Here is a 72089-nt window from a genome sequence, read left to right as displayed (position 1 = left end):
CATGTGAAGTCAAAGATGTCCTTCATTATGGTATGGTAATTGATGCATGGGAAACATAAATGGTAATTCTGTCAGGCTTTATTCCTTCATTACTCTACTTGTGCTCCTATAGACAACCTAGCCACACTTACACGTTGAATATGTATTTCTAATAGGCACATATCTTTTTCTTTAGTTATTTTGTTATGATTAAGAAGTGAACATTGGGGGCTGGGGATATAGCCTAGTGACAAGAGTGCCTGCCTTGGATACAGGAGGCCCTAGGTTCGATTCCCCAGCACCACATATACAGAAAACGGCCAGAAGCGGCGCTGTGGCTCAAGTGGCAGAGTGCTAGCCTTGAGCGGGAAGAAGCCAGGGACAGTGCTCAGGCCCTGAGTCCAAGGCCCAGGACTGGCCCCCCCCCCCAAAAAGAAGTGAACATTGAACAGAATATTTGTTTAGCTGTTTATAAATATTAGAGTGGACTTGCTGAATATTTGCTTGGTTTTTTTTTTGAGTATGGTTCACAGAACATCTGAATTACAATTACCTGTGGTATTTGTTAAGATAAACATCCAATTTTGAATCAATACATTGAGATGACAAGCTACAGAGTAGAAAATACCTTTTGCTTTTTCCAGTTATGCTTTTATCTCCTCTACTCTTGTGAATATCACTGTCCTATTGCCACTGGTGACCTGTTCATGTAGAACCTAATGTCCAGTTCTAACCCTATTCTCCCTTGACTTCTCCAATGCCCTTCTGGTTGACAGAGTCTCTTCTGGCTTGTGAGTCGCCACATTCACAGGGTGCCTACTTGAACACTGGTCTCACCTTCCTAGCCTAGGAGGCAATGTCTTCTTTTCTTCCCCTATTCTAGGAGTTTGAATACTTAAGGGCTGTGTGTTTTCTAAATTTTCTCTTTTTCATCCCTAAGTTTTAAGTAAATCATCTGAATTTGTATATATAGGAGACATGTCAAATTCCGCATCTAATAAGCCCCTTGATATTTTAATCCAAACTTCTCTTTGTCTCTGTTTCTGTCTCTGTCTCTCCTGGCATTTCCCATTCTTTTGTTTATGTTGTTTAGTCCAAAGTCATTGTAGGCAACTTTGCATCATCTCTCTCTTTCATAACCCAGCTCTAACCTGAAGACTAATCCCATGAGAGCTATCTTCAAGTTCTATCACAAATGCAAGTTTTCATACCTCTGTTTTTTATTTCCCTCTACCAATCATTTTCTTACAGTCATCGTGATTTTTAAAAATATGTATAAAACTGATCATGGCCTTTTGCATTCAAAGTCCGTCTATAACTCTATTTTTTTTTTTTTGCCAGTCCTGGGCCTTGGACTCAGGGCCTGAGCACTGTCCCTGACTTCTTTTTGCTCAAGGCTAGCACTCTGCCACTTGAGTCACAGTGCCACTTCTGGCCATTTTCTGTATATGTGGTGCTGGGAATCGAACCCAGGGCTTCAAGCGCTCTTGCCACTAGGCCATATCCCCAGCCCCCTCTTTTTTTTTTTTTTTTGAGCTTTCAATATACTTTGTATTTTTTTCCCTCAACCTGTGGTCTTTTTTTCCCCCTTCTTTATTGTCAAAGTGAAATACAGAGGGGTTACAATTTCATATGTAAGGCAAGTACATTTCTTATCCAGCTTGTTACCTGCTCCCTCATTTTTCCTCTGTCTCACCCCCCCACCACCCCATGAGTTGTATGGGTGTTTTACACCAATCGGTTTTGTAAGTATTGCTATTGCAATGGTTTGTCTTTTATCCTTTGTCTCTCAATTTTGGTATTCCCTTTCCCTTCCCTAGTTCCAATACACATATATACAGTATCTGGGGTACTAAGATCAGTTACAGTAAAAGCAGGAATAAAACCACAGGAAGGGAATACGAGAGAAAAAAAAAGGTTCTTTGCATGTTGCAAATAACTACAACAATGGTATACCGCTTGTTTCCATAACTTGAAGTGCATTTCGCTTAGCATCATCTTATGTGTGTAATTAATACAAAGCCTACATTTCTTTATGAGTTCTTAAAAAAAAACTTCATGGCATCTTTTTATATTTTCATGTCCTTTTGCCCCTCTTGACTCACTCCAGCCTCTCTTGACTTCTCTTTCTTTTCTGAATACATCAAACCTGTCTTGACCCAGGACTTGTACACTTGAAGCTTTCTCAAGCCAGGGCATGTTTCCTTCAGATCACTGGTCCCATTATTTCAATTACTCCTGGACAGCCTCTATAAATTATCCATACCTTGGGCTATTTAGGCTGTCTCAGATGTCAAAGGTGTTTTTAGAAAACCTTTAGTTTCAGGAATCACTTGGTCCTATGCTATTGGTGACTTGGAAACTTGGCTATTGTCTTGGTTCACAGTATGGGCTAGAAAGATGAAAGTTAGGTGAAGTATGTGCTAGAGGAAGAGATTAAAACCAAACAAAAACAAAACCATAATCTCTGGGTGGAGCCCTCTCAAAGGGAAATGGGATTTAAGACTGTCCAAAGCCTCTGATTAGGATAGTATTTTACCTTAGCCTTTAGGGTGAAGGCAATGGAAACACTTAACTTTGTTTAATATTTACTATCTCACATTGATCAAAGTGTTGCTTAATAATTTTGGTTTACTAAGCAGGAAAAGAATATCAAAATAATATGGAGGGTGCTTTTTTTTGCCAATGGCTTTAGACATCAAACCTGAAAGTAAGAGCAATGGAGTACAGATGAACAACAATGAAGACAGCAAAGGGGAATTTTTTTCTCATGTCCACCATGAAAGGACCGTATGTATTTAATAAACAAATATACACCTATGGCTTTCCAGTTGAGCACAGAGTAGACAAGTTTATGCAAGTCTTTCAAAGATGGCTAAAGCACGAAATGCAGATGTTACTTCTAAATGAAAAGAACACTAGGGTCAAAGAAGAGTCAAGGGAAACTCTGCATCATGAAAAATTCCAGAGAAAGAGTTCTCTCACACTCAAATTGTTTTATGGGTTTTTATATCTCTGCCAATATATTTCAAGATGAGCAGAGACTCTTCTGTTCTGTAGTGGTATATCTACTCTTGGTCAAGGACATGTTTTAGAATGAATTATGTAGAGCAAGAATTTTACCTTTGATCTCACATTAGTAATACATTGGAAAGCTTTTAAATAGTTATATAATGCCAGATAAAGTCTCTCCTCCAATGACTTTAATGTAAATGGTCTGAGGTTAGGGTGAGAGCTGAGGCAGACAAACATGTTGATGTTCATTAATATCACCCCATGACACAATGGCATACAGCCAAAGATAAGAACTACTGTTCCTAATGGTAATGTTCCTAACTTTGCAGCTTCTCTTGTGGAAGTCAGGACCTTAGTCGGACTTGGCCCAGCTTCAGCTACAATTTCCCACACCTTCCCTGTCATTTTCAGTGCCAGGCCTTTCTCTTTGAAGACTGTAAATTAAATATAGAAATTAAAATATTTGCATTTATTTTATGCTTAATTTATTCTTATACTGTAAGTTTTTGTTTCCTCAGTTTCTTCCAGAATACATTTTTCTTTGGGGCAACCTCTAATTCTGGTTCTTCCTCCCCCTGTTTTTCCAGTAAGATCATCGCAATGTGGTAGAGGGAGCTCAGATATAGATTTACAGCAACCTGGACTTCTGTAAAGTGTTGTGGTGCATCCTGGGTTCTTTGTTCACTATAGAGTGTACCTTTAAATTATTAAGTACACCATTAGTTACTCTCTGAATTTTTAAGCTTGTGCAACAAGAACTCAGAGATGTGTGTGTGTGTGTGTGTGTGTGTGTGTGTGTGTGTGTGTGCCAGGCATGGATGATGTCATTCAGCTTATTTGCTCATGGTTGATGGTCTACCATTTGAATGCCACTTGTGGCTTTTGAGTGGTTAATTGGATATAAGAGTCTCACTTTTCTGCCCATACTGACTGTGATTCTCAGAGCTTAGCCTCCCCAGTAGCTAGGATTACAGGCAAATGCCACCAGCACCCAGACTCAGTACTTTCCTTTTTCTTTCTTTCTTTCTTTCTTTCTTTCTTTCTTTCTTTCTTTCTTTCTTTCTTTCTTTCTTTTCTTTTGAGGTATGGGGATTACTTGTCCTGTGTACCCCCCTACCATTTGGTTTGGACACACCTATTGCCCTCACCATTCCAACACCAGAATGGAACATGTTGCTTTCTTACAGTGACATCTTTCAGATACTTGGTGATATACTTTTCAGATAGGCAAATTCTTCATGACCTAGGCGGTTTCATGGGTGTTCCTAAAGTAAGCTTGAAGATTTGAATCTCTTGACTTGTATGATTTTGTCATATTTTCTGGGTCAAGAAAAAAAATTAGCTATTTTCATAGGTTACCACAGATTGCTTTGGGATGAGGAAGAAAGCCAAGAAGAAAAAAAGAAAAATTTAAGAGGCCTTTGACCCATCAGTTCAGACAATAATGCCCTGGAGAAGATACATTTTCTTCTACCTACCCACCTGCAATGCAAGAGCTATGGAACAAAGACATCAAGCGATCCCATAGGAAAGAGTTAGGGAGTACTTGGCTTCAACATTCAAGCAAATAAAATATCATCCTATGAAAAGAGTACCAATTTGAATTGTTTTAATAAAAAATTTACATTTTATTACATATTACCCAGAAATAAACGTTTGTGAAGTGTCAATAAACATTGCCATTGTAAATCATCAGTACAAAAAAGAGCAACTCAATTGTATTTACTAGCGGAAATGTGTTCACAAAAACAATAACTCAAAATTATTAGTCCTTAGGGAAAAGCTATTACAGAAAGACAATGATATATATTTCATCGGGGGAATATGAAACTACAGTGGGAGGCTCATGGCTGAAACTGTAAGACTGGCTCAAGTGTGTTCACAACAGAGAGAAAACAGCAATTTTATTGAACTAGTCAACAACATTGGTATCTTACTAGGGAAGGGAAATGAAATGACCCTTCTTGGAACATGATAAGCTCCATGGTTTTTGTAATGTTTAGCTAGTACCTCAGAATTAAGGTTTTTTTAGGAGCTAGGGGCCCAGTGTAATCCTACATAGATATCTGCAAAACTAGGGCTTCCCTGTTAAGGTGGGGTATAGCTTATTCCAACAACTAGAGGTCAGTGCACCCATGCTCAAAAGCAATGCAAGAGAACCACTGGTGATTGTGGCATTGTGCTTGCTCCATGAACACTAATTAACTAGTTGATGGAAAGCTGTCTCTTTTCTGGAAAAACAAACCTTTAGGAAGATGTGACAGATTAAGAGAAAGATCCAGATAAACAGATTTTGAGGTAAATAAAATTTATGAATGCAATATTGTCAATGAAGAAAACGTTAAGTCATATACTGTTCATAGGGAGTGGGCAGAAAAGCTCCTTCTCTTCTCCTGAGTCTGGAGGCATTGTGCCCCTTCCTAAGGCTGCTGTTGAGGGATGGTCCTCCCAACTTCTGGGAAAAGAGAAGGCTGATGGGGTAGTGAATCAGGGGATGATGCCTGGAAAATGACACAAGAGATCTGAAAGTCGGCCAACTCACACCTGTAACCTCGCCATTTATGCAATCCCCTTTGAACAGACAGATGCTCACAATGAGATCCTAAGGACATTAGAACATCCAGGAAAAGCTAGAGCCTCATCCACCAGGAAGAGTTTTACTCTGAAGGAGTCCCAATGGAGGATTCCAAAGGAGAGAAACAGAAAATTCCTTCTGCAAGAGAGCTTTGTCACACTGTGTTTATTTAGTTACTGTAAGGAGTTCTCTCTCTCTCTCCATTACACACACACACACACACACACACACACACACACGCACACTACAACTTTGTTTTCTGTATGGAAAAGAATATCCTTTCCAGATGAGAGGATATTTGTGAGGGAGACTGAAGACTATAGTGGAGGAAGAGGAAAAGCATTGTAACAGTTCTTGACTCATCAGTTAATAAAGAGAAACTGGCACACCCAGTCTGGATTGAATTTACTGCCTTGGTGTGTCTTAGAATAATTGTGAATTTCAGAAATGTAAAAAAATCACCTTCTGTGTGACTATTGTTAAGATGTTAGTGAAAGGCCTTTCCTCTGTGGATACAAAAGCACTTTGAGGATGGGAATGGGTGGTCCTATTGCCAATCATTTTGAAGACAAATTACTTCTAACAAGGAGAAGTGGTGATGTGAGGAGAGTCAACCCCAAATCTAGAGGAGAAGCTGCTCTTCGTTTCAAGGCAGGCACCATTCTATTGTAGATCTGAGCTGCTCTTTGCTGTCTGGAACATTTCTAAGGGATTGGAATTAGATCTGGGAAGAGGGTCTTTGCTGCAGGAAATTAGAAGAGGAGGGAGGCAGGCAGAGATTCTGGAAGAGCTCCTATACCAGGTAAAAATTAGATACATGCTGGTTGTTTGTTGCTTAAGTTCTCTATTATCCCAGATCTGAATGATCATAAAGCCAAGGCAGTTGTGTTCAGTAGTGTTCTGGGAAATCCATGGAAGGCCTTCTTGTCATACTATGTGACTCTACCTGAAGCAATATTCCAAATGTGATTGTGAGTTAAAGTTCTGTGGTAGAATTCACTTTGTGTCTCACAGAGGACAATCGTTGACTTGGCTTTAATTTATACTTTTTCATTCATATATATCACTTTTTTTCTATTTTTGATTGTTTCAGACATTATGTGATTTTTCTGGCTGTATTTTATAAAAGTGTTCGGGGGTGGTCCACACTTGCCACATCACTGACCATGACTGAAACAAGTCGGTAGTTTACTCCTCCTCACTGGACTGAACACGCAAAGCCAGATATCTGGCCAGGGATCAGTCCCATTTCCTAAGACCAGCCATCCTTTCTATTGCCAGATATTCCTTTTTGCATACAAAGAGCATTACTTCTTAATTTTTGGAAGGTTGCTTTCTGTTGAAAATGTTACAGTCCATCTGGAATCCTCAAGTTATCTGCTGTCATCTAAAAATCTTCCTATTTAAAAAAAAATATTATCAAGGTGAAGTACAGAGGGGACTATAGTTACATACATTAGGTAGTGAGTACATTTCTTGTCCTACTTCTTATCCCCTCTTTCATTTTTCTCCCACCTTCCCTCCTCCCCAATTTCTCCTCCTCTCCCCCCCAGGTGTACAGTTAGTTTACAACATATTGTCCTGTAAGTATTGTTAGTGCTTTGCGTCGCATTTTACCCTTTGTCTCACCATTTTAATGTTCCTTTTTCCTTCCCTAGTTCAGACAGACATATATAAAATACCCAGGGTACCAGAATCAAGCACAGTGACAATAGGGGCTAAATCATAGGGAAATTGAACAGAAGGAAAAAGAAATATTTTCACATAGTACATTGAAAATAACATTATCAATGATAAACGACTTGTTTTCATATTTTGGAGATCATTTCTCTTAGTGTCATCTTATGTGATCATATGTACATAGCTATTGAGCAATTGTGATCATCTACTAGGACTATTCTAGACATATCCTAGACATATACTAATTATTACCAATAAGGGAGACCATAGAGTTTATGTTTCTTTGGTTCTGGCTCACTTTACTTAGTATGTAAAATATTTCTATTTTTGATCCTTTTTGCTGCTCTGATCTTCCAAACTAAGTACATAACAAGGTAAAACAATAAATTACTTTCTCATTTTGGTCCATTATGCTTTTAGCAGTGACTTCCAAGTGACTTTGCAGTGTGATGGCTTGGTTATTAAAATAAAGAACATGTTGTAAGGGGAAATGGTTGGACAAAGGGTGAACTAATGCAGCAGTGATATTCACTAACACTGTGTTGGAAATGAACTATACAACTTCTGAGGGGACAAGAGGAAAAAAATGGGAGAAAATGAGGAAAGAGATGACACTGTTCAAAAAGAAATGTACTCATTACCTGACCTATATAACTGTAGTGCCGTTGTATATCAGCTTTATGATAAAAAACTAGCATGTCAGTTAAGAAAAACTTATATAGAGGGGTGAATCTCATCAATTTATATAAATACCACAATGAGACCTCTTAGTACAATTAACTTATACTATTATTTTTCAAAAATAAAAATAAGAGACATACTAGAAAAGCTTTTTATGCTTTAGGATGGCTCATGATCACTTAAAGTTAATTTCATTAAGGAAGACATCTATTTCTAACTATTTAAGTAAAACTCACATTTAAAATAAAATTTTAATGAATTTGCTTTAAATTATGATTTACATAAGAAATATATGAGCAATTCAGTTATTTCAGAAGTCATTTTATAGTGCTATTGTGATTTCTTTAAATTATAAACATTCATTGGTCTATATTATGACTTACACTAATGTAGTCATACTGGACATGTATGTGCTACAACAAAATAGGAAAATCAAAATAGACAGTAATACTACATTCAGTAATAATTTAATATTTATATTGTATCTTGACCTTTGCAATCAAAATTTAAAACTTCTCACTGTTCTCTCTTACAGAAAGAACTTTTTTTTTTTTTTTTTTGGCCAGTCCTGGGCCTTGGACTCATGGCCTGAGCACTGTCCCTGGCTTCTTCCCGCTCAAGGCTAGCACTCTGCCACTTGAACCACAGCGCCACATCTGGCCGTTTTCTGTATATGTGGTGCTGGGGAATTGAACCCAGGGCCTCATGTATACGAGGCATGTATATCTCTTGCCACTAGGCCATATCCCCAGCCCCCAGAAAGAACTTTTGGCATATGTTATGACAACTTTTATTTTGTTGGAGCAGAAAGTGGACATTTAAACCAATTGCCATTGTCAGTAGGCTTAACAATATCCCCATTGTGTATCACAGACTAAACAACCAGAGGACAGCAATTTTATAGTTTTAGTCATTTGGAAAACAGTCATAATTAGGTCAGATTCTAGCTAATGAGGAGGTAAAATTGAAATCATAGAAAAACTACTGACATTTGGAATTAAGATACATTAAAAAATATTCATCACATACATACATGCACATGCGCACATGTGCATGTGGGCACACACATATACACACATTTATATACACATTCATGCACATACACACATTCCATAAATACTCTGGGAAATGCTGTGTAAGCTGCTTCATTAATAATGTAAAAATTCACCAAAAAGAAATTCACAAGAAATGTACTCACTGCCTTATTATCTAAGTGTATCACGTTTGCACAACACCTTGTCAATAAAATTAAATAAAGAAATTCACCAAAAAGGGACAAGTCTTCAACACTTTAGAAACTTTTTTGTACACACTTTTTTTTTTTATTTTGTCTGAGGTAGGGCTTGAACTCAGGGCCTAGGCATTGTCCCTAAGTTCTTTTGGCCCAAGGCTGATGCTCTACCACTTTGAATCACAGCTCCACTTCTGGTTTTCTTGTAACTAATTGAAGATAAGAGTCTCCAGGTCTTTTCTGCCAGGGCTGGCTTTGAACTTTAATCCTCAGATCTCAGCCTCTTGAGTAGCTAAGATCACAGGTGTGAGCCTCCAGCGTCTGGCTCCATTTCTCTACAACTCTTCAGCAGATTTTCCCATGAATTCATCATTCTAGCCATTTTCAGCCACTGATGTTCAACTATTTAGCTGTACTGAGATCATAACTCCTTTCTTCTTAAAGTGAAGAATTATCATTAAGTCCATGTAGAATGTTCTCCAACTCATGGCCTTTTCTCTGTTCTTATCACAGGCGTTCTTTGCTTCTTCAAAGCCTTTTATCAGAGACGTAGAGACCTGGCCCTATTATTTCATAAAACCTTCCGTTTCACTTTGTTTCTTCAACACTTCCCAAGTCAGGGAGGGCGTCTCACATTGGTGCTTCTTTTTTTTTTACCTGTGTTTCAGAAAAGCTAGATGCATGGGGATGGTGGGAAACTTTGACAAGCTTTCCTTAAGGTCATGGACAAAGGTGAGGGGTTGAGAGGATGGGAGAGGAAGAAAACAGTTTGATGAGTTTTCTCTGAGGTTGGAAGGGCCTTCCATATAGACTTGCACTGATGGGTCCCCCTGAGCCTCACAAATCAGACTCAAAAGTGGAACACAAGAATGCCTAAGTCCTTTGATCAATGAGTCAGCCTTTGGAGGGAAGTCTTTATGGGCAACACATGGCCTGGACAAGGACTCATACCAGTGATGACCATAACTGGTGAGTGAGGACTGTCCTAAGGACCGGGTCCCTGAACTTTGGAATGGACTTTGAGGAGAAGCCACACACATCTAGGAGAAATTTCTTCCAGAATTCAATCTGTTGAGTTGGATTTGAAATCAAATGGAGTCTAGACAGAACTGAAGGAATATCCCCAGTGCTGTTATAATCAGCACAGGGACTGTAATGACAATGCTTCCTGCCTCTTGAGCTTTCAGTGGTAGGGAGAGGAAACTGAGTCTTGTTCATTTCCTTTCCGGCAGACCTTGGAGGTAGTACTGACTGGCTTTGAACCCTGGTAAGTATTTCTGGAACGATATCATATTCCTAAGTTTCGTTTTAGAGTAGAAGGCAGTAGAAGGTGCGGTTCATTTTTCTTTTAACAGCAAACTGAAAAAAAGATTCATCTTAGTATAATTATCAAAAAAGTATTACACCAATAATTTGGATCAAAGAGCAATTTTATTTCTTAAAAGTCTCTTAGAAGGCCACCAAGACGGAGAGTAAGAGCAGTTCTTCCAGTCAACATTCGCATGTACAGAAAAGGCATATGTTTTTTTTCAACCTAGAGACCTTGCCCAGAATTTGTTCCGGAGCTGAAGGGAGGATCTTGTGATCAGATCACAAGGGAGTTCCTGGCACCCTGTGAGCACCAAGTTGGGGCAGGTGGACTTGGGCTCTGTAGTGGGAATGCAGGGGCGCCAGCGTCAGCGATGAGGACGCTCCAGGAAGGTCTGGGTCTGGGCGGGCAGTGCCTCTGGGCAGATGATGGGCGTGGGAGAGCAGGCAAAGGGTGGGCCCGGACCGCTTTCCCGTGAGCGAGCACCCTGGCGGCCTGGGCGAGCAGAGAGACAGGCTCGGGCAGCTCCCCAGCGGCCCTGGCGGTGATAAAACTTGAGAAATAACTAGGAGGGGCCGCTCGGCGTCGCCTGAGTCCAATCCGGTTTCAGGAGAGAACACGCTTGCTCGCGGGCAGAGAAGCTCCGAAGCCAAAGCAACTGCAAGAAGCCTGTGCCTTGCCAGCCATCGAGCTTCTCTGCCCGCTGCCCCGCGCCCCGATGGCCGCCGCCGCCGGGTCCCGGAGCCCGCTGTGTGGAGCCCTGTGCTGGCTGCTGCCAGTCCTGGTGAGCCTGGGTGGGGAAGGGGTGGTTGCTGCCGGCGCGGCAGTGGGGACCTGGAAGACCCCAAGATGACATCCGAGGTTCAGCTCCCTCCCTCCAGGGCAGGGACAAGCTTCCTAAGCTCGTTTCTGGAGGGGTGAAGAGAAAAAAGGACTTTTTTGAGGGGTGACTAGAGAGTCAACCTTCTGTTTTGTTTTGGGGGACACCGATTCTGTTATTTGTATTTTGATTGGCGCCTGGGCTTCGGTGCTCGCAGGTGGGTGCCTTCTGGCGGCTGCGTGCGCGTGGGTGGGATTCACGCTCAGCTCCTGGCTCTTGGGCTGGCGAGAATGATCAGGCACGTTAGGGGGGAGAAAGAGTGAGAGAAAGGGTGCTGGCTGTTCAGTTATTTAGGATTCTGGATTGAGCAAGCCTCGGACATGACATGGAACTTAAGGATCTGTCCCTCTTTGCCCAGAGCACACAGGGTCTCAGCCCACCTTGAACGGGGATTTTAGTGAATTGAGCACTGGACCCTGGGCCTCTGGGTGGGGTTGCATCTGAGAAATGGGATTTCCTGTTGGGCCTCCAGGAAAGGCTATTTGGAAGATCTCTGGAACTATCTATCCACGTGCTTCCCAGTGGAAGTGGTGTGTACCAGGGGGGAGCCAGGGAGTGAGAAGGCTGGGTCGGTGGGCTGGTTGGTCCTGGGGAATGTGGCTGGGTTTGGCGGGAGTAAATGAGAGTAAGTTGGTCATACTTAAATTAGTGTGGTTTAGGGGTTATTACATGGGCACAGAGCCCAGCCTGGCGTTCCTTGGGCCCCCAGATCCTGCTTGCCTGTATGGAGATCTACTTGGAAAGAGAGAGACAACTTCTCCTAAGAGCACAAGAGACTGGAAGCAAGAAATTCGGAGTTTGGATGGCACAGCAACTGGCCAGACTTTCAGATCTAACCTAGGTGACACTGCAGCTGAGGATCTGAGGCCAGAGAGAGTCCTGGGGTGTGTATGGTGGGGAGAAGATTCCGCCTGCCCAGCGGGGAAGGGGTGGATTCCTTCAGTCCAGGTGGATTCTTGCTGCCCTTACCTAGGGCCCACCGCTTTGTCCACTTTTTAATTAGAGATCTGAACATTGTCTGGTAGTTCTGATGTAAAATATGGTCAAGAAATTGTACAAGGATGTATATAGGTCAGCTTTGCCAAGGCAACAACGAAGTATTTGACTGGATAAAGTAGCTCTTTGAAAACACAGTCTGTTCAGTTGCGGTTATGTTTGAAAGCATTCACAGCATGTCCACTTAAAAGCTTGAGTTCGGTGGTTTGCATTTTCCTTGAGTAAAGGATGAGGGAATGAGAAGAAAACTGTCTGCCTTCCCAAGAGTTCTGGTGTTTGCTCCCGCGTAGGCGAGGAAGAGGAGGCATAGTTAAGACAGTTTGTGTGTGGATGCAGATGCTCAGGAATGGCTAGGCAAGAAGACATGTAAATCTAATCAGAGAAAGCTTCATCTCTGAAGCAATAGATTTGTTTAGGATTCGTTTTTTTAAATGGACTTCATAGAGGAAATGATATACACCGAATGAAAATTCCTCTGCAAACTGTGCCTCCCCACCTTCGTTTAACATACAACTTCAATTTTGGTTTGGTTGGGTAGATTAGGGTGTCTTTTGATCCTTTCAACCCTGTAGTCTTTTTGACTCATGAAATTTGAGAAGTGTGTATATGTCTCTCTGTGTGTATTTCTCTGTGTGTGTCACTAGAGCTTGAAGTCAAGGCCTGGGCACTGTCGCTGAGCTCTCTCCCACTTGAGCCACAGCATTTCACTTCTAGCTTTTTGGTGGTTACTTGAAGATAAAATTCTCATGGACCGCCCCCCCCCCCCATTGTGCTCTTAGATCTCAGCTCCTGAATAGCTAGAATTACAGGTGTGAGCTACCAGTGCCCTACTGAAACTCTCAATTGTTGAGTGCAATACAAATCATTAGTTATATAGTACTTTAGAAATGCATCATTTTGCTGAGATTGATGGATCTCTTTCCTATGGCTCTTTCCTCAGGCATATACCACACTCTGAACTGTCATCAAATACAATTTGTATTAAACATACACAGAGTCTAGAACAAAAAATTACAGACTGTCTTACTTTTGTTGGAAGTTTGTCTATACCTTTCAAAGTAGTTTTTTCTCTTTTAATGTAAAAATATTAAGAATAATTAAGTAGTAATTTGCAATATACTCCTTCTGCATATTACAAATAAGGGGATTTTTTTAGAATGTGCTGAATGGTGCTCTTCATATCAAACCTACTTTGGGGTTTACATAATCTATTAGACACTTGAAATGGTTTGTACTTGAACTATGCCTCTTCACACAAAAGTCCATTCTTGCCAAGAACGAAAATAGTAATGCTTGGCAGCCCCCAGTTTCCCAATTCTGTACTTTCCCATCATTTCGAGTTTTTAAAATTTTATTATTTTATTTTTTTCTTTATTGTCAAAGTGAAGTACAGAGGGGTTACCATTTCATATGTAAGGCAGTGAGTACATTTCTTATCCGACTTGATACCTCTGTTATGTTTGTTGTTGTTATTTGAGACAAGGTTTCCCTATGTACCCAGGGTACCCTTGAACTCAAGATCCTGCTTTCTCAGTCTTTTGATTATGAAGATTACAGGTGTGCATCACCACACCCAACCTCATACTTCATATTATTAACTAATAAAACATCAATGACTCTTTTACCAGAAAGACTTTTGTTGTTGTTTGTGATAACACATGCCACACTAATCTTTAAAAAAAAAATGAAAACCAGTTTATATTGACTTTTTTTTTTGTGTTTTTTTTTTTTTTTTTGGCCAGTTCTGGGGCTTGGACTCAGGGCCTGAGCACTCTCCCTGGCTTCTTCTTGCTCAAGGCTAGTACTCTGCCACTTGAGCCACAGCGCCACTTCTGGCCATTTTATGTATATGTGGTGCTGGGGAATCGAACCCAGGGCCTCATGTATATGAGGCAAGCACTCTTGCCACTAGGCCATATCCCCAGCCCTATATTGACTTTTACATTAGTAAAAAACATTAAGCAAATAAAGTAAATAAGAGGTAGATTATTTTAAAGTCACACAGTTGTAGTATATATTTAGTATATGTGTAATATGTATTTAAATTAGTGCATGTTCAATTACCTTTTTCAAAAGAAGCTTCTTGATGTTGTTGGTTCATCAGTGTCTTCTGAGTAACTGACTAAATGGAAGCCAGTATATATTTCCTGGTCCTATTGGAATCCTCATGCCAGTTGGCATGAGGATATATAGGGCATCTGTGTTGATGTACTGTTAGTCATACTTTCCATTTAACCAGAATTCCCATCTTACGATGGGAATAAGCTTGTTTTGGATGAGTTCGGTTAGCATCTCCAAAGGATTGGCAATAGAGAGACAACGCTTACCATCTACCTTGGAGTAGTATTTCCACTTTGTAGAAGTGTCCAGAGGAGAACTGAAAAGCTAAAAATGCCATACTCATATGTTCAGTCAAGACATCCCCTCTCTATTTCAGATTATCACATCCCTTTCCATTCCTTATTTTTGTTGAGTTTTTTGGAGTGAACTTAGGACTTGCCCAAGCAAGGCAAATGCTGTGCCACACCTCCAGCTCCATTCTTTGGCTTCATTTCCTTTACTGATGAAAGGTTTCTTGTAGAAAGCCTTCTTTGTATATTCAACTCATACAATTGAATAACATAAAAGTGAAGTAATCACAGGTCTTTGATTTCCACTTTCCTTTGTGAACTAGATCTTCCTATCAGGATTTATTTTCTGATAGTATAATCACATAGTAATGAAATTTATAAGTCACATAATAACACAAAGTGATTTATTTCTCCTAGATTTTAGTAGACAATATTGTGTATTATCTTGCCCGTGTGTGTGCGCGTGCACACACACACACACACATTTTGGCTGGAATCCAGGATCTTCTGCATGCTAATGCAAATGCTCAACCACTGAGCTATACTCCAATCCTTACATTTTCATTTTTAAAAACTAAATTTGTTGCCTTTTAATTTGAGATTGCTCATGATTATAGGTTTTTAAAAATCATATATTTTAAGTTATTCAAGAGTTTTGCTTTAGAAGGGATTCGTGTAAAACTAAAATTACCAGTCTGTAATTTATCAGTGTTTAAAATATAAAACTTTTGTGTTTTTTCTCTCCGATGCCAGGACTTGAATTCAGGGTCTCACCATCTGGCTTGACTTTCTTGCTTCACAGGTAGTCTACCACTTGAGCTGTATCTCCAGGCTAACTTTTTGCTCTTTAATTTGGAGGTAGAGCCTCATGGAATTTTCTGCCTTGGTTGATTTTGACCTTTACTTCGATGGGGCTCAGACTCCTGAGTAATGCCAGTGACCAGCTTTTAAGTTACATGTTATAGTAGTGATTTTAAAATAGCTTTAAAAGTAGATAATTTTGTTAATATAATGCTGCATTTACATATTTTACTTTTTTATATTTTTATGTATTTATTTATTTAGTTCCAGTCCTGGGGCTTGAACTCATGGTCTGGGTACTGTCCCTGAGTTTTTCTTGGTCAAAGATATTGATGGCTTTACCACTTGAGCCACAGCTCCATGTCCTACTTTTGGGTAGTTAATTGGAGATAAGTGTCTCACAGATTTTCCTACCTGGGCTGGCTTCAAACTGCATTACTCAGATCTTAGCCTTTTGTCAAGATCTCAATCTTTTGAGCTGTTGGGATTATAGGTGTGAGCCACTAATACCTGGCTAATAGTTTGAATAATGTGGTCAACCCCTATAAATTACTCTCAAATTATTATATTTATGCTATTTACTTTCAAGAAGCTTAACATACTTCTCTCTCTATATATTTAATTCAAGAATTACACTAATTCAATATACATTCTTTTCAGTGGTAATATACTTACTATTCAGCAAAGAAAAAGAATGAGCATTGCTATATATCCAACATGGATAAATTTCAGAAAATAACTTTGAGCAAAGAAAGCAAGTTGCATTCCATTTTCCTATGACTGCATAGATTTGAAAAAAAAAAACAAGATGGCAAAATAAAACTATCTTCTCAAGCATATAGCCATATGGGATAAAATGAAGTAGAGAGAGGAAATAAATGATTAACACACAAAATATCCACTAGTGATGGGTCTTTTCTTTTTTTTTTTTTGAGGGAAGGAAACAAATGTACTTTGAGAGAGGGACACGGTATATAGAGAATATTCTGTTTCTTAACCTTGGGGATAGGTACTGTAATGTTAATGTTATTAATTAAAACATATTAGATGTAATCTATTACATTTATGGTTTTGTTTTGCAAAAGATATTAGATAAAATGAAACACATAATAGAGAAATGTAAAGCTCTTTCTCAAAAGTATAGATCATCTTGCTATGACTAAGCAAGTCAAAAGCAGAGGCTGGGTCCCATACTTGTAATATTAGCTAGTCCAGAGGCTGAGACTGTGGATTATGGTTTGAAACAAACTGGGGCAGAAAAGTCAAGATTTTGTCTCCAAAATAACCTCAAGAGCTGTGATTGGAGATGTGGCTCAAGTGGTAGAATATCCAAGAGGCAAGTCTGACCAATCAGCACAATAATAGTAGGATAAAAACAGGCATATTTTATGGAAAAGATGGATGTCAGGAAAGTAGGATGATATTAATGTATTATTTCAATTCACTTGAAAAAACATTAGCAGTTAATTTCTACAAAATACAACTTTTCAACGATTACTTAAAGTATATAGGCTAAAATATTTATAGCCATTTAAGAGATTGAATTGAAAGCAAAATATATACACACATTCGCAGACATAGACACAGACAGACAGACACATCCAGACAGACACACACACACACAGACACACAGACACACACAGACACTCAGACACACACACACACACACACACACACACACACACACACACACACACACCCCAACGTTTTATATCTACTAGTCCCGGACTTCTAATAACTGAATACTTTCAGAGCCACGTGGAATACTTTCAGAGCCATAACTCATGTAAATAATTTTAAAAAACAGAAAAATATTGAAATCTTATCTTATGAGTACTGTAGGAAGTTGAAAAATAGTATCCTAATCTTAATCATAGAACTGATATGTGTGAAATGTTGAAACAAATAAAAACAAATGAATCCAATAGTAATAGAAAATCATGTCCATGGAAGAATTATCCTAGGAAAGGGAAGGTGGTTTCATATTACTAATTCTATTATTGTATATTAGCATAGTAATATATTATCAGAGGAAAACTAGTAATTTCAAAGTAAATGGAAAGCTTTTATTTATTATTTGAAGAAATTATTAGCAAATCAGGATATTGGGAATAAACTCCTGCTATGTAATAAAATACACCTAACAAAAATGAATGCATATAATGATGAAAATTAAAAATGCCTCAGAATCAATGATAAAAGTAATTCTCTTTAATATTATGAATAAAGCCATTTATGGTCAAAGTTGTTGCAATTTAATAGTCAACTTCAAGTTCTGGTAAGCACAAATGCACTGGCAATAACACACGAGATAAGAGAATAAAAGGAAAGGAATCAAATTGTGATTTGGCCAGCCCTAGAGTTAGTTCCATTGAAGATTCAACCCTGTCTAGTAATAAACTACTGAGACTGATAAAACCAAGTTTCCTCCACATAGGTCAATATTTTAAAATTATTCTCATAGGCAATTAACAGTGAGAAAATATAGGTTAATAGCAATAGCACTATATTTTGAAATAATCTAAGAAAAAGGTGAAACATCTTGGAAACAAAAGTCTGACCTTTATTGGAAGGCTAAAAAAAAGAAACAATAGACAATGCATAATTTTCAGGAATGGGAAGGCTCCATAGCATGAATCTGCTAAGTTCTTATGAACATTTGAGTGAAATGACTTTTCAAGAAAAGGTTCCTTTTTGGCCACATCCCCGACAGCATTAGTTATTATTAGTTTTCTTGATATGGCCATTGTTGTTTAGGTTTACATTTTTTTTGGCCAGAAATGTTGAACATTTCTTCATGTGTCTATTGACTATTTTTATTTCCTCTTCAGAGAAGCCTCTCTTCAAGTCTTTAGCCCATTTATTAATTGGATTGCTATTTCTTTGACTGTTTTTCTTTTTTGATGAGAATTGAATTGAATCTGCAGATGAATTTGATGAATATGTCTTCTGTCCTTGAAGGTGGTATCTTTCTCCATTTGTTTTTCTTTTTTATTGTCAAAGTGAGGTACAGAGGGGTTACAGTTTCATATGTAAGGCAGTGAGTACTTTTCTTATCCAATTTGTTACTTCCTCCCTCTTTCCCCCCTCCTTTCCCCATTTCTCTCTCCCCTCCCCAGAAGTTTTACAGTTGGTTTACACCATATGGTTTTGTAATTATTGCTACATTGATTTGTCTTTTTATCCTTGGTCTCTCAATTTTGGTATTCTCTTTCCCTTCCCTAGTTCCAATGCATGTATATACAATATCTAGGGTACTAAAATCAGTTACAGTGATAACAGGGGTAAAACCATGGGAAGGGAATATGAGGAAAAAAAAGGTACAATTTCACATCACATGTTTAAAATAACTACAACAATGATATATCACTTGTTTCAATAACTTGAAGTTCTAGAGTCCTCTAAAGCCTCTTTCATTGATAATTTGTTTTTTTTCCAGTAATTTTGTGCTTCTGACTAAATTTATTCCAAAGTTTTATTCTTCTTGATGCAATGGCATACCGAACTGTTTGCTTAATTTTATTTTCAGGTATTTTACCAGTTGATTTTTGTAGGTTTATCTTATTTCCTGTAGCCTTATTGGTAATCTTTACTGGATCATTTATCATTTTCTGTATACAAGGTAATATTTTCTGAGAGTGGAGAAAGTTTTACTTCTTTCTTCTCAAGCCATTTGTAGATCTGGACTTAATTTATTTTCTTGTAATGGCTAGAAGCTCTCATACAATATTGAGTAGAGGTAGTAAGTGTGGGTACTATCATCTTGTTCCTAATGTCAGAAGAAAGTATACAATCTGTCTCACTTAAGTATGAAGTTAGTTGCAAATGTTCATAGATACCTCTATGATACTGAACAAGTTCCCTTCTATTCCTAGTGTGTTGAGGTTTTTTTCTTTTTAATCATAAATGGTTGGTAGAATGGATCAATTGCTGTTCTGCATCTACTGGTATGACCAAGTGGAATTTTTTTCCTATTACATAAATGTGACTGTTTTCTTTTTAATTCTAGATCTTCAGTTTTGCAGTTGAAGCCTGTGAAAAGGTGATCTTAAATGTACCTTCTAAACTAGAAGCAGACAAAATGGTTGGGAGAGGTGAGAAATTTGAAAAGTTTGTGTTGCTTGTTCTTTGTTTTGTTGATTGAGGCACTTGGATTCAGGGTCTGGGTGCTGTCCCAGAGCTCTTTTGCTCAAGGCTAGCACTATCACTTTGAGCCACATCTCCACTTCTGGCTTTTGAATGGTTAGTTGGAGATAAATGTCTCACAGGGATTTTTCTGCCAAGCTGGCTTCCTGAGTAGCTAGGGTATGTGAGCCACTGAACTCAGCCAAAAGCAGTATGTTTTCAAATAAAAAGTTAATTCCTAGGCAGGAAAGAGCACGATTTATAGTTTTTGCTTTCTGGGATTGATCTGAATCTTTCTGTAAATGGATAAAATTCAGAAATATTTTTTAAAAATATGCTTTTGAGTTTTTGTAACTGCCAAAATTTACAGTTGATTTGGATACAATTTTTTTTGGGGGGGTAGTTCTGCAAGTGTAACTCTGGATCTCATACTTGAAAGCAAAAGCTCTACTATTCGATCTACATCTCCAGATACATTTTTTCTTGGCTATTTTTGAGGTAGGGTCTCAACTTATGCTCAAGTTCAGAGGGCTGCATTTCTCCAACTCATACTTCCCTGTTTTGTTGATGATGACAGATACCCAGCTTTGTGTCCAGCCATTGTGCTTCCCCTGTAGGTGGAATACCGTGACCCTGCATCCAGCCACTGAATGACATAAGGTTTTGTGACTTCTTATGCTAAGGCTGCCCTCAGACCACTCCACTTCTTAAGCAGCTAGAATTTTAGAATTGAACCATTGTATAGGGTGGGTCCATGTTTTTGTGGTCACTTGTGTTGTAGGTTAAAAATGACACCATAAATTATATAGAAAGCATAATCACTTTCATTACTTTAGGCTCCTAAATATAAAAGAAATTTAGAAAAGAATCTGAGAGAATCCAAGCAGTGTTTTATCAATACTGTAGCTTTATTGAGGAAAATGAGAAGGTGAGCCATTCTACTCAAAATGGAGTATAACCTGGTTACTTGTACAGCAAGCCCTGAACAGCTGTGGGAGCCTGAGGGTCTCTTAATGGCTGAGAGGCTCTGACTAAGGGGCTATCCACTAAGGTGCAGGGAACAAGAGAGGAAAGCAACACGGCAATCGTTTCTTGAAGAAGGATACATGACTTGTCTCAAAGATAGCTTTTCAGCAAAATATATCAGCTAATTTTACAAGACAAAGAACATTTTTTTCTTCCTGTGTGGGGGTTGTGGGGCTGAATGGGTGCAAACAGAAATAGGAGAGTTCCTCTAGTGGAATGGACCAGAAGTTATCACCTGGTCAAAAATATGAAGATGAGAGAAATATGTCATCCTCTCTTAGAAAGTGCTCTCTTCTCTTTTGGCTAAATATGTTTAGCTATGAGTGATTTGAGTTAAAACACTATACAAGTCTAAGATATTAATTTACTTGGAGGCAGTTACTTGAATATAATCAATTTGGCTTCCATTGAAGTAGACAAGCGATGAAAGGAATAGGAAATGGGTCTATTTGGATACTTATTTTTGCAATGTTTTATTGGCAAAAACTTCCCAGGAAGGGTGGATATCATAAAAAAAAGTTTCATTGGGAGCTCTGGAGATCAAAAGACACATATAGAACCATGAGGTTTGTGAGGAAAAGTAGGAAAATACTGATGTCAATGAGAACATGCAGAGATGGGTGTTTTCTTACATGACTAACCAGTACATACCATTGTTCTTTGTGCTCTCGTAAATAACTTCTGGCCTAGAAGACTCAGAGTGTATTGTGAGAAAAATATCTATGTGCTTATTCAGGTGTATGTGGGAGTGTGTGGCTCAACTTTTGTCATGAGTATAATGCATGTACTTTTTTAATTGGAGGATGACTTTCATCTGCCTATTAGAAATGTATTAAGGTTTAGAATATCTTATTTAAATGAAATGTATGAGAATTGTGGTTTTCTTAACAAGTTAGAAGTCCCAAGTTCAAACATCAATACTGCCAAAAAATATTTATTCATTTATTTTTGGATGAACACTGAGGCTTGAATTCAGGACCTGGGTAGTGTTGCTTGGCTTCTACACTTGAGCCACCTCTACTACTGGATGTTTGCATGTTTTGAACTGCAATTCTTATATCTCATCCTCTTGAGTAGGTAGGGTTACAGGTGCAAATTTCTGGTGAAAGTTTTTATTATTTTAATGGAAAGAAAATGGTTATTTTGTTAAACAGAAAGAAAGAGGGGAAATTAGGAGACTGTATGAGTGACTTTTTTTAAACCAATTTTCCCCTTTTCTATCCATTTCTCCCTTGAAGTTAATTTGAAAGAATGTATCAGGTCTGCAGATCTCATCCAATCAAGTGATCCTGACTTCAGAGTTCTAGCTGATGGGTCTGTGTTCACAGCCAGAGCATTGGTGCTATCTGATGAGAAAAGATCATTCACCATACGGCTTTCTGATAGGAAGACACAAATAAAGAAAGAGATGATTGTGCTCCTAGAACACCAGAAGAAGGTATTCAAAGTACATTAAATATTTTCAGGCATGTTGTTCTTTTACTAAAATACTCTCATTAATAATTGCAAAGAGAGGAGCTGGGAATATAGCCCAGTGGCAAGAGTGCTTGCCTCATATACATGAAGCTCTGGGATCCATTCCTCAGCACCACATACATAGAAAAGACCACAAGTGGCGCTGTGGTTCAAGTGGCAGAGTGCTAGCCTTGAGCAAAAAGAAGCCAAGGACAGTGTTCAGGTCCTGAGTTCAAGCTCCAGGACTGGAAAAAAAAAATTGCAAAGAGGACCAAAGGACAAATAGAATTTTTCCTCCCTCTGATATCCTCTATCATTCCTCTCCTACTCTTTCACTAATTCTTCTTCCTTTTTTGCCTCTCTTCCTCTCTCCTCTCTCTTTCTCTCTCGCCCTTCCTTCCTTCCTTCCTTTCTTTCTTCCTTCCTTCCTTCCTTCCTTCCTTCCTTCCTTCCTTCCTTCCTTCCTTCCTTCCTTCCTTCTTTCCTTCCTTCCTTCCTTCCTTCTTTCCTTCCTTCCTTCCTTCCTTCCTTCCTTCCTTCCTTCCTTCCTTCCTTCCTTCCTTCCTTCCTTTCTTTCTTTCCATTCGTAAAGCACTGTCATTCATTTTACTTTGGTAAATCTAAATGATACCTTCTCTATGAAGGATTCTTCTGTTTCTTAATTCTAGCTCATGGCATACATAGCAAGACCAGTGAGAAACTATTGTAGCCTTCTAAATTTCTTATTGGCGCAAATAACAGATTGTGAAGAATGTCATTAGGAAAGTGGTCACAAAATGATGAAAGGTTTGGCTAAATTACACCTATTTTATATTATTTATACTAATGATAAAACTAATTACATGGCTGCTCAGCATTTTACTAAGTATTTATTACAATTATTCATTAATTAATGACTATGAAATCAAATGTCTCCTTTTGCTACATCATGAAATAAAATGAGCATTGGTGAGAAGTCTGGTAGAAGTTTTTCCAATGGTAGAGATTCTATAATCTTCATCTCTGGTGTGGAGGCCCAATATAGGAAGGTGTTTTATAATTGAACCATGTCTCCAACACTTTCCTGTGCTGCTTATTTTTGAGACAAGGTACTGCTTTGTGCTCAGGTGCACCTCGCCTGTGATCCATCTATTTTAGGCTTTTTTTTTTTTTTTTGTAGCTTAAGTTAGAAGCACCTGCTACCATGCCTAGCTTCTTCCCTTTGAGATGGAGTGTTGCCCATTTTTGTTCCTTTAGGTAGCCTAGAACTGTAATCCTTCTAAGCTCAACCTCACATAAAGCTTAAAAGATGGAGTTATACTACTTTTTTGCCTAGACTAGCCTCAAACCTCCCATTCTTATCTAGGATGAAAGTAGCTAGGATGAAATTCTGAGCCACTGGTGCCTGGCTCCATTTTTCTCAATTATAATTTATATAAAGGTCACGTGGCTAGTGGTCACCACTGGTTTTCATATTGGACAGTGCAAGTGGATGAAGGTGATTAAAGTCCTGAATTTTCTTTCTTTGATTCACCTGAGAGGAGGAGGTTTCAACAGATAAAATAGATGAGAGCTATTTCATGAAACTGTTTCAGAAAGGATGTGTTCTTTATCTCTATGTAGAGTGGAGCAAGAAGAAATGAGTGATTTTTATCAGCCTGAAAGTATGATGTTAGAAGGGAATACTAAGGAAATTCTCTTGTTAATGAAATTTTAAAAAATGGATATATTATTTTTGACTATCCTAATGCAAAAAAAGGTCTTATTAGGTTTATGACTTGATCACTATTTTTCAGCGTATTTGACTATGATGCTTTTGTTTATCTGTTTTTTTTTCTTCCTCTGAATTCAGTTACTAAAGAAAAGACACACTAGAGAGACTATTCTCAGGAGAGCCAAGAGGAGATGGGCACCTATTCCTTGTTCAATGCAAGAGAATTCTTTGGGTCCCTTCCCTTTGTTTCTTCAACAAGTAAGTTTGCATTTCTTCTGAATGGATGCTTTACTTCTAATAGTCTGTTTTATTATCCCCACCCCCTCCATCCCACTTCCCTGTGAGTCTTTGGGCATTTAAAAATAAACATCCTGCCTGAAAGTATACAGCAGGTTTAATTATGAGTGAAGTGAGAAAATGAAAAGTGTTAAGCTATTAATGATATGATACAGACTACAGGCACAGGATGATGTTTATGTATTTATTCACTCATTTAGCTGACAGCTGTGGAACATTTGTGATAGGCACCTGTTTAGCTCCTAAAGATGGCATGGAATTTAGGCCTGGTCCTTGTTCTCATATAGGTTATTGGTTGACTGGAGAAGACAAAACTAGGTAAATAGTTTCAGAGATATGTATCAAGTAGATTGCCAGAGAAGTCACTGGGTGATCTGTTAACATGAACTTTTGTGATCAGGTGGGCTTTGAAGAAGACATGTCTGAGCTGAGTTCTCAAAGTCTTAAGCAGATGAATAATTGTAAAAGAAGAGGGATATATGGAGGTGAGAGCAAGCAAGCCTTCTGAAAGTGCTCTGAAGCTTAGTCTTCCTGGGTATGATGAAGGGGGATGGAGGATGAGGTGGAAGAGACTGGTGGGGCTCAAACTATTATGGGCTGTATGTATTCTGCTATCAAGTTTTTCTTTATCCTAAAGATAGAAGTTTTGGGTCCTGATAACAATGTAACCAGGTTTCCTTTCTTTAAAAATCTGGATGGAACAAACACAACGAAAACCATCATTGAAGTTAAGGCCATGGACTTGTGCTTACCTTAACCTCATTGAATTTCTATGGCAGGAATTACTGGGCAGTACTGAGTTCCTGACCTGTGCACTCCTAATTAATTTTTAATTGTCCTTCCAGAGTTTTTCACATATGATTTTTTATTTGTCCATTGTTACACTCTTGTTTATTCATATTAAATACTCTGGGGGAGTGAGTCCTGATTATCAAAGTTATGCTAATCATGAGTAATTTTAACTGTTGTGTTGCTAAACCAGTTACTGCCTCTCAGTTTTCATTTCCCTGAAAAATGTACAATGACAAAGATGATCTTTAATTTCTCCTTAATATATTTGTTCACTAGAATTCTAAATTACCATTCACTCAATTTTGCACCTCTCTCATTGACTAATTTGTTTCTGGTTCTTCCTCCCCCCCCCCCATATTTCTACACATATTGAAATGATTGCATTGTGTTTTCTTTTGTCCTTAAATCTGTTTGTATGTTGTATTGTGCTAAACGATTTGCATATGTTGAGATATCTTTGCATCCTTGGAATGAAACCGACTTGATTATGGTGTATGACTCTTTTGTGTGTGTGTGTGTGTGTACTAGTCCTGGAGCTTGAATGAGGGCCTAGGTACTTTCTTACACATTTTAGCTCAAGGCTTGCTCTCTACCACTTGAAACAGAGTTATACTTCTAGCTTTTGGGGTGATTAAATGGAGATAAGAATCTCACAGACTTTCCTGCTCAGACTGACTTCAAATGGCAATCCTCAGATTTCGGCCTCCTGAATAGCTAGGATTAAAGGCATGAGCCACTAGTGTTCAACTGGTATATGGCCTTTCTGTTGTTGGATTTGTTTTGCTAGTATTTCACTGAGAATCTTGACATCTATATCTATCAATAAATTAGTCTTTCTCTTTCTGTTGAATTTTTACCTGTTTTTGATGATACAAGTTTGTCAAACAAATTTGGTAGTACTCCTTCCATTTGTATTTTTTGGAATAGTTTGAGGAGTGTTACTAGTTATTAGCATTAGTTACCAGTGTTTTTAGTTAAAGTTCTGCAAGAATTCAGCTGTGAATTTATCTGTTCCTTGGCTTTTCTTTATTGGTAATTTTTTAAATTACTGATTCAATCTTTTTACTTCTTATGGATCCATTTATGGGTCAATTTTGGTGTGTCATACGTGTTGGAGTATCCATCCACTTCTTCTTGAGTCTCTAGATTGTTAGAGTATAAGTTTAAAATATTTCCTAATTATCTTTATTGGAGATCTTCATTACCTAATGGCTTTTATTGCTACCTGTTGTAATATCTTCTTTTTAGTTTCTGGTTCATTAGTATCTTCTCCCTTCCTTTTGTGTTAATTAGTCTTGTTTTCAAAGAACCAGCTTTTTTTTTTTTTTTTTTTTTTTGTTATATTGTTTGCCAGTCCTGGGGCTTGGACTCAGGGCTTGAGCACTGTCCCTGGCTTCTTTTTGCTCAAGGCTAGCACTCTGCTACTTGAGCCACAGCGCCACTTCTGGCCGTTTTCTGTAGTGTGGTGTTGGGGAATTGAATCTAGGGCTTCATGTATCTATGAGGCAAGCACTCTTGCCACTAGGCCATATCCCCAGCCCCAAAGAACCAGATTTTTGTTTCACTGAGTCATTGTGTTGTTCTTTCAGTTTCAATTTTCTCAATTTCTGCTCTAATGTTTATACTTTTTTCCATTTACTTGTTTTAGGGGTTATTTTGTTTTTGTTTTTCTAAGATCTTGGAGGTGCCTCATTGGATTGTTTACTCGAGATCAATCTGATTTTCTGAAGTAGGCACTCATATCTCTTCACCAAATCTTCTATTATTTATTAGTTCTGCTCCATAAGGTTAGTTTAAGGAGTAAACCCTCACCATTATAGTAGCTTTTGTTTGATTGCCAGCCATAAGTGTTACTTTATTTAACTGACTTTCCTTCCCCCACCCCCCACCTTTTCTCTCTGGAAAAATTTCTGTGGATATCACATTTCTTTCTGGGACACTGCCTGTGTCATTTAAAATAAAAAATAGATGAAGAAATATTAACTTGGGCTGGGATTGTGGCTTCATGGTACAGTGCTTGCCTAGCATGAGCAAAACCCTGGGTTTGATTCCTCAGCACCACATGAACAGAAAAAGCCAGAAGTGGTGCTGTGGCTCAAGAAGTGGGGTGCTAGCCTTGAGCAAAAAGAAGCCAGGAACAGTGTGAAGGCCCTGAGTTCAATCTACAGGACTGGAAAAAAAAAGAAATATTAACTTGTGGCAGGGGAACATTAAAATGAAAACTTTCAGGGCTGATCTAGGATTGTCTAATAATGCAAAATGAGTTGGAAAAGTTGTGACCATCCAACCTATAGGAAGAACAATGTTAGAATTTCCCTTTTTCTCTTTCATTTCACAATCTTCAAATAGAAATGATGCCTAGTTATCTCCTTTTCAGTTCCTACAAGTACCAAAAAAAAAAAATCTCAGATGCTTATAAGTCATATACCAATGAGCCAATGGAGATACTAACAGCTAAACTTTGTAGAGATGTTGAAATCATTTGAGCAAAGACAAAGTGCAAATACAATTTATTATAATTTCAATTTTTATTCTATTACTTGAAGGAGGTAGATCTAAGATATGAAAACTTAGCTTTTAAAGTTTGGTCATAAACCTTTGGGCACTCTAGTCCTTGTGTACCAATAAGAGATTAATGCAGAAAAAAAAATCTAGAAATGCGTAGTTATTTTATCATTAGTAAGCACTCTCCTTCACATAAAATTCCATGTTGGTGTCTATTGTCCACTTTTTATATGTACCTGGGCCTTTCATCCAAAAGGTCTTTCATTCTGACTCTTCTACTGAAATATTTTCCTTAAAATAAAAATACAAAAAGATGGCTATATGAAATCTCTTGAGTTTTGTTGAATTTAATTAAATTTTTTACACGTGTATATACTTTTCCTTTCAGGTTCTATCTGATGCAGCACAGAACTACACCGTCTTTTATTCAATAAGTGGACGTGGAGTTGACCAAGAACCTTTGAATCTATTTTACATAGAGAGAGACACTGGAAATCTGTATTGTACTCAGCCTGTGGATCGTGAGGAATATGATGTTTTTGATGTAGGAATTTTACTTATAAACATGGCTTATTCAATACCTGCTCTGCTCTGTCCTGTCTTCTTGCACTCTGTTCTTAATGGTATCTTCAAGTCAATACAGTGTTTTGGAATGCTTGGTCAACAATTTATCATTGTGTTCGATAGGTAAGCCTAAATGAAACAAAAAGTTTTAATTGTATTGGAATATAAACTTCAGCGCGTTTTAACGAAATTGGTTTTGATTCTGAGATAGTCTTCCTCTCCAGTCACTTGAATATTCTTGTCTTGCCAGGATATGTTCACAGGTTATGGAAAAGATTCTCTAATACTGTACCTGCCTATTTTACTTTCCATTTACATCCATGATCCTCTGATCATTTATGAGAACTAGATAAGGAAATAAAAGTGGGAGGCCAAGCCTAAAGGCAGGTCAATAAACCGGCATTCTTGAATGGATGAACTTAAAGTCAATGGAGGAATAACGCAGACTGTTTTTCTTATAAAATATTAAGTTTCACAAGGTTGAGTGCCATCACTGTGATTCAGGGGGTAGATTTCCTGTTAGAGAGAAAGATTCTACTTTAGAAGAGAAAATAGATACTAAATAGCCAATTTGACTTCTTTGTAACATGCTTTGCTTTTGCCTCACAATTTTTCAACTCCATGTTGTAGTTAAATACTAAACAGAAATAGTTTTGCTAGTTAGGTACTCTAGTTCTGAGCCACACATTTCAGTCCATGACAGGAATCATTTTGATTGATGTGTGATGTGGAGAGTATCACAGGCAGTTTTCCAGAGAACTTGAAAAAAATGTTTGATCTCTGGAAGTGACATGATTGGGAATGTATCAGGAATGTTTTCTCATTGCTGTGAATTGGTCTCAAAATATATTTGAATCTTTATGGTCATATTTAATTCTTCAGGATACTGTACACAGTCATCCTAGCTTGGCTGTACTCTGATCTAAGTTTTAATTTGAAATATACTCATTTCTACCAAATGCTTAGTGATCTTTGTATAGAGTATGGTGCATTGATAATTAGAAAATAATATGTAGGGGTTAATGTTTTAAAGATTTGCAGAGATGGTAGAACCACTTCTCTTTTCTTGCTACAATATAGTGTCAATTGAAAACTGAAATTGCTTGTTCCTTTGACAGTTGATTGCATATGCGTCCACTGCCGATGGCTATTCAGCAGATTTACCTCTTCCACTGCCCATCAAAGTGGAGGATGAAAATGACAATCATCCTGTTTTTACAGAAACCATTTATAATTTTCAAGTTCCAGAAAGTAGTAGACTTGGTAAGGCTGTTTTTTTTTTATGTTTAAATGTGTTTGTGTGAATTTTTCTTTGAGTACCGTGATTTTTATATTAACTGTTACTTCATTCTGAGATAACACTGAATATTTATCATAACACATACATTCCCACTAGGTTTACTGAACTTTACCATGTATTTGAGATATTTTTGGCCTTTTGAACTTACCTGTTGTGGCAGGCAATGGTTATTCAAGCATTGTACCCTACTGGTTTATGAGTTTTATTTTATTTTCTCCTTGTGTTGGTTTATCGAACTGAATGATAGCATGAACAATAAAAATTTTAAAAGTATAAATATTTAATAGGATTTTATTTAGAAGGTTGTTGAATGATATCCAATGACGATACAATTTTTTAAATGCATTTATTGTCAAAGTGAAGTACAGAGGGGTTACAGTTTCATATGTAAGGCAGTGAGCACATTTCTTATCAAACTTGTTGCCTCCTCCCTCATTTTTCTCCCTCCTTCCTCCCTCCTCAACTCCCCTCTCCTACCATAAATTGTATAGTTGGATTATGGCATGTAGTTTGGTAAGTATTGCTGTTGCATTGGTTGCCTTTTATCCATGGACTCTCCGTTTTGACATTCCCCTTTCCTTCCCTAGTTCCAATAAACATATATACAATGCCCAAGGTACCGAAATTAGTAACAATGACACCAGGGGTAAAATCCTGGGGAAGAAAGACAAAAGAAAATGGCAACTTTATAGCTCATTTTATATTTGCTCTTCTCTTAAAACTTCAACTTTTTCCATTGATTTCAGAGCAAATATTAGAATAGTTCTAGAGAAGCTGATGCCACAAGTCCTCTATCTTCAAAATTTGGCCTCTCATGTGGAAAATGAAATTATTTCAATTTGGCTATTAATGATAGTGTCTATTATCTTCTGAGACTTGAAATAAGAATAGCCAATGTCAAAAAGTTGAAAGATGTCAGTCATAATAGATAACCACCTTGATAACTGTCCTGAAATTATTTGGATCTTCACTGCATTTTAATATTTGTTTGTTTTTATATTTCACTGTTATACCAATGTTAACCTCTTTATTACTCCTATGTACAATTAATACAATTAAAATACATTGGTTAGGAGTATAGGAAATCTATTTATTCATGTGGATTCTTTGTATGAATTCATGAAAGTCACCTTCAATTTTCGTAGCTGTTGGGAGTTGATTACATTAGAAGAACTATACTCTGTGTAGCATCATAATTCCAGGAATTGATTACATTTTCCCTTTTTTGAAGAGAAAAGTTTTGTTTCTGATATTTTTTTCTTGAGGATTCTGTTTTCTCCCGTAATAATAGTGAAGAATCAGGGGCAAACACTTTGGTGTTAACCCTTGGACTAACCCTGAATACTTAAGCTATACCAACCATCAGTTCAGACCAGATAAAGCTGATCTCAAGCTCTTGAAGGAGAATGAGTCAATTTGAATGCATCAAAAAGTAACATTGCAAGGGTAGACTGGTAACAGTTAACTTAAAAATGAGTTCAATTGTAATCCAAACTAGCCTCCATTTAAAGATCAGATTTAGGAGACCTGACAATTGCCTTGAGTGAGGTGGTATTTTAATATGAGAACATACATTGAAATTATTCTTGAGTGTCATTTAATGAATTTTTTTCACTACTTTACTATCATACATTTTCTAAATGTGAGCAAAACACAAACTACAGTATGAAAACGTTTCATATTTTACATTTGCAGTCATCTTCATCAGTTCTAGCTTAAAATGTAGCATTCCTGGCATAAAGATACATTTCTAGATAGGTTTCCATGCTTGTTAAAATTTGAGAGGAGTCCATACTACTGAGTAAACAGAGGTATTTTACAGTTCTGGAAATCCTAAGTTCTTTTTTTCCCTTTCTTTAAATGTATAGGGACTACAGTGGGAGTGGTCTGTGCCACAGACAGAGATGAACCAGATACGATGCACACGCGCCTGAAGTACAGCATTCTGGAGCAGAGGCCTAGATCCCCTGGGCTCTTTTCTGTGCATCCCAGCACAGGTGTTATCACCACAGTCTCTCATCACATGGACAGAGAGGTAGCTTCTATGCGCTGTGAAATACCATTTTTCTGAGGGTTGAGTCTCCTGCGCCCTATTTTCTATAATTTGCTATCCTATGGGTAGATTTCTAAAGTCATAGGAATATAAGAATTCCTGTCATTTTCTCCTTTGAAAAAGCAACATTATTTCTATTTTGTATGTAAAGGAAGCCACAGGAATAGAAATATAGAAAAAGATATCTCATAAATTATTATTAATTATTGTCTTATTCTGTGTGATTAGTTCCAGCTCAGTAAAGGCTACATTTCTTATATAAGATAACGAGCTTTATTTCTGGAGTGTCAATCATATTGTAAGCCCTATTCAGTTATAATAGATGTTCGTACATTTTGTGACTAAAGGATTAGGTAAGATAAAATTGGTGAATTACTAAAACATCTACCATACTATTTTCCTGGTAACAATGGCATATTGTCATGCATATAATAATTTATGTCTAATTGTATGTGCTTATTTTAATTTGGTCTTTATAATTTGCTTGTTTGATTAGATAGGGGCTATATTGAATCTATAGAGAAAAAATGTGATGACTTGTCTAAATAATTCCACAGAAACTTCTTTGGTTGTTATTATTTCTCTTTTCATTTGTCACCAATTTTATCTCTTAACTGTGAATGATTAACTGAAGCAGATGAACTAGATTTATAGGTATAAAATAACTTTATTGGGATACATTAATGGTTCCACTATAGCTAGAATAAATAGACTAAGGATATAATTGAGAGTAGTAAACAAAGAAATTAATACTAGGAGTTGATACTAAAAGAGAAAGAAGAGGAGGATGGGAATCTGTTAAAAGAAGAAGTAGTAAAAAAAAGGTTTGGGTTTACACCATTTTAATTTTTGTATCAGAGCATCTGTATGATAAAGCACATGATGATTAGAGTGAGTGAGAAAAATTTAGGGGGATATTATGAATACTTTGTATCTTTGCATTATATAGACAATATGGTAATGAAGTTAAAAAAATCTATCCTGAATTATTATAGAATAAAACATAGGGTCTAGAAATACTAAGTTAAGATTATGCTTTTGGAGCCAAACCCAAATCTGTTTGCTTGTTGAAAAAAGGTATAATGGCATTTTGTTTAGAATGATGACAAAAGCAATAAAACAAATATGAAATCTAGACAATGAATTTAGTTAAAGAAGAATACAAGGTATTTGATCCTTGAAGTCTATAAGAGGAGCATTTCAGGATGAGAATGTTTATATGCAATGTTGAAGGCAGAGCAAGTAAAAGGAAGACTGAGGGATAGAAAAGGGAACCAGAAAATGGGAAATGAAAAAGGGGTGGCTATAGGCTAGGAAAGAAAAGACAAGGCAACAATAATGATTATGTGTCACAAATAAATGATTATATTTCACCTTTACCACACAATGTGAAGTCAACAATGTGATTTCTTCACTGTTGAAAACAATCCAAGTCTTTTGTTGACACTTAAAAACTTTTCCCCATTGGAGTCCTAGTTATTCTCTTGCTTCTCTGATATTTCCCTTTTCATGTCTTTTGCTTAGTTTTCTTGTCCTTCCATACCATGCTTGAAATGCTATCATTCTGTTTGCCCATAGTTCTTCTCCTCCTAGAATTTGCCGTGGATATTTTATTTCTGTTGTCATTTCGACCACCATCAACATCCTGATGACTCACTTCCAAGGTGGTATTTCTGGTCATGGTTTCTATTTAAAGCATGGGGCCATATAGGTGTCTCCAATCTTATTTGCTTACATTTCCATCAGGCATATGAAATTCATCACATGCATAGCAAAATTCATGCCTTTACACATCCCTGTTTATTCTGGAGTGTTTAGATCCTCTATGAACTGTATATTGTTACTTTTTATTGGTTACTCATATTCTTTCTCAAGAAGAACCCCTGAGCATCAATTTCCATCTTTTTCCTTATAACTTGTGTCCAGAACCTACTATTAATTTCTTCTCCATTTTAATTCCCAAGCAACTTTCTTCTCTCACTTTTCCTTTGTTCCCTTGGATACTGCCTCAAATTTGGACAATGCGTCTTAGGTTATTAAAGGGGACTTTGTGATTGGTTGCTTTCACTCTCAACTTAATTCACCTCAAATTATGCTCAATATTTAAAAATATTTAAAAATACTCTTTGCAATACCTAAGTGGTCTTATTTTGTGCTTTCATTCTAACTCCCATAAAACATCCCTCAATTATCTCCTAAAGCTTAGGTCTAAATTCTTAACATTTCTCTGTATAATTACACCTCTGCCCATATTTTCGGCTTTGCCTGTTTCTAAAAAAAGTCTTAGTGTATGTGCAAACATAAAAGTCAAATAAAGGTGCTTAGCAGTACAGTGCTTGCCTTGCAGGCAGGAAGCCACTAGTTCTATTCCTCAGCACCACATAAACAGGAAAAGTCAGAAGTAGCACTGTGGCTCAAGAGGTGGAGGGCTAGCCTTGAGCAAAAAGAAGCCAGGGACAATTGTCAGAACCTGAGTCCAAGCCCCAAAGCTGCCCCTCCTCCACAAAAGGTCAAATAAAGCATATATCCACACACAAGTAGAAGTGTTATAATTAGGGTATTATTAGTTCATGATTTGAGACAAAAACGTCCCACATTAATTAAACATTTGATTTGTTTTCAGGCTGTAGACAAGTATACATTGATAATGAAAGTCCAAGACATGGATGGTCAATTTTTTGGATTGATCAGTACGTCAACCTGCATTGTAACAGTCACAGATTCAAATGACAATGTGCCCACTTTCAGGCAAAATGCTGTAAGTATATCATATCAAAATCAATCTTTTAATTGACTTCTTATTTAATCTGAGTTAATTATATATCTGTCATATTTTGAAGCATGTGTTCATTATATAAATAACATTAAAGTTTAAATAGTATATATCTTCTTCATTTATATTAGTATATATATATTTCCCTCATAAAGGATATTTATAGTAAAGTTCTTCCATTTAAAAGATAAACACTTAACAAAACAATGCTATTTGTTCTGCAACTGTTTTAAGATGATATATGCTAAAAATATAAGAACAAATATTTTGGGGGTAAAAGACACCTTTTACTTCTTTTGCAATATATTTCTTTATAACACAAATTTGAATGAATTCTTTCAGTATGAAACATCAGTAGATGAAAATGCATACAATGTGGAAATCTTACGAATACCTATAGACGATAAGGATTTAATGAATACTGAAAATTGGAGGGCCAATTTCACCATTTTGAAAGGAAATGAAAATGGACACTTCAAAATCACTACAGACAAGGGGACAAATGAAGGCATTCTCTGTGTTGTAAAGGTATAGTAATGATGGATAACTAACAATTTGGCAAATTAGGTCTCTTATCAACAAATGGTGGAATCAACTAAGTAGTTTCAGATCATGGACACTGTAAGTAGAGGGAGAATGTAAAACCTTTTTAGTCTAACTATTCTGATTCGACGTCATGTATGTCTTCCATAATTTTATTGCCAATTGCTGTCTCCAAGATCATGCCTGAGCATTTCTAATGATAACGATCTCCATGCCTCCATTGGCAGCTTAGGGGATGTTTGTGGAGTTCGACTCTCAGAAGTTACTACTTCTAATGCTCACAAGGCATTATCCTTACAATCCATGTGTTTTGCCCATGCTTGATAGGGTGATCTTCTACCCTTTGAGCTACAGTACCAGTCCTACTTTTTGTTGGATATTTTTTCCTGGCCTGGCTTCAAACGCAAAACCTCCAGAAATCAGCCTTCTGAGTAACTAAGATTACAAATGTGGGCCACTAGCATCCTACACATTTTTTCATTTCTTTATTATTAAAGTGATGTACAAAGGGGTTATAGTTTCATATGTAAGGCAGTGAGTACATTTCTTATACCACTTGTTACCTGCTTCCTCGTTTTTCCCCCACCCCCCTCCCATGAACTCCAAATTATGGAAACAAGTGGTTTATCATTGTTGTTATTTTCAGCGTACCATGTGAAATTATGCCCTTTTTCTTTTGTCTTTCTTTCCTGTGGTTTTACAAACCCTGATATCACTGTAACTGATTAGGGTACCCTGGATATTGTATATATGTGTATTGGAACTAGGGAAGGGAAAGGGGATACCAAAATAGAGAGACAAAGGATAAAAAGACAAACCAAATGCAACAGCAATACTTAGAAAACTACATGGTGTAAACCAACTGCACATTTTTTTAATGTTGCTATGTCCAGTGCAGATTTACCTTCTTTAGGACATATTCTCATTTCTTTTACTTCTTATATAATTTAGAACCTCACATTCTCTTTTTTTTCATTCTGTTGAGAATATATTCATGGCTATATCCAATTCTTTAAAGGTAATACTGAGGATGAAATACAGTATTACATCAAGAGCACTGAATGAACTTACTCTTCATTCTATATGTTAGCTATGTGGTTGCACTGCTGTTTTCTAGGGTTCAAGATAGAAGTATAGGGTGGGAGGATCCTTGGTTTTCTATTCCTGGGCTAGAATGAAGGATAATGCTCTGTGGGAAGATTTGGATATTATTCACAGATTAGAGGAGGCTTCTTCATAGATTATAGAGACTTATTCATAGATTAAAGGAGACTTAAAACTTCAGTACCCAGTTTTGTATACATAGTTGTTTTCCCTGTGAGAGTTGTTAGAGTCTACATAAAGATGGGACACATTCTGTCCAGATGTAAATAGAAAGATACACACTAAACTTTTCCTCATTTCAATTTTATATAATACAAGATGTAATAAAAATTAAGCTTTACTACTGGGCTTGGGAGAATAATAAAGCAACATTGACAATAATGAACATCTAATATTTAGTGAATTCCAAATATCATGTGAAGTGCTTATCAATGGTTTTTAATTGTTTAACAAATCTGTGAACTAATTACATGTTAGTTAACAACTAAGAGATGTATTATTTATTTTAATTCAGTTTGACCAAGCAGTCCATTTAGGGAGGTCAAAGTTTGGAACTGAAAGTACCCTATATCCATTCAGATTTTCTTGGAAGAAAATGAGTAAACATGACCTGTTTCTTGTTTATTATTACACATGTTGCATATACAAATGTGTTTAGGTATTCATGTCATGACTTTTTAAAACAAGTATACCTTTTTTCTAATAGTATATCAATGACATTTTTATTATATTTACAGATATAATACTTCATGGTATGGACAAATCATATTTGTAGCCTGTTCCACATTTATGGCAATGTTTACTTATTTATATCTCTAAGTATTTCAAGGAGTTTTCAATTCAACATGTCAGTTCGTGAATACAATACATTTTTTTTCACTTTTAAACCAGTCTTTAATTTTCAATTAGTTGAAGGAGGTACATATACACTCAAAAACAGTAATTCAAAGAATCAAGAATTTGGAGTATCAATATGTGTACACTACTTCATGTATTTTTTAGAACGTAATTAAAATGTTGTCTAGTTTACATGTAAAAGAAGAAAGAATTAGTATCACATTGATTACTGTCACTTCTTTGATCATTTGTGTCCATTTCTTTGTCCTTACTACCTCCATTGCTAACCTTGCCTCCTATTTGTAATTTGAACCACAAATTACTTTCTAGCAGTTTTTTCAGTAAAATTTCATTTCTCATGCCACATCTTGTCCATATTTTAGGCAAAATCTTAGAAAAGTAAATTCTTCACAGCCACTCCCTCAACTAACTAGTTCCATCTTCATATAAGAACATTGAATAGTATGACTATATTTTCTCACCCTTTCTCTCTCCATTTTTTTCTGCTTCCATCTCTTTTTTGAAATTGCCCCTCCCCCTAACAAACATGTTCCATATTCCTGGTATTCATTTTGGTAAGCAGTAAGTTAGACGTTCAAACAAGTTACACTATTGGAATCCTCCCTCAAATCAAAGCATGAAAACAGAAGAAAAATAAATGATTTTATGAAGATGAGCATAGAATTGATTATAAAATTTAATAGCAATTATACAAAAGAAAATAACTACAGATAATCTCATTTGTGATGTGAACAGAAATTTTAGACACAAATTAAAGAAAGATCTCATTAGGAAAGATTATTAAACAATGTCTCTGTCACATAAAAACATATATCCTGGTTAATATGTTTGTACATATATGCATATGATCCAGAATATGTTTACACATATACAAGTACAGGATAATATCCATGGTATGAATATAAAAATATTTAACTATTTCCATATATGTGGAAATTTAGGTTGTATCAATGAATTTATTTTTATCATTTCCTGATTTCAGGGTATGTAGCAGTACATCACCATGCATACGAGTCATTTCATGAGGCACAATTTAAATGTGGAATAAATTTCTAGAAACAGAATTGTTTAGTCAGGGACATGCCTGTTTTTATGTGACAGAGACATAGTTTAATGTTCTTTCCTGATGAGATCTTTCTTTAATATGTGTCTAAAATTTCTGTTCACACCACAAATGAGATTATCTATAGTTATTTTCTTTTGTACAATTGCTATTAAATTTTATAATCAATCTATGCTCATCTTCAAGTTAGATTATCTATAGTTATTTTCTTTTGTACAGTTGCTGTTAACTTTTATAATCAATTCTATACTCATCTTCACAAAATCATTTATTTTTCTTCTGTCTTCATGCTTTGATTTGATGAGAAAAATCCAATATCATTAAGTTACTGTTATATTTTATTATCAATTTCATACTTGTTTCATAGAATAATATATTTACTTCTTTATTTCCTTGCTCACCACTGAATTAAAAGAGTTACTTGATTTTGGCAATGAGCCAGGTAGTTTCCACAATCATTCTTCCCAATTCCAAATAATGAGGCTTAGAAAAATAATATGCTAGTAGTGGTATATTGATAGATCTAGGATAGGTAATTTGTTTTCATACACATACATGTGTTTGGATATCTGGCCTATCCGTGAGAGAGATTTCTATTCATATAACAAAAATGAAAATCCAAAAATGTCTGGTATTGCGAGCCCTTACTCACAACACTTATATTGTTCTTCCCCCTTTTTTGCATACTTTGATTACTGGCTTGATGAAGCCATAACTGTATTGGCACAAGTGAATTTTCTTTTTCTTTATTATGATCTTTAAGGATTTGCCCTTTAACAAAGCAGTGTATGAATGCAATGAATCTTGATCTTTCTACTTTTCTGAGTTTACTTTTTCTGTCATTATCTTCATTGCTAATCTTGCCTCCTATTTTTAACATGAGCTACAAATTATTTTCCAATAGTTTTATCAGTAAAATTTTCATTTGTTGTGCCTTATCTTCTTTTCTATATTTTCTATATTATGTTTCTTTTCCTAGGAATATTTGTGGCTAGATAGTTATGTTGTACATTTAAGTCAACTTAGTCTCAGTGAAACATTTTTTAAAACAAAGCAGCATAATCTGAACATTAGAGTTTTACATCTGACATGCATAATTTCTGAGGCAGTATTCATCAACATTAAATAAATTCTAATATTCTTCACTCCTAAATCTTCAGTTAGAATACGTTTTGTGGATTCTAACATTCCAACATTTTTATTTCTTTCTGATTTGTGCCAATACATGGGCTTGAACTCATGACCTCATGCTCTCATTTGGCTTTTTCCACTCTAGGCTCATACTCTACGTACATGCATCAAACCTCTATTTTTTGCTCATTAATTAAAGATAAGAGTCTAGTGGAGTTTTCTGAATTGAGATCCTCAGATCTCATCCTCATGATGAGCTACAATTACATATGTGAGTCGCAAGTGTCTAGCCAGAATGTTCATGACTTTTTTTAAAGGACTTATGATTATTAATATTTTAATCTGTTAAATAATACTCATTCATTTTGATTTTGTTCACTAGTTAGCCAGTGATTATTTTAACCAGCTGAAAGACAATAAAAATGTCCAGAAAATACTATTTTATGAATTTTGCTGGATTTTCTGTATAGAAAATCAATTATAATCTAATTTTTATTTAAAACTGTAGCTTGAGCGAATATAGTTTCAGTTTTAGGGAAATCAGTTTATCTCCTCCATTCTCCTGGTTTGAAAACAGGAATGATAGTAGTAATTCTCCCCGCAATAAGACAGGACGATTTAGTGAATTTATCCTTACTCCTTAGAGCATTCTTCAGATTTTAAGATGAGTGCTATGCATTAGATTTCCTTCTCTTTTTTGTTCTTCTACTAGGAGATAAACTATATACAATGTTCAATTATTATTCTCAAATTGTCAAAGATGTAATTTTCATTAACAAAAGATAGTGAGTGTGGTTAAGACTTAAAGAGATAGTTAAGAAAAAGGGTAGACGTTAAAGAAGAAAATGAGGCTCTCCATGTGCTCATTCTGCAGTTTCTTCTCCTCTGCGGGCTTCTTGCAGTTGGTTATGGGGCTCTCCTGCTTCTTACCCTCCCGATTCACGTTTTCCTCCAGGAGATGCAGCTGCTGCTATGGGGAATACAGGCAGGCAATGGCTGGAAGGTAGCCATGAGGCCAGGCCTCAAGGGAGAGGGAGGAGGGGGGAAGGGACTGGGTGGGATGCGACCACCCCCCTCAATGGGTAGGTGGGCACCTTGGCGATGTCGCATGTATTGAGGGCCTCCTGGTTCACCACGTGCAACTCCTCCACCTCGTGTTTGGTTTTGATCACTTCTGCCTCCATGAAGTCTAGCCAGTTCTCAGAGTTGAGGCTCTTCTCCTGGGGGATGGGGTGGTGATCTGGGTCCTCTGGGATCCCTGGCTCAGGCCTGCCTTCCCCTCCTTCCCGGGCCTCTCCCGTCCTTATCCAGAGATAGGCCTTGAGCTGCAGGTACACGGTGGTGATGTGCTGGGCCTCTTCTGCCTTCATCCGAGCCTTCTCCAGGCGGTTCTCCAAGCTCCACGTGGTCTAATGGGGGAAGGGAGGCAGAGGTGGGCTGAGTCCCCTTCCCGTTTGGTCCCTCACTCCAAGCCCCTGTGCCCCCCACCCCGCTCACCCCCAGGCCTCATCCCACCAACCTTGGCCACCTCCGTGCTGCTGTCCTGAGCATAGGCCATCTCCAGCTGGGGCTGGCTGTGGCGCAGCTGGAGCTCCTCCAGCCGCCTCTGCTGCAGCATCAGCTGGTGCCGGGCCTTGTTCAGCTGATTCACCTCGTTCAGCTGGTGTTCCAGGTGCTCCAGGGCTTTCCCCAGGGAGGGTGTGTGGGAGCCGATTTCCAAATGCAACCCCATCCCCCCATGTCCTTTGGTCTCCTTTTGTCTCTGAGCATCCAATCTTGCTGTCTATCACCCACACATTCTCTTTTCTTTTTGGTGCCTGTCCTGGGGCTTGAACGCAGAGTCTGCACAATTTTGTACAAGGTTAATGCTCTAACCTTTGAGCCATAGCTCACTTCTGACTTTGTTGGTTACTTGGACTTATCTCCAAGTCTCTTGGACTTTCCTGTCTATGCTGGCTTGCAAGCCCTATCGTTAGATCTCAGCCTCCTGAGTGGCTGGGATTACAGGCATGAGCCACCGGCACCAGCACCAGCACCTGGCTTGTGGACAAGGTCTTAAGAGCCATCCATACACTGAAAACACCATATTCTAGCCTTCTGGGAACTAAGGGCTTATATATGTACATGCTGCCTTCCAGGCATCTCCATGGATTTAAAAAAAAGTAATAAAAATATAAAAGAAATGAGACCCTAGATGGATTTATTTTTATCATAGAGGGCAGACAGCTGATTCTTCATAGAGTAATGAAAGAAAATATTTCCAACATCTCTTCTGTGAGACAAAAAAGCTTTGTACCTTTCCAGTGTGTTGAAGTCAATGCTTTACTTTACAAGATTTGTGAAATGCCTCAGCTCTAGTATTAAGTCAATGTTGTTTATCTAGAGAGTCAGATGACTCATATGCCACCCTGTTAGGCATTGTCATTATTTTGCAATAATTCCACTTTCAGGGTAATATCCCTAGTGTGCATGAATTCTAAAAGTATTTCAGGAAGTTATTCTCCACAATTCTATTTTAAAAAGTTGGATGGGGCAGGTTGTAATGACTGACATTTATAATCTTAGCTACTTGGGAAGTAAAGATCAGAAAGATCACAGTTTCAGGCCAGCCCATGAACAACATTATAGAGACCCACCAAACAAGTCAGGTGCCTACTTGGAATAAAGTTTTAATTGACTTTTCATAAAGTTTATCAGTACAGAATAACCTATATGTATAAGAAGGATAAAGTCAATATTTAAATTTAAGCACAGTGTTCGTCTTGACAAAAGTTCATTTTCCATTTGAAATATCAAATATGTTTTGCCCTGATCTAATACATACATCCTTTGTTTGAAAGCCACTGAATTATGAAGAAAACCGTCAAGTGATCCTTGAGATTGGAGTAAACAATGAAGCTCCATTGACTAGAGATGTAATCAGAGTGACATCCATGAACAGGGCCTTGGTTACAGTTCTCGTGAGGGACCAGGATGAGGGCCCTGAGTGCATCCCTGCATCCCAGTATGTACGGATTAAAGAAAACTCAGCAGTAGGCTCAAAGATGAATGGCTATAAGGCATACGACCCTGAAAATAAAAACAGCAATGGCTTAAGGTACAACATAATTCATAACTATATGTAATAATACAGGTCTCATAATTGAGATAGCTACTTATGTTGAAATAGAATTCCAAAAATTGTTTTTATTGTTTACTTACAGATACAAAAAGTTGCAGGATCCTAAAGATTGGATCAGCATTGATGAAATTTCAGGGTCAATCATAGTTTCTAAAACTTTGGACCGAGAGGCTGCAACTCCCAGAAATGACTTATATAACATCACAGTCCTGGCAATAGACAAAGGTAAAAAAAAAAGTAAATAAAACCAACAACATTTAAGTATTTTGTAAGGAAAATTACAATTGTTCTTGTGCAGAATTATCTTGTGGTAAATCTCTGAAATTCTTAGTAGCTACCTTAAAGATTCGTCTTTTATCCCTCGGTCATGTTGAGAAACACGAATCCATCCTGTATTTATTTTTATATTTCTACATAACAGGGTCTTAAATGCTGCATATTTTACAGTTATTTGCATTCTGTTCCGTGTGTGTGTGTGTGTGTGTGTGTGTGTGTGTGTGTGTGTGTGCTAATCCTAGGTCCTGGACTTGAACTCAGGGCATGGGTTCTGTCCCTGAGCTCCCACTGCCCCCAGACACCGCTCAAGCCTAAGGCTTTATCACTGGAGCTCCACTTCCAGTTCCAGGTACTTGTTATGAAGATGGGAGTCTCAGGGACCTCACTGCCTGGGATGGCTTCAATTTACCATCCTCACATCTCAGCCTCTTGAATAGTTAAGATCATAGGCATGAGCTACTCGTTCCCATATGAATTTTGTTCTTTCAACCCAAAATTATGAAACCTTGGCTTCATATTAAAATAACAAATAACAATATATAGGCATAACTTAGACTAACTAAATCAGAGTATCTGGATGTGGAGCCAGATACCTTTAAAATGTCTTAAAAATCTCCCTAGCTTGTTTGAATGTGTATCATAATTAGAATTACTTTGTTGATCCATGTGCAATCTTAACTACTCTGGAAGCTGACATCTAGGAGATCGAGATTCAAGTATGGCTGAGGCAGAAAAGTTTTGCAGTTTGGGGGGATCAAGTCGTAGAACATCAGCCCAGAAAGGAAGCTAAGCAAGTTTTGAGTTAAAATTCTGGAACTAGAGAAAAGAATTTTCTGTTACCACTTCAAAGCTTACTCCCAGCTGCATGAGATTCCCAAGGGATAAGATTTTGCAATTCAGACACTCGTTTTTATTACTTAGTAATAATAATGCCCAAGGCTTCCTTGAAACATGTGTTGAGAAATTATCAAAATGCTAGTTTATGCTTCTACTTAAGAAATTATACAATAAGATTTCATGAAGAACATTTAAAGGTACACAAATATGTTTCTCTTCTTAGAGGGTAGATCATGCACAGGAACACTTGCAGTCAATATTGAAGATGTGAATGATAATGCGCCAGAAATACTTCAGGATTACCTTGTAATTTGCAAGCCAAAGATGGGGTATATGGATATTTCTGCTGTTGATCCTGATGAACCGATACATGGAGCTCCATTCCAGTTCAACTTGGGAAACACTTCCCGAGAAGTCCATAGACTATGGACCCTCAACAAAGTTAATGGTATTCAATAGAAATAATTATTTACATGCTTTGAAAGAATTCCAAAACTAGAGGATGGATTTATTTGTTCACCTTTGTAAAGCATATTGCATAATTTACTTTTATGTAGTCAAATAAAATTTTGTTTTATATAGTTAAGCTAATCTTTTGCAAATGTACATATATTAGGTAAAATAAGGAAATTATAATTGATGCAGGTAAAGTTTACACTAGGGAAGATGGCTTTATTAAAATATTAGCAGATTAAGGTTAAGCTAAATTTTTATGTGTGTGTATTTTTTTTTTTTTGCTAGTCCTGGGGATTAAACTCTGGGTTTGGGCATTGTTCCTGGGCTACTTTTACTCAAGCCTAGTACTCTACCACTTAGAGCCACTGTGCCACTTCTGGCTTTTTCCTCTCATATATTGGAGATAAGAGTCTCAATGACTTTCCCACTTGGGTTGGCTTTGAACCATGATTCTCAGATTTCAGGATTGCAGGCGTGAGCCACCAGGATCTTGGCTATGTGTGTATATTTTTAAAGTAATACTAGTACAATGCAGAGAGACCGAGTGTGATGCTGTTTAAACTGTATTTTATGGGTGGAAGTGAGAAATTCAGGCCTGAGATATGAGCATGGTCTGGTTTCCTGGAAAGGGAGATGGTGGGAAGTGGAAAGACATTTGGCACTGAAGACTTCAGGAGGTGCTTGCTATGACATCAGCTTTTCCTGTGACAATAGCTTGTATTTCATCTCTACTTCACTCTGTTGTTTTGCTACATTCTTTTGCACAACTACACTTTTGCACATGTTGTCCTTTCTGCCAACACTACTTCCTTTCCTCATACTATCCCATTAAATGTTTGAAATGCTTGTTATTCATTAGGTAGTATTCTAGGTCCCATGGATACATAGAGATGATGAATGAAATAGACATAGTCCCAGTTCAGATGCCACAGCTCTGCAAAGTCTATCTTAAAGTAGATGTTCCCCAATCTTTTTCACCCAGTCTTACAGCACATTTCATCATGTATTATCACTGTTTATCTCTCTTCTCCACTCCCTGAAGTAATCAGAACTATTGTCCATCTTTGTACTTCCAGTATTTAGTCCTGTGGTAGATACTGTTTAAGCACTCTTGACACTAGGCCATATTCCCAGCCAGGTAGATACTGTTTAAAAAGTGTCTGCATAATCAATATTTAGTTAAGAAATAGACACAGAAGAAGAAACATGCTAGGTGATGAAGTGAATTGGTATAAGAGAGTTTAGGACTTTGCTTTTTTAGCTATGCAGAGGGTTTGAGTGGGAAGAAGGATGAAAAGTGATAAAGAGCCTTGTGTGCCAGGCAGAGACTCACATTTGTATTGTAGATGACAGCAGATATGCATTGGGAATGTTTCAAGAAAGGTAGAGCTGAATCCAGATTTATGTCTCATGATGTTGATATTGATTATGTGGGGAATTTGAGAAAGGCTGAGTTGAGAAAGGAAACCAATAGTAGTGCTTTTGTATTGCTGTGAATAAATAAGATACAACATGGCTATGTTGCATCAGCTGGAGGGCTCAGAAAGAAGGGAGTTAAAAGGCTTACGTTAGACATTGATGGTTTTTGAAGGGTCCTAAAATAGCCAATAGAATAATTCTGGGAAGCTTTCTGATATTAAGTGCATCCAAAGTCTTTCATAACTGGAACAGTGAATTTGTCAAGGCTTAGGCATTCCAAATAACTTTCAATGTGTGTACAGTATGTGTTTACCATTGAACATAGTTTATTATGAAAACACAAGAATGCTCTGAATGGCATTAAAAGTCTGTAGAGCTCTTAGTCAATTATAAATAACATTAATAATACAACATGGAGATGATTAGGGGAAATAAACTAACATAGTTGATAAAGAAATAGTTGGTGTTGGGTGCTAATGGCTTATGCCTATATCAGGAGACAGAAATCTGAGAATCATAGTTCAAAGACAGCCAGAATAGATTCTGTGAGACTTTTATCTCTAGTTTGCTAGCAAAATGCCAGAAGTGAAGACGCGAATCAAGTGTTAGAACACCAGCCATGATTAAATTGCCAATCAAGAGCTCGCTCAAGATCTGAGTTCAATTCCTAGTACTTGGGCACACATGCATTCACATGCATATTCATGCATGTGAGCACACGTCCACACGCGCACACAAACACACACACATATATATACACCCCTTCACACCCCTTACAAATAAACCTCAAGTGCTGTGATTCCCTGTAAATCTTACTGACATAATTTGTTTTCTTCTGTGGAGTTTACTTCTAGATGCAAGGCATTGATCATCAAAAAGCTATTGCATGCTCTGAAAAAAAATGTTTTGAATATTAGAGATAAATGAATAAAAGAAAGTGAACTGAAGATATCTTTGCATATTCCTGTAGGAAAAGGGAAAGTTTTATAAGTATACAAGCTGGCTTTAAGGAAAAATACTTAAATTGTTGTTAAGAGCCAATCTAGCACTATTAGTTTGTGTCTAATATGTCCTTATTTAACGGAATGTTAGATATTGCTGGAATAATATTAGACCACTCCAATGTATAATTATAATTATATTTAAAATTTATTTTTCTTTTTGATGCAAGATCTCACTATGTAACCTAGAGTAGTCTTGAATTTGATACCCATGTGCCCAAACCCCCAAGTGCCAGAATTCCAGGCAAGCTTCCACATCTGGCTCCAAATTATTTCTTTAGGGATCTCTTTTTCAGAGACCCAAGAGGCAACCTTAGTAATATTAGTACTTGAAAATGCTGAAGAGAGTTCTCTATTTGTATTTCTTTGCAGGTGGCAGGAAATTCCTTGAGAATATTACCTTTTAAAAACAAGTGTGTTGAAATACATGCTAAGGAAAGAACACATGATCCTTTTGTTTTTCCTTTCTTTTTTTAAATATTATTTTACTTTATTATTATAGAGGTGATGTGCAGAGTGATTACAATGACATGAGTCAGGAAATGAGTACATATCCTTTTGTACAGTATTTTCTGTTCTCTCCCTCTCTCCTCTCCTGCTCCCCCCTCCTGTCTCTATCCCTGAGTTGTGTAGTTCACTTTCATCGGTGTCCAGTGAGTTCCACTGATGCACTTTTTCACCCCTTTTCCCTCCAGTTCTGCACCCTTCCCCCAGCCCTCCTGAATACACCATACATAAGGTAAAAAAGACAGACACTTTCAAAACTGAAAAAATATAAAAAAAGAGAGCTCTGTTGTTTCTCTATCTTGGAGTTCGCTTCAATAACATAAGATCTTATAAAAAAATTTAAATCTTTCTGTTTCCTTACAGATACAGCTGCCCGTCTGTCATATCAAAAAAACGCTGCATTTCAGGAGTATGCAATTCCTGTGACTGTGAAAGATCGAGCAGGCAAGTCTGCAACCAAGATCTTGAGAGTTAACCTGTGTGACTGCACACACCCAAGCCATTGTGTCTCCACCGCAAGAAGTTCAGGCATCGCCCTGGGGAAGTGGGCCATCCTTGCCATACTGCTGGGCATAGCTCTACTCTTCTGTAAGTGCTTCCTCTTTATCCGAGGTTAAAATTCAGAGTAAAAGATTTGAGGGCAGAAAAGCTTTTTAAAAGTAAATGGGTCTGTGCAGTTGTTAAAAGGTTAGCTATTTACTCCAGTTTAAAGTTCCTAGTAATATCTAGTCCTGACGACCCCTTGGTAGGCTAAGGATCTATAGGTTCCTGGCTAGGTAAGGTCAACAACAACAAAAAAGTAAATGGGTTAATTGGGCACCAGTGGCTCATGCCTGTAATCCTAGCTATTCAGGAGTCTGAGATCTGAAGATCATCTTTCCAAGACAGCCTGGGCCGGAAAGTCTGTGAGACTCTGATCTTCAGTTTACCACCAGAAAACCAGAAGTGGAGATGTAGCTGTAAGTGGTAGAGCGCTAGCCTTGAGCACTAAAGCTCAGGGACAGATCAGGTGTGACTTCTTTTAGACTTAATATCTGAATTCTGATTGAATATTTTCTGTAGAAGGGAAGATGGCTCTTCTTCAGACAGAAGATTTCCTACTTGGACAGAATTTTGAAAGTTCTTTATATTGCACCAAATATTTCAACATTCCATTTTTATTTCTTAGTCTGAATGCTAGTCTTTGTAGGGCTGATTACAACAATCTTAAACTTCTGCTATGTAAAAGTGCACTAAAAGTCATTTTAATTTCATATCTATCTCCTTCTAGCTATAGACTTAGGGAAGATGTTTAGCACACAGTGATCCCCTTTTTAAATCTAAACTAAGTTGTGGTCAATTGATTTGTAAAGACCAAAATACCTCAAGGGAAAACAGTGGTTGCATTTTCTTTCTACTACCGTTAAGTCATAGAAAATAAAAAGTGATTTTTCTTTTTCCATGAGCATTAAGTTCAGTACTTTTTTTTTTCTCTCAGCTGTACTGCTAACTTTAGTATGTGGAGTTGTTAGTGCCAGCAAAGGGAAAAAATTTCCTGAAGACTTAGCACAGCAAAACTTAATTATATCAAACACAGAAGCACCTGGAGATGATAGAGTGGTAAGTAACTTTTAATGGCTATTTCTCTTTGCTTCACAAAGTTATCATGATATTCCGGAGTTAATTTTATAGTTTTTTTTTTTTTTTTTTTTTTTTGCCAGTCCTGGGGCTTGGACTCAGGGCCTGAGCACTGTCCTGGCTTCTTCTTGCTCAAGGCTAGCACTCTGCCACTTGAGCCACAGCGCCACTTCTGGCCATTTTCTGTATATGTGGTGCTGGGGAATCGAACCTAGGGCCTCATGTATATGAGGCAAGCACTCTTGCCACTAGGCCATATCCCCAGCCCAATTTTATAGTTTTGCTTGAGTCAAATTATGCAAACTATAAGTCATTTGTTTGCCTATATTTAAGTATTTGTATAGTGACATTTATTAACTTCCTAAACCAGATTTATTGTTGTTTTTGCATTCCCCTCTTTTTCAGCATTATAAATTAGAACATTGATTTTATTTATTTATTTTAATAATAATCTTTCTGGCTGTTCTCTGCAAAGGGTATTTCCAGATAGGATTCATTCCTGTAACTCTTTGATCATCTGTAAGAGGAAAAAAAACTTGCGGACAATAATATTTTTTTTAAAAATAGATGTTTTTGAAAGGGATATGTATGAAAGATTACTGCAGTTATCTTTTATTAAATATTATCAGGTCTTCTTAGGGACTTGGCTTTAGGGTGCCATTTTAAGTTTATCTGTTCCCAAACATTCTATTTTTATGGAAATATTAAATACTTTCATGGAAAAAAGAAATAGGTATCTGAGAGTAAGCCAGTATGATGAAGCTCCATTCGAGTTCAACAATAATATAATGTGTCTACTCATCTCATATAGTTTGAATAAACCAGGAAGGCTTAAAGAAAGAGATACAGATGACTGTGCAGCTGAAAGACAAAGATCAGGCTGGCATAGCTAGAGAAAAACAGTCCAAAGAATAAGAAAAATCATGCCAAGTTTCAGGGCTCTTTAATAAATACAAAAAATGGCTTTGGAATAAAACTTGGGCATGGGAATAGAGGCTTGATATTTAGGCCCTAGATAAGAGGGTCTGAGAATGAATTGGGAGATGAGACTTCTTCATGCTACAGAAGGATTTGGGGCTTTTTGCGGCACCCTAAGTCAGAAGGGGGCGACCAGTGAGAATAAGAAGACATTAGAGGAGGGGAAGGTGCTTAGGATCTTTTGCTATAAGCTAAACATGGGATAGCACTACTAGGATAATAGTAATTGGCATAATGAATAGAGATGAATAAAGGCATAAATGAATGGGTTATTGAATGAGTTTCAAGTACAATGTAGGACATAGAATCAAAGAATTAAAGGCTATAGCTGAGGCCTATGATATATTTGTCCCTTTCTATGTCTCAGGGTAATAATACCTTTCTTCCTTGCCCATTTTGTCTTTCAACCCCTTTCCATTATCACCTAAGAAGGTAACCAGTCTATGTTCTATGCTTGACACACCTGCCTGTGTAATACTATGATCTTTTCTGTAACATGAAAAAAAGGTAAAACATGAGTTTAGTGTTTTAGCAGTCCTTGACGCTCCTCATGGGAAGTTCTTATTTTATATCTGAAAATAGAGTGGATGCATTTTACTTATTTGTTCCTTGCCAGCTTTGTCAGCATTGATGGCATTGATGGACATTTCCTCATCTTTATACTTCCCCTCTTAGAGACATTTTTCAAAAGAGCTTAGTATTATTAATTCATATCAAAGCAAACTTACTTACTGTCTGAAATAGAATGAATGCAATGAAATCAAATACAATGAGGGAAGGTAGCTTTAGTTTTGGATCCAAGCTACAGTCAAAGGCTTTCCAACAGGATTAGGAATTAGTTAAAAATCCCTGCACTGGAAAAGCTTGCCTGGTATTTACAGACAGGAGGAAGGAGCAGACGATACTCTGAGGGAGCTGAGCAGCAAATAACAGAGGTAAACGCAGACATAAATCCTGTGAGCCAGCATTGGCTTTCAATTTGTTTAATTTCAATTCTTTATTCACTAGGTTAGAAGTATGTCTCTGAACCCATGTTTATAATGACAAAATTACATCATCAAGGAGATTCAACAATCAGAAATTTATTATTATTAATTACTATTATTATTTTTTGTGGTAGAATTTTGTCTTAAGCAACCTAAGTAAATATGGGATAGCACTGCCACCAAAAGGCCACTTTTTAATTCTCTTCCATGGAATACTTTTCTAAGTCAATGAAATATCATGCATGAATATTATAGATATATTTCAGGTTCAGCAAATCATCTGAACTTGAAAGTCTTCCACTTTAGAGTTTTTGCCCATTAAATGGGAGGAAAATTCAATTGATACCAAAACAACATAATGGAAAGCCTGATTAGAATGGAGGCGCTTATCAGGAAGGTTGTCTATGACACTTTATAATTAGTGCTTACACATTAAGGAGCACACTTACAAAACTTCTGACCTGCATCTTCTAATAACTTTTTCTCAGCTAGCCTTGAATGTCCTCCTAACTGTGCCTCCTGAGTAGCTGAAACAACTGTACCTAGTTTGTTTTTGAGATGGTCTTGCTCATTTGTTGGATTGACCTGTTAATCTCCCCTCTCCCCATCCTGTGGTCTTCCTATTTCTCCTCCCCAGTAAGTGGAATTGAAGGCAAGCATGTACTACCATGCCTAGCCTCCCTATTTGCCTTTGAGTTCATACTATCTTATAGGTATGCATCTCTCCCACTCAGCATAGACTTACTGGCCCTTTGTTGCTCTACTCAAGAGTTTTCTGGGGTATTCCATTTACCTTTTCTAGATTGGAATCTTAACACTGTACTTATATGTCCTTGAATGCACTTCTGTACTCCTATGGTATTCTCCGTTTACTTAGACAAGTAATCACATTCTTAATGGTCTGTTTTTCTCTCCTTTCAGAATAAGAGTTTCTAAGAGTTTCATTATTTTATCCCTATGCCTTTGAATATTTGCACACACAATTAACTGCAAGCTGATGGATGCCTGTTGGATGTGTGAATGAAGTCCGAGTAGATGTTCTGTATCTCTTTCTTCTGACTTTCCCTGAAATCCAGTTCTTTCCACCATGACTGTTGCTGTGTTGCCTTTCAGTGTTCTGCCAATGGCTTCACAACCCACACTGCTAACAACTCTAGCCAAGGCCTTTGTGGCACAATGGGGTCGGGGATAAGAAATGGCGGACAGGAAACCATTGAAATGATGAAAGGACACCAGACCCTGGACTCCTGCCGCGGGGTCGGCCATCACCACACCCTGGATTCCTACAGGGCAGGGCACCTGGACTCGGACAACTGCAGATACACCTACTCGGAGTGGCACAACTTCACTCAGCCTAGACTCGGTGAAGTGAGTTCTCTAGGTGTTTTAACTTCTAATGGGGCGGGGAGTGGGGAGGGCAGGGAATGTGGCCTAGTGGTAAAGTACTCGCCTCGTATACATGAAGCCGTGGGTTCGATTCCTCAGCACCACATATAGAGAAAAAAGCCGGAAGTGGCGCTGTGGCTCAAGAGGTAGAGTGCTTAGCCTTGAGCAAAAAGAAGCCAGGGACAGTGCTGAGGCCCTGAGTCTGCGCCCCAGGACACAAAACAAAAAACTTCTATGGGGAACAACTGGTAGTTGGGATGTGTGTAGTTGTTCAGAAACGACGTTCCCGAATTTCCATGTCCCTTCTCTTGCTCACTCTGTTCACTTCCAAAAACTCATTGGCTTCCTTATTTTTAAGATACCCTCATTCTCTGTCATGTATACTTAGTTTGTAAAATATATTCCACAAGTCAGAGGTTTCTAACATCCTCCACCAGAGTTTCATTTTCAGAAATGCATTTAACCTCATGCACACTAGATGCAGAAGAAAGTGAAACAAAATTCTCCTTTACAATTACAAATTTTCCAAATCAAGCCTGTATTTCTCTGTGACATTGCAGACATCAATATGTCATTTTTGGATAATGAGTGTCCTGATTTACAAAAATGTTTGTTGTTTTCACTTTTTTTCCATCTAAGTCAACTTATTATAATCATATAATCATACGTATTTATAGGGCATTGTAAGCAATAGTGTGGAAAATGTTTACAGTGTAGGATGATTAAATCACCTCAAATATCTTTTTTGGTGAGTACATTTGAATTTTATTCTTAGCAGTCTTGAAATATACAACACTCAGTTATAATCTGCAGCCACCGTTAAGATGTTTTAGTACTATAAATCACTAGGCAAACATGAAAGTTTCTAATAAGAAGAAAGCAAGAACACAAAGAAAGGAGGGATCAGATAAAGGATCCTCAATCTCTGTCAAAATTACCTGAAAAGCATCTAAAAAAAATTAATTCCTGTGCTTCATTATAGACAGTTCTAATTCCATGAATTTTTCTGTTTAAATTTTTTTCAGGTGGTTTCTGTGAGCAGCTAGGGTAGGAGACCCTGGATTAAATATTCTTTATGGAATTAAGTTCCCATCTCTTAAAAAATATCAGGACTACTGGCGCCTTTGTAGTCAACACCGGATCAGAACCCCTCATTCCTTGGTTGAACAGCAAATGGGCCATGTTTTATGATATGACTGTATTTTATTACATGTCCCTAGCTATGCTGTTTTTAAATTCAGGTGTTATTTATTTTCCTGTATGAAGAAGAATTAATGTTCTTTTATGACCACCCTAAGAAAAACAAAGATTAAGACATACAGGAGTATTTCTAGGTCCTGAAGAAGATACTTGATAACAAAAGTCAACCAAGTGACTCTGATTTAGAGAGGGACTGAAAACAGAGCTTTTAGTTATCATTTACTTACATTTAATGTGTGATGTGTATATGTGTATTTTTCATGCATTATTATTCATCATTAATTTCAAACATGTTAGTGTGAAATGGCTACTGTCTGGATTCCCATATTAGACATGAAGAAAATAAACTTACAATGTTTAGTAGCTTATCAAATGTAATAGTGTCAAAAGTAATACTGTAGTTGCTAAGCTAGTTTTTACTCAAAATACTAGGACTACTTCACTTCCCCAAGGTCAAATCCCAACCATTACGCATATTGTAAATGAGCCTGACCTCTACACATAAAGTGAAGGGATAAATATTCCTTGATACTAAAAAAAGTTTTTTAAATTTGTGTATATAACTTTCATTTTATGGGTTAGTAGTAATGTAAGCTATGCTGACTTTACAATATGGTTGTGATATAGACCAATCATGTGCATTTTTTGTATGTAGGAATCGATTAGAGGACACACTGGTTAAAATTAAACATAAAAGGTAAATAAAAATACATTTTATGTTCCTTTGTTTATTTTGTTTAAAGCAGTAATACAATCATTTCTTTTCATTTCACAGAAGTTGCACGTATGTAATCAGAATGAAGGCCACGTGTCATCGCAGGACTATGTCCTCAGCTATAACTACGAAGGCAGAGGGTCACCAGCTGGTTCTGTGGGATGCTGTAGTGAAAAACAGGAAGAAGATGGACTTGATTTTTTAAATAATTTGGAACCCAAATTTCTCACCCTAGCAGAAGCTTGCACAAAGAGATAATATCACAGTACTGCAATTAGGCCTAACTTACTAGACATTCTGGAAGATTTTTTGAATTAAGTACCTAACTAATTTGGACTTGTAAAGCAATATGTGTTTATGTTTTCCAAGATGTGCAAACTATTTAAAAAATAAGGCAAAGAGCAAGTCTCATGTTATTGTTGAAATTAGAGTATCTATAAGATTGTTCTTCTTAATAAATACATTGGAAAAACATTAGTTAGAAAAATAGCCACGCTATGACAACACTTCATTATTATACTGTTTCTTCAGGTGATTGTTTAAAAAGCAAACACAATTATTGGGTACTACAATTTAAAGATAGTTTTAGGTGAAAATAGTTTAGACTGAATTAAGTTAGGAATTTTTCTACTCTACCCCACCATATTCTCAAATTCTTTATTTGACTTTGGAATTAGAATTTGTTGAGTGATAATTTTCTCTAGAAGCATAGCGTGAAATGGATGTGTAAAATATTGATCAATGTAACACGTAAACAGAAACAAAAACAAGGAAGAAAGTATCAATAATTGAAAATAAGTCAGAATTATGCTTTGTCCTCCTGTATGACACTAGGATTTAAAAAAATAGAGAGCTTCTTTTGTCAATATTCATGTGTTTCATCATACCCGAACCCATCGGTTAGTAGTTCATATAAACTTGAGTGGCTTATTTAAATTTGGAAATTAGAATTAGAATTAGACTTTTCTGGTTTCAGTGGGGTATAAAAAGAGGGCATGATTGAAAGTTGATTTGCATTGCCTCATGGACAGAGTTCTATATCCACAAACAAAAGCAAGCTGAAGAATACCCACACAACAAGGACTTGGCTTTCTGTTGGGAACTAATACTAAGTCTCCTTTTCTTCCTCCTATACACATTTTTTGCAGTCAATTAACTATGCCTCATCAGTTAGAATCAGTTAGGCTAGGAGGAACTGGAATGCAGCTTTTCATAAAAGCTGGCAGTAGGATCACACTGTCCTTAGACTCAGGCCCACAAACCTGTTGCTGCTCACACTGGGTAATCTGATTTTCCTTTCCTAATTTGATATCTGTCTCAGAGTAGCATCTGAATGACTCATGAAAATCCAGCCCTTCATGGCTCTCTCCTTTCATCCACCTGCAACAGGGTCCAAAAGAGCTCCAGCAGACTTCCACTTAGGGACAAAATACTCTAGGTTTTCACTCATCCTTCAGTGTGAATTGTTTTCTATCAATTTTCTTTGTTACAAGGAATTTATAGTCATAGAAGATACAGGCATTGTTATGGAGGGAAAAAAAAGATTAAGTTGTCACTTAAGAACATAAGGAATGGGCAAGACCAAGAGATCAAGTGTCATTGATGAGAGGACAAGCAGCAGTGTGGGGTACTTGACAGTCAGAGAGCAGCAGGAAGACCCAAGCCTCCAAGGTGAAAGAGAAAGACCAACAAAACCTGTAAGTGGTATGGAAGGCAACATTGCCTGCTTCACTTTCTCCTAGGCCTAAGTCTGGCTTTTTCTCTCTCTCTTTTTTTTTTTGCCAGTCCTAGGGCTTGGACTCAGGGCCTGAGCACTGTCCCTGGCTTCTTTTTGCTCAAGGCTAGCACTCTGTCACTTGAGCCACAGCGCCACTTCTGGCCATTTTCTGTATATGTGGTGCTGGGGAATCGAACCCAGGGCCTCATGTATATGAGGCAGGCACTCTTGCCACTAGGCCATATCCCCATCCCTTTTCTCTCATTTTTAAGCAAGAACAGCTGGCATTTGACTTTTGGGGAAGTGTCAGCCATGCTCTTCTATGTTATTTTGAGGTTGGAGTCAAGAAGAGGCTGATTGCAGGACCAGTCTAAGGCATTATGGACAGGACTGAACAGGTAGTGTAGAACAAGCAAGGTGTCAAGGAGTTAAGCTGTATCCCTGCTACTGACTCAGGGCCCTAACAAGGTCTTCAATTATATACATATTCAAATACACACACACACACACACACACACACACACACACACACACACTACATTTTTTAAGGAACAAGAGAAAAAATACATGTAGAATCGAGCCTGTGTGTGTGTGTGTGTGTGTGTGTGTGTGTGTGTGTGTGTGTGTGTGTGTTTTCCAATACTAGGGCTTGAATTCAGGGTCTGGGTGCTATCCCTTATCCTTTTCAATTCGAGGCTGGTGCTCTTTGATGTGAGCCAAAGCTTGCTTCTGGGTTTTTGGTGATTAATTGAAGACAAAAATCGCACAGATTTTCCTACTCACTGTGGCTTTAAAGTATAATCTTTAAATCTCAGGCTCTTTGGGTAGCTAGGATTACAGATGTGAGCCCCCACTGCTCAGTTTACAGACAGGGGTTGAAAAGAGTCATTTGTCTATCAAAGTCTTTCTAGTTTTAATGCAGCCATTTTAACATGTAGTAGTATTCTTTCTTCATGTGTAATGTGAAATTGTATTATTTTATTATGCAAGAAAATATCTTTATAATGCTTTCACTTTTCCACCGAATAGTCTTGGGCTTTTAAATGTAAATACACAGGTTATTTTTTTTCTTACATTTATAAAGAAGCCTTGATGGTCTTAAAATGCAATGAAATTTGTTTTGCTATGTTTTCACCTGAGCTTTAATTTTACCATGAAAAAATGTTACCTTGCTTTGGAAACGTAGTGGGTTAAAAATTAGATGTGCAAAATGAATGTAATAAAATGATGTTTTTTTTTGTCTTTGATGTACTTGAAAATAAATGATCCAATATGGTCAAGTGGCAAAGTTGTGTTTCAGGCAAGCATGAGGATAGAAATCCTCAATGGTATTGTATTAGTGTGAATATTTTTGCAAATGGGCCATTTGCAAGTGATTAGCATCATTAATATGTATTATATTATAAGGAGGTATTTCCATCTTGAGTCACATCCTCATTTGTATCACCTATGTGCACATCAGTATTGGATTTTTATTTGATATGAGAAGTATTACAAGGTGGTTATGATTGTAGAATGTGGCAGGGATGCTGCCTGTTTTATTTTGAGGATCAATGTGGTCAAGGAGAAACAGTATGAATTTAAAAAACAAAACCAGGCAAGATAACAAATATCCAAAGTTAAAAGCACAAGCTTGAGGTAGTATGGGCTCTTAGACAGCTTCCCCACCCCCTCCTCCCATGGCAGTGTTCCCTTCAGAGAGACTGTCCATTCTAACAGAAAACCATTACCTGGGTCAAAAAATTTAAAATTTAATGGAATTTGGAACAATTTTAATTTCATGGACTTTGATTGTACTCAGGATTTCATTGTAAGTATTTGCTTTTGAGAATGGACTCTGAATGTTGTTTGCAGTTTTAAAACATTGAATAGAGTCCCAGTGTCCAGCAGTATTGATTTGGTTAAATATTGGGTCTTAATAGTTGAGAACACTTACATTAGAGCCATATAAATTCTAGTTCTGCTACTTGCTAGCTGTGTGGCCTTAGAAATGTTGCATAGCCTCTTTCCTAGTGTTCTTATTTTAAAAATGAGGACAATTTTATGGGGTTGTTGAGATTATTAAACTGATTAATGCATTTAACATGCATAAAGCATTGCCTAACCTTCGAAAGAAAAAAATATTGAATCAGGTATGAGTCAGTAAAATTACAAAGTTGGACATAGTACAAAACATCTCTCACTTTTTAGGGTACAAATATTTTCCTTATACAAAAATTTAATAAAGAAAGACCCAAATAGATTCTCTTCACACAGTTAAGTTATAGCTGACCTTAGAGTTATGTGTTTACTATGAATGAAGAAAAATCAGTATTATAAATTCTTATTTTAAATAATGAAGCCAATCCAGACAACTTCTCTCAAATCTTGATTATCTAGACTAGATAGATGTAGACTAGGTAGACTAGACTAGGTAGATATATATGAAGAAAACAATCAAATAGTACCCAGAATATGTTTGCAGGCCCTTTGATTCTCTGATAACTTCTTGTGATTTCACACTTAAAACTCAACTTTTTCACTTTGTCATTTTGGAAGAGTAGTAGTGAAAATTATTAAACATAAACGTCACCACTGTAGCCATTTTCATGTGTATAGTTAAGTGGTAGTTAGCACGTGTCACCACGCTATACACTACCACCACTATCTGTTAGAGAACGTTGTCATTCTCAGTAGAAAACCTGCCCATCCTCACCTCCATCTTTTCCTCTTTCTCCAGCCCCTGGAAATAGTAATCTGAATTCATTTTCTAAGGATTTGCCTGGTCTGGATTTTTTTTTTTTTTTTGGCCAGTCCTGGGGCTTAGACTCAGGGCCTGAGCACTGTCCCTGGCTTCTTTTTGCTCAAGTCTAGCACTCTGCCACTTGAGCCACAGGGCCACTTCTGGCCGTTTTCTGTATATGTGGTGCTGGGGAATTGAACCCAGGGCCTCATGTATAGGAGGCAAGCACTCTTGCCACTAGGCCATATCCCCAGCCCCTGGTCTGGATTTTTTTAAATGGCAAATGGTTTATTGGCAAGCACTTGGTTTCAGCTGGTGTATAAATTCACCAGAACAGGAGACAATAATTAAGTTAAGTGAATAAACGTTTGGTAATCATCGGAAAATTTGTGGCCATTTTGCTGTCCAGTAGAAATCCAAAATTGCTCAGGGGCCAAATCATCCTCTAATTAGTCCATATGGAATGGGTCCTTAGTACCTAGAATCGGGAGAATTGCCCCTTTTTTAGCCAAACTTGTCCTTTTAGCATATAACTTTGGTTTTTTAAAGAAATCTAATGGGTAGTGGTAAGGATTTTGTCTCCTTACAGACCAAATGCTTATTTACAAATGTTTGACTTTGGGTTAGTCAGAATCTTTGCAATCACAATGTCACCTCTTTGGAAAGCATAAAAATGTTGATGAAAATTTTCTGCAAAGACAATATCTGAAGTTTGAATAGTAGGTTCCATTGACAGTCCAGAAACCACTACAATACCACCAACATGTTCAAAAGCACAATGGACAATATAGCTATACCCAATAGGATAGCCTAAAGTAGAGAGGTTTTTCCCAGAGTTCCACGAAGCATCCTTTTATGTTGACTCTGCAACCATGGCCATAGATCTATTCTAAAATACATTCAACTTTTTAGAATGTTTGCACATTTTCCAGAAAAACAATTTAAATCTTGTGTCAGAGCCAATGTATATAATCCATAGCTTTCAGATATCCGAGCCTCTCAGCAGTTCTGGACAGGATGTTTTATCTCAAGGGACACTACACAACCTTGTGTGTCTGGATTCTTTTTTCACAGAAATTAAAAATGTCTGTCAGTCCTTTCCCTGTTGGAAAGTCATTCTAGAACAAGAATATCTGGCTTGGAATTTTTTGAAGAAACAAATATGGGTTTTATTTCTGTAAGTAAATTCATTATCAAGACATCTTGTGAAATAAAATGAAATAAGGCAAAAGGAGATGTGGTAATAATAGAGCAATGTACTTATGGTTATTTGTAAGCATATTTTATATTTTTGCTAAGAATTTGAAGGCCATCTAAATGGCTTATTAGGAGTGGTTTAAAGATTGTGGCTCAATATTGGAGAGCAGGTCTGAAGGAAGTAAGGAGGCAAGCCATGGAGACAGAGCAGTGAAGAACAAAGGCCCTTGGTAGGATTTTTCTTGGTATGTTCCTGGTCAATAAGCTAAGACAACTGAACTTGAGAGGAGGGAATGAGAAGGAAAGGAAGGTCACAGTGGGAAGGTAGCAAGGTTCTGTGACCATAGCAATAGCTTGGGCTCTTAATTGAATGAGGTAAAAGACCACTGGAAGGCTGAAAAGAGGGGAGACATAAGCTGTAATGATAAGGACATTGTAGGTTAAATAAATAACTATAATTTCTTTATTTTTCTTTTTCTTTATTTTTCCTTTTTCTTTCTTGATGTTTTCTCTTTTTAATTCCCTTTTTCTACTCAGTGTCTTCCTTCTCTCTCTATTTCTTCCCCCATCTTCTTTTGTCGAATTCTCACCACTTTCCCCAAATAGAGCTGAGTTTGTGTTTAGTTCTGCTACTGTCCTAGGTTCCCATTTGCCTGTCAAGGTGGAGGCTCCAGCTCAACCACTTGGGAAGACTGCATACAGCGGGCACAGAGAGTATGCCTCAGCAAGTGGCTTCAACCACTCCAGCTGCCAACAACATTTGGCATCTTGTTCCTCTTCCAGCAGTGAGCTCTAACTTACCTTTTAACATGTCTTTGTAGCCCTAAGCCTGACCTGATTTCAGAGCTCATTGTTTTCCCTCCAGTAGCTTTCATCACCTTCAACTACTCTGGTCCACCCTCAGTCTATCCACTGCAGTTATAATGTTTGGAAAACATCCCCTCTAAGCAAAGCCTATGTGTTTGCTCTAATTTTATATTCCAGGGTAAACATTTTTTTATTCATCTGTGAACCAATGACACTGTAATTTCATGTGTTGATAGGAAAGGAATAGACATAAATATTTATACTTCAAAGAGTCTGCCAAATGCCCAAAACAATCTCTGTGAGGATTGAGCAGATTAAAACAAAGATTTCAAAGGGAGTGATTAAAGTTAGCAATTTATGTAACTTCATTATAAGTGGAAAGTCCTTATAGTTGGGCTTTCTGATATTGACTATAAAGAGAAATGAGCACACCTGTTTTACACAGAGCTTATTTTTTTCCCTCTGAGTTTATTTATGTGTCTAAATAACACATTTATCTAATTATGGAAGCATAGACTGTGACTAGTATATAATATGATAATTAATTCATTTTTGTCTATTGTTAATTACTTCAGCTGCACCTTAATTCATATTTAACATGCTAGATTTCCTTTCTTTGTCACTGTTTAAATCAGTGTTTTATTCACATCTTATAAAAGCCTGGTATGACTTCTGTGTGGCAGGTCCTGCTTTCTTTCTGCCAATGCTTATATCAAACAGGAGTAAAATAAACATGCCTGAGATGGATTTTTTTTTTTTTTTGGCCAGCCTTCAGTCATGAACTCAGGGCTTGGGTACTGTCCCTGAGCTACTTTTGCTCAAGGCTAGCACTCTAGCACTGGAGCCACAGCACCGTTTGCGGCTCTTTCTGTTTATGTAGTACTGAGGAATCAAACCCTGGGCTTCATGAATGTTAGGCAAACATTCTACTACTAGGCCACACTCCAAGTCCTCAATTTGTTTGCTATATATTGTAGACAGTAGGTGGAATTCTCAGCATTGCACTGGGGCTACTTCTTTAAAATTCCATATTAATATGGGTCAGATGATGATCTCAGCACATAGACATTGCTAAATGCTCTTTTGTTTATTAGTGGCCTTAGTTTTCTGTCTAATATAGAATTTGTCAAACATGAACATATTGTTAATGCTTTCCTTATAGAACTGTTGGCGAGATGACTTTTTGTTCTTTTTCTCCTTTCACAATCTGTCAGGTGCAGAATCTTTATTTCATCATTGGGGGCCAGTGGGAAGTTCTTTCAAGTAGAATTGAGTGTTTTTCTAATTTCACTATAAAACTTGAGACAGAAATAATGGCCCACTATTAATGAGGTCAAATTCCAAACTGTGTGTAGTTTTAACTGGCCAATGATATAATTTAGGAATTGAAATTTTCTCAAAGGAATTTTGCAGGTTTTTAAATGACTTGTACCTCTTAAATTCCCTATCAGAGATTTAACTTGAAATACAGAAAGAGCCTATTGGTACCTTTTTGTAAGAAGAGCTATATGCAGAGCAAAGACAATTCCATATCTCCTAGGGTTGATCTGAACTTAATTGAGCTTACTGTATATGCAAACAACTGAGAACATTCTCTGGCCAAAGAGTGAGAAATCTGTGCAAGGGAGCAGTTGCTGCTCACTTAATATTTCTAAGTCTGACATCACACTTAAGTTTGAATTCTCAGTTTTACCACTAATCAGATTACCTTAACCGCAGAGGATATTGAGGAAGGAGGACCTTATGAAAAATGCATTGGAAACATTACCATCTTTTATTTACATTCCTGAATTGTGTAAATTTTTGGCATCTCCCATTTCCAGAGGGCCAGGAAGCTAAGCAAACAAATTTATTTCTCTCTGGCACCAGTGGCCATATCTGAAGTAGTAGTTACTAAGGAAGTTAAAATCCTGAGGATCACGGTTTGAGGCAAGCCAGAGTAGAAAGTGCATAAGACTGTAAAGCAGCCAACACAAAGCAAGGTTGGTGTCATGTCTCAAGAAAAAGAAAACCTCAACAAAAACCAATAACTTATTCATGAGTAGTCTGACATACAAACTAAGAAGGTCTATTTTAAGTGATAATTTGTTGATGTTGAGTGTGTATTTGTTTTCCTAGTTCCTGGGCTTGAGCTCCATACCTTGCTTGACTTGCTTTTCTAAACTCTGATTTTATCATACACTCACTGATTGTTTCTTTAGCTCACAACAGTCTATACTTCAAATAATATATACATTTTCTTCAAGTATTAAACTTATTTGCTTTCAATTTAACAGAATGTAGAATGCCTGTATTTTTTAAAAAAGACTCAGCCCAACATTTCAATTGCTTTTATGTTTTAAATACTTTAAATATATTTATAGTAATTTCCTGTAATTATGAAAGTGTGTGTGTGTGTGTGTGTGTGTGTGTGTGTGTGTGTGTGTGTGTGTTGGTCCTGGATCTTGAATTCAGGGCCTGGTTGCTATCTCTCAGCACTTTGCTCAAGGCTAGTGCTCTTTTTCTTGAGCTACAACTTCACTTCTGGTTTATTTTGGAGGGGGGAGTAGGGGTAAATGGAGATAAGAGTACTACGGAGTTTCCTGCCCAGACTGGATTTGAACCTTGACCATTAGAGCTCAGCCTCTTGGGTAGCTAGGATTACAGATGTCCAGTGTCCAGCTGACAGGATACTTTTTTATTCTGACAAATTATATTATGTAGACAGAGGAACTGCCGCCGTGAAAGTAATTTAAAAATCATGTTGATTTAATCAACCCAATTAATACTGTAATTATAAAATATACTCAGAAGTAGGCTTTAAAGTTGGGTTTTGCTTCCAGTTACCTTTTCAATTAACTAAGCAGTGCTTCATGGGTAAAATTTGGTCCAAATAAGACCTTTGAGAATAAAAAGGTAATTTTGTGAGAATGTTAAGCAAGCACTTTTAAGGGATTATTTTAATAATGAAATGATGGTACCCATTAGAGAGAGGTGCTAATCTATGGTACTGGCTGCTTATTAGAGCCAGCCAGAATATCAATGCCCAAATCAGTCAATAAGTGCTTAATATGATGCCTCTGTGCACACAGATTTTGTGGCTATCTTTAGTGATCTCATTATGTAATTTTCATTTTTATAAATGGATAAGACCAGAATAAAAGGAGGCATGCTTTTCTTTAAAGAATGTAAACATTACAAGAAAAAATTTAAATACAAAGACTCATGTCATTCTTTTGTTTTACCCATGTGAACTCTCCCAAATATGGTTCTTTTTATTTATTTATTTATTTATTTATTTATTTATTTATTTATTTATTTATTTATATTTTTACCACAGTGGAGTTTCATCCTCCATTCAGCATAGTGCCCTGGAGGATCGAAAGCCGTGTGTGATCTTCCTTCTCAAGCTGAGGTGTCAGAGGAACCCCTAGAACTTCTACTCCCAGAGGTTTTCTGCACTCAGTGATTTTTTTCCTTTTATAATTTTCTTTGTGGAATCTGTCAGCTAATTTCAGAACTGAAACCCACTGGAAGGAGTACTCAGAAGTTCAAAGGTAATTTATATTCTTTCCTTAGAACTCATTTTTTTAATTGCTGTGAGGGTCATATTCTATACTACCTATAAGATGAATTGACTTTTCTTTCTTTCCTTTGGTATTTGCTCTATTTAAATGATTAAGTTTCATCTATTGTTTGACTGCAATTGGTAAATTTATTTCATGCTATAGTATGATGAAATTTTTTTGAGGAGATTTACATCGACACATTGTACTGGCACACTGTATCAGTATTTTTCCAACTTCAAAAATCTGGGTGATAGAATCAAATACTAACCACACACACACACACACACACACACACACACACACACACATTTTATTAGTATAATGGAGATTCTAATGTTTCCAATTGTAAGTGTTAGGAATGGATATGTCCTTAGTCCACAAAAAGAATGGTGGTGTTTGAAAAAAAATTCACGATTAAAAAACATAACAAAGATGAATTTATGCCCACAAAGCTTATCTGAATAAATTAACACTTCATTATTTGTTTAGCTGTTTTCATTCATGTTTACGATCTGTCTAATTTATATACCAATGTTTTAGATGAGGAAAATAGCAACAACATATTTAATTTTAAAAACATATCATTATGATAAGTACTTTCTTATGGGAATTTAAAATGAAAACAAATGTAAATTTGTTTCCATCAGAGAAGGCTCTAGAGGGCAGATTTACGACAAATAATTGCAAATATTTCAAGATGTTATTTTAAAGGCTCTTTATGTAATGTGACAATTTTATTTTCCTGGATATTATGTGTCTGTGATGTTCCTATGGGAATTATGAGGAAGGAAAATTGTCCAAATTGTGAGAAATAGAAAACTGGGAGATTTTTCTGATGTTTGATATTAGATGGGATACTTGAGATCAGAGACTTGTAGGATATTGGATGAAAAAGAGAAACATACACAAATACACAAAAACACACAAATAATACAGTGATTTAAAAAGGCCATTTTGAGAATGCAGGCAAAATTTTCAGAGGAAAACTAGGCTGAAGAGACAAGGCATGGCAGACAGAAAACACTAGAGTTGGTTTGAAAGCATGGCAAATTTCAGAAGGCACTGAAATAAGTTTGGATAGATGGAAAGCAAAACAAAATAGCCAGTATTTATGCTTTATACTAGAGTTTAGAAAAGCAAACAAAACCCAGGAGTCTGGAAGAAATGATAAGGCACACCATTCAAACTGAGGGTTTAAGTACAATCATTGGAAATGAGGAGGGCATTACGGAGGCCTCCTGGGAAAGAGACACCAAAAGCAAGAAAAAAAAAATGGGGGAATGGGAGATAAATACTCAGCTGTAGTTACCTAGAGTAGACCAGGAAGATGACTTGGAGCAATGAGTTTGGGTTCATGGGCTGTGATTGAATGCTTGCAAAGGTAATATTGCACAATCAGAGCGAACAAGTGAGAAGAAACAAGTGTCATGACATAGCATTAAGGTATGGAGAAACCCAGAAGTCGGTGGTTAGACCTTAGGTAGTGCTGGACAAGGAAAGGAAATAAAATTAATCCAGTGAACAAATCAACACATGGTGCTGCATCCTATTTTGTGATACTAAAAGCCTTTTGTAAATTTGTATCTTGGCTGCTGAAAGATAAGTTCTGTATCTGTATGTTTGACTAATTAGCTCTTTTCTGAGTAATTTACATTTTCTTTTCTTTTTATAAGTTTGGTGAAATCAAAAGTAACAATTGTGATCGCCTATAATTTAAATAATTAAATTATATGTAATTTAGTTAATATGTAAATTAACATACAAATTAAATTGCCTATAATTTGCATAATACTGCCTCTGCTTCTTTAATGGAAGTAGGAGGAAATTATGGTGTTCACATCTGAAAGAGTACCACCGCGGGAACAAAGCCATAACCCAGAAGATTGAATGATGAGAAAACCATTGCAAGGAAGCAAGGTTCCCCCCTACACCACCCCCAGCCCCCGCCCAAAATAGTTGTGCGCATGCCTCCTACTGGACAGAATCTGAATTCTCACCAAACTTCTACCTGCAAAGAGACTGTAGTAAAGATGGTGAGCTGTCACTTCTGCCATTTGTACACAAAATATTGCATCTTGTTTGAAGACTCATACTTTAGGTGAAGTGAAGGAAGCCTCTAGGATGAAGATGCTCATGCAGCAAAGATCGGAGGTTGTCTCTATCCTAATACCCAGAAAGGAATTGCGGCCTCCACCCCAACAGACCATCGGGTGTCTTAAGTCTTCAGCATTGTCTTCCAACACTGGGGACTCCAGAGAGATTCCCGGACACTGGAGGAAGTGAGTGTGGGCTGGGAATGCATGCTCATCTGTTCTCCACTGGGATAAGGAAGCAGCTATGGCTGGCGTATAACCCTGTGAATGCCACCACCATAACGACGTAGAGAGTAGGTAAAGGGGACTCTAGAAGAAACGCATATCCCCAAATATTACAGTTGAAGTAGCCATAACTACCAGCTGTGGAATGCTGAGGTTCATCATTATTAAAGATCCTTAGAAGGTTTCACCCTTTCTTCCCCAAGACATTGCTTACAGTATATCTCTTACTTGGAATTCTTCCCGTCCTCTGATCAGTATGATCTATTCCATTCAATCTAATTTCAATTAACTATTCATTGTCATGCTCTTCCAAACTCTACACACTAAACAAGACCTCCCAAACAGCATGCATTCACACTGTAATTGCAGGCCATGAAACTGACATCCCTTCAGTAGCTCTGCCAGGCATTGCCTGTTATCTTCAGGTATTGCTTGGCTCCAAGAGTGGATAGAATAAAGTATCTTTAGTTCTACTCCTTTTTTTTTTATAAGAAAAGAAAAGACCAAAGTGTGTCTTGCTCATAAACCTGACCTGTCACACCAAGGGTAAGAGCTCCTAGCAATTTTGTTTCAAGCTATCTCTGTGCCTTTGTGTACGAAAGAGGTATTCACTGGAGTGCATGTTATGGTTCTGTAGGTATTCATCTTAGTATTGTTGCGTACATAATAGGAAATTTTGGGGACATAGAGTCACACAAAGGAAAAAGAACAAAAGAGAACAGCTATGAGTTTTGGAGACATATAAAATGTGCTTACTCCAGGCAACTGAACAACTATTGTAGGAGTTTTTTACATTTTTATTACATATCTTATATATAATATTTTATTATATAATAATAACAGATAAAAACAAACATACCAATTAATAATAAAATATGTAATATTTTACTATACAAACATATTTTTTACTTGTTTTTACTATTAATTTAAACCCTGTGGGGTAATTAATACATGTATATACATATGTATGTGTACATTATTTGCACTTGGGCTTAATGTTACCAGGTAATGGATAACCAGCATCTGTGTCAGTTGCTGGTGGCTCATGCCTGTAATCCTAGCTACTCAGGGGGCTGAGATCTGATGATTGTGGTTCAAACCAACCTGGGCAGGAAAGTCCATGAGATTCTTATCTCCAATAAACTACTCATAAAAAGTCACAAGGAGTGTTATGGATCAAGTGGTAGAGCTCTAGCCTTGAACACAAAGAAGCTCAGGGAGAGCTCCCAGGCCCAGAGTTCAAGCCCCAGGACCAGCAAAGAAACAAAGAGAGAAAGAAGCCTGGGTTAAATCCCCAGTACCAAAAAAGAAAAGACAAAGAAAGAAAGAAGAAGAAAGAAAGAAAGAAAGAAAGAAAGAAAGAAAGAAAGAAAGAAAGAAACCAAGCATTTCTCAGTGTCTCACTAGCAGATACTTCTCTATGTAAACTTTTTTTTTTCTTTTTTGGCCAGTCCTGGTCCTTGGACTCAGGGCCTGAGCACTGTCCCTGGTTTCTTCCCGCTCAAGGCTAGCACTACTGCCACTTGAGCCACAGCGCTGCTACTGGCCGTTTTCTGTATATGTGGTGCTGGGGAATCGAACCTAGGGCCTCGTGTATCCGAGGCAGGCACTCTTGCCACTAGGCTATATCCCCAGCCCTCTATGTAAACTTTTGAACAAAGAGGTTTTGAAGAGGAATTTGGGCCTAAGTACTGAAGGACACTGCTAGGGGTGAGTATGTCCAGTAGTGTCTGATGTGAAGAATGTGTCTTAACACTGTTGGTTAATATTTTTTGATATCTTAGAATATTGTTTATTAAATAATTAATATTCCACTTATCACTATGAGGAAAGGAATGAGTTTAACCAACAGATATGGCAAAACTCAAGTTTTCTCCCCCAACACCTCCACTTTCATAGGTTCTAACTATAGTGATGATTGTGTATGCCTTTAGTCTCTTCTTCTTTGAGACGAAGTAGAAGCCAGTAATCAATGTGATCCTCAGGCTGAGTTGTAGCTCAATGGCAAAGAGCTTTCAAGTGCAATATCCTGGGTTTTATTCTCAGTACCAAAAAGAAAAAAACTGAGCCTATGTGGGGAGAACAGGAAATGTCATACGGGTGCTGGGAGGCTCATGCATGGAGCAGCAGCCAATAGACATGGACAGGCAGCTGCTGGGGCCCAAAGAGGCAGCTATCTGTAGACTAAAAATCTGCTTAATCAGAATGTTGCAGGTCAGTGGGAAAGGTTGAGTCAATTCTCATGTTCAATTCTAGTGACGTGTTATTTTGTGTACAATTGGTTATCTTTTTTTTTTTACTCCATTAGATCCCATATGATGCACAGGTTGGATGTTTCTTTTTTTTTTTTTTTTGGCCAGTCCTGGGGCTTGGACTCAGGGCCTGAGCACTGTCCCTGGCTTCTTCCCGCTCAAGGCTAGCACTCTGCCACTTGAGCCACAGCGCCGCTTCTGGCCGTTTTCTGTATATGTGGTGCTGGGGAATCAAACCTAGGGCCTCGTGTATCCGAAGCAGGCACTCTTGCCACTAGGCTATATCCCCAGCCCTGGATGTTTCTTGTTTATTATTTATTTTTGCTTACTAGCAAACCAAAAGGCACTAAAGAAATATTTCAAATACATTTGTTGAATAAATGAGATGAAGCTACATTTGAGGTGAAAATTAGGCACTTGAGAAAGTGCTTACCAGTGCAAGCTTAATTTTAGTTCGTTGCAAAGAATTGGTATAAGTATTATTTTTTATGAAAGGCAGTATGACAATCACACCTAATACGATTGGGAAATTTATAAATCAATTTTCCTGTCATTAGCTTAGTGGAGTTATATTAGTAGGAGGTTCAAAGCAGGTCACCCTCTAGAAATAGTAGCAGACAATAGTAACACTTATGTACTCAATAAGTTTAGAGAAAATGAATCGATAACATAAAACCCCAGTAGATTTCCTGAAGAAAATGGTCAAACTGTTACTATAGTGGAATTGCAATAAATTAGTTTTAATGTGATGATGATCTACTACAGAATTGTTTCTGATGTAATATTTTGAGTCCAATATGTGATATAAAAAATGGCCACTAGATGGCAATGTGTATCGAGGAATTCAATAGTTACTATTGCTGGATCCAAGTTATGAGGTTCAGAATTTCCAGATTTTTAAAAAGATAAAGTCATTTACATCAGCTAAGACACATAACAAATGTCTGAAAAAGTTTCATCTGGAATTTGTCCAAAAATATGTTGGAATTTATACTATTAACCAATATTTTGGCTTGACATTCAGAGTGAGGATGTATTCATTGTGATGTTGAAATGCCTGAGATGATATGATGGCTTTTCAAAGATACCTGTAATGTTTTGGGTGTTGTGTTTTGAGGGGAGTTTAACAGCAGTACTCGTAAAAGGTGAAATGGGACATTTCTTAAAGGCTTTGTGGTGATTTAATATCCCTCCCTCCCTCCCTCCTTTCTTTCTTTCTTTCTTTCTTTCTTTCTTTCTTTCTTTCTTTCTTTCTTTCTTTCTTTCTTTCTTTCTTTCTTTCTTCCTTCCTTCCTTCCTTCTTTCTTTCTTTCTTTCTTTCTTTCTTTCTTCTTTCTTTCTTTCTTTCTTTCTTTCTTTCTGCACATTACAATTTCTTTTTTTTTTTTTTGTGAAAACAAATGGGAACAGAGTCAAGAAACTGGGCATTGATTTTTCTTCCTGCAAAAGCAAACTCTAAAAGCTGTCATGCATGGACCTTTTACATCTCCAAAGCTGCTATGTTTCTCACAACAGACTCATGTTCAGATTGATAAAAACTGTGAAGCTACAAGATGCTACAAGCTAGCATGAAAGACAGATTCTGTCATGGCCTCTTTACTGAGTAAATTGAGAAAATACTTGGTGAATTCTTTCAACCACAAACAGGTAGAAATAAATATCCCACACCTGTTCCTGTTCCTTGTGAGTGAATTTGATACCAGTGCCATGTGTTAGGCAGGAAATGATTCAACACTAATTAATAATGCCTAGAGGATGATTTTGAATTAAACAATGAATTTTGATTTATCGTCCTCTGCTGCCATCCTGTGGTTACTTGAGAAATGACTATAATGGAGAAATTCAGTGGTGTTTCTTTGTCTCTCTCTCATTCTCTTTTCTTTCTCCTTCCTTTTCTCCTTCCTTCCCTCCCTCCCTCCCTCCCTCCCCTCTCTCTCCCTCCCTTCCTCTCTCCTTTCCTCTCTCCCTCCCTTCCTCTCTCCCTTCCTCTCTTCTTCCTTCCTTCCTTCCTTCCTTCCTTCCTTCCTTCCTTCCTTCCTTCCTTCCTTCCTTCCTTCCTTCCTTCCTTCCTCCCTCTCTCTCTCTTTCTTCCTTAGAATGTTTTGAGTTTTTCTAGTTCTGTATAGCAAAAGAAGAAAAAGAGTGAAGCAGACCTGTGTCTTCTGTCTCCAGAAAGGGTGATAATTAGGAGCATTCCTTCATTTATGTTTCTTTAGCTCCAAACCTGTAGAGATAAGCTGGGTTTAAAGTAATTGCTGCATAATGTATGTATGAGAAAAATTCGGAAATATTTTGTTTCTTATTCTTAGATATTTCCATGAGGATGGGGGGGGGGACATTTATTTTCACCTTAATTTTTATTTGATCAGAGGAACTCACTTCTTCCTGAACAGTCTGCCTAAACCAGGCTTTGAAAAATATCCATCATATCTGAATAGTAATGAAAAAGCTAAAGCTGATGAGAACACACCAGGCTGATTTGTTTTGGAATGCTACTACTTCAATTTTTATCTTTTATTTTTAATTTTAATGAACAGGCTGGTATTATGCAAGTGTTCTTGCTCTTATTGCAGAATAATCTACCATGTAATGGAATGAAAGTCTCTTCTAGGCAATTCAATATAAAAATACTTTTTCTTACAGGTAGCAGATAATGAATTATCTTCTAAAAGGAGTATGCTTTCTGATTGCCTGTTAATAATTTCAAACAATCCCTTTGCTCTTTTGCAGTTGAATTTAATGAAATGAATGTTTAAAAATTGAAGCATGAATTTAAATAACACTAGTATTTACCATTGTATTAATTATCAAACCAATTAAAGTCATTACTTTGTACATCATTATGAGGAATTGTTCTGTTCCCTTTTCAGTTTTACAGAAATGTATGTGTCAGGTTTAGTATGTGGCTCAAAGTCATGAGGGAAAGCAGATTTGAAAGACAAATAGAAGTTTACACAGATGATTCTGCTTTGTGTTTAATTACTCATTCGTACAGCCCTTGATATTGAATACCAGAAAGCATTAAATCTAATTTTCTTATTAAACATTTATTTTGGTACTTCAGTGTTGAAATATTCACAAACCATGGCTTTAACTAGACAAAGGAGCACCATAATACTAATTTACTAAGGTTTATTTTATCTCATGTACACCTTTTACTTATTTAGCAAATAAGTTAGTGGTTTGTCAGATATTGCTGTGATGAAAATCTAGTTGGAATTTGGGCTCCTTGGCCCAGGACAGAACTTCCTTAACAAAGACCCAGAAAGGCTACAAATCAAAGAAAGGATGGACAAATGGGACTGGATCAAATTGCAGAGCTTCTGCAGGGCAAAGGACATAGCTCACAAGATAAACAGAAAGCCTACAGAAAAGATCTTTACTGACCATACAACAGACAAAGGCCTCATATCTAAAATATATGCAGAACTAAAAAAATTACGTTCCTCCAAAACAAAACCTCAAAGAACCAATAGCCCTCTCAACAAGTGGGCTCAAGACTTAAAAAGAGACTTCTCTGATGAGGAAATGAGAATGGCCAAGAGACATATAAAAAAGTGCTCTACATCCTTGGCCATAAAAGAAATGCAAATCAAAACAACATTGAGATTCCATCTCACCCCAGTAAGAATGTTCTATATCAAGAAAACTAACAATAACAAATGTTGGAGGGGATGTGGCCAAAAGGGAACCCTACTTCATTGTTGGTAGGAATGTAATCTGGTTCAGCCACTCTGGCAAGTGGTATGGAGATTCCTCAGAAGGCTAAATATAGAACTCCCCTATGACCCAGCAGCCCCACTTTTGGGCATCTACCCAAAAGACCACAAACAAGAACACACTAAAGCCACTAGCACAACAATGTTCATCACAGTACAATTTGTCATAGCTAGAATATGGAACCAACCCAAATGCCCCTCAGTAGACCAATTGGTCAGGAAAATGTGGTACATATACACAATGGAATTTTATGCCTCTATCAGAAAGAATGATATTGCCCCATTCATAAGGAAATGGAAGGACTTGGAAAAAAAGTATACTAAGTGAAGTGAGCCAGACCCAAAGAAACATGGACTATGGTCTCCTTCATAGGGAATAATTAGCACAGGTTTAGGCAAGTCACAGCAGAGGATCCCAAGAGCCCAATAGCTATACCCTTATGAACATATAAGATGATGCTAAGTGAAATGATCTCCATGTTATGGAAACAACTGTTATATCACTGTTGTAATTACTTTCAACATGCAAT

At 37.2% G+C, this 72089-nt stretch overlaps 1 protein-coding gene and 1 pseudogene across 1 annotated transcript; one reads left to right on the top strand and one right to left on the bottom strand.

Annotated features, from left to right (window-relative positions):
• The first annotated feature begins 19527 nt into the window (after positions 1–19527).
• Positions 19528–53460, top strand: Dsc3 (desmocollin 3). The gene is made up of 16 exons (XM_048363167.1): positions 19528–19592; positions 21888–22087; positions 23936–24055; positions 27780–27935; positions 29074–29218; positions 31124–31290; positions 33932–34066; positions 34424–34609; positions 41621–41877; positions 41984–42126; positions 43238–43462; positions 46761–46985; positions 47875–47996; positions 51092–51346; positions 53220–53261; positions 53340–53460. Exons 1-15 carry the CDS (start codon positions 19580–19582, stop codon positions 53244–53246), a joined length of 2376 nt encoding a protein of 791 aa, XP_048219124.1. The 5' UTR covers positions 19528–19579; the 3' UTR covers positions 53247–53261; positions 53340–53460.
• Positions 53461–58065: 4605 nt separating this feature from the next.
• LOC125363922 lies at positions 58066–58567 on the bottom strand (annotated as a pseudogene).
• Between the last annotated feature and the right edge of the window lie 13522 nt (positions 58568–72089).

Source organism: Perognathus longimembris, chromosome 15 (genome assembly GCF_023159225.1).
Source record: "Perognathus longimembris pacificus isolate PPM17 chromosome 15, ASM2315922v1, whole genome shotgun sequence".
Classification (NCBI taxonomy): domain Eukaryota; kingdom Metazoa; phylum Chordata; class Mammalia; order Rodentia; family Heteromyidae; genus Perognathus; species Perognathus longimembris.
This window is presented reverse-complemented; position numbering and strand designations above follow the sequence as displayed.

Excerpts from the sequence above, each read along its gene's own strand:
- Dsc3 (XM_048363167.1), top strand. Across the intron at positions 24,056-27,779 it reads TCCCTTTGTTTCTTCAACAA|GTTCTATCTGATGCAGCACA; the intron begins GTAAGTTTGCAT and ends TTTTCCTTTCAG. Across the intron at positions 46,986-47,874 it reads GGGCATAGCTCTACTCTTCT|CTGTACTGCTAACTTTAGTA; the intron begins GTAAGTGCTTCC and ends TTTTTCTCTCAG.